The 71,873-nt window shown below is 46.9% G+C and overlaps 1 protein-coding gene across 1 annotated transcript; it reads right to left on the bottom strand.

The window, feature by feature from the left end:
* Window positions 1–24,928: 24,928 nt before the first annotated feature.
* LOC116830902 (acyl-CoA 6-desaturase) lies at window positions 24,929–66,940 on the bottom strand. Its single transcript, XM_032790577.2, has 12 exons — window positions 66,714–66,940; window positions 52,691–52,801; window positions 50,962–51,159; window positions 50,442–50,543; window positions 48,032–48,157; window positions 41,419–41,479; window positions 40,825–40,901; window positions 40,534–40,631; window positions 35,964–36,060; window positions 33,734–33,813; window positions 32,356–32,481; window positions 24,929–30,022 (listed from the first exon to the last, which is right to left on the bottom strand). The coding sequence occupies exons 1-12, from the start codon at window positions 66,918–66,920 to the stop codon at window positions 29,971–29,973; spliced, it is 1,335 nt and encodes a 444-aa protein (XP_032646468.1). The 5' UTR covers window positions 66,921–66,940; the 3' UTR covers window positions 24,929–29,970.
* Between the last annotated feature and the right edge of the window lie 4,933 nt (window positions 66,941–71,873).

The raw sequence follows: 71,873 nt of genomic DNA, 5'->3' as shown, positions 1-71,873 counted from the left end.
CTAATCCCTCTGGAGAGAGGGGCTGCTGGATCCCAAGCCATGCTGGGGCATGAGAGAAACCATTGGGTCCCCCAAAGGGGTTCCACCCATGAGAACATTAGACCTCACCTTCAGCAGAGGGAAGGAGTGAAAAGAACACAGGGGTCAACTGAATGGCTTGGAGCAATGAAAAACAAAAGAAGAAAGGCATTGAGTCAAAGGTTCAAACTAAGGGATCTGGAAGGGGATACCGAGCAAAAAAGCCCGGACAGCTCCCTTTGCTCTGAAATCAAGGGAGTTAGTGGGTGGCATCTAGAGACATGGTGCCCAGATCCATGAATGCAGATGTGCCAGGAAATTGGACCCACAGTCACAGAACATCCTCAGCCAGCTTCCTCCTCCTGACTGGTAAATGGCAATTTTGGCCAGTCCCGGGGGAGGCTGGTGATGAGATTCCTGGGCTTACTTGGGATGGGATGTGAATAAACAGAAGAATGCAAGGAAAAGTGCAGCCAGAACCCCAAGAAGATGTTGTAGAGGGGAGAGAAGAGGGGCGCTAACTTGACTGCGGGCAGACATGCACCAATATTTTCCTCTGAGACGGTGCTTTTAGCTACTATAAATAAAAATCCTTTTGGAAGCCAGCACCCTGGTCACTTAGAAGACACAGGAACTGGGCATAGTTAGAGTAGGAGGGAGTAAGGTAGTCTGAGTTTGAAGAGTTAGAGGGAGTCATTTGCACCTATAAGGAGTCTGATGAACTAATGAGATAATTAGCTTGCCAGCTAGGAGAAGAAAACAATTAGTATAAAAGGCTGGTGCAGGAAGGAGGCCCCTTTGATCTGCTGCAAAGCTGAGTTGTACCTGGAGCATAAGGCAAAACAGTAATAAAGATGCACTTGATGTTACCCTGGTAGATTCACATAGCAGGAGGGCTTACTAGCCAGGGTTTCCCTTTAACTTAATCTCAGTGCAGCAAGGGCAGGTGTATCAGTGAACCATGCCAGCAACACGTCTGGGCTCACGGCTCCATGAAGGAGCCACCAATTTATAACCTTGGTGGTTTGTGGTACCAGGCTGGAATATAGGCCAGCCCACCTTACAGCCCTGGAAGCAGAAATCCTCTCTTCATCCACAGAACTGGCACAGCACAGACAGTGACAAGTTTAGCCTTTCCAGTGCTCTGCCAATATATCTCAGCCCTGACATGAAGGAGCCACTTAATACCAGTTGTGATGTGGATACTGGCCCCACTAAGAAATGGACTGAATCCCACCATTTTGCTCTGCTTAGGCCACTAAACAGCCATCAGATGGTACCAACTTCAGTCATGATGCTTCTGTATTGGATTTGAACTGTCATCCTAGCTAGTGAAACTCTTTGTATCTTCTTCCCAATCCCTGGAGCTCTTATCCCCGCCATAGCTTTAAATGGTAGGGTCAGGGCTGGCTCCAGGCACCAGCCCAGCAAGCAGCTGCAAGGGGCAGCCAACGGTGAGGTGTGGCACGTCCAGGTCTTCGGCGGCAGGGTCCCTCAGTCCCTCTTGGAGTGAAGGACCAGCCGCCGAATTGCCGCCAAATTCTGAAGTGGCGGCGGTAGAGCTGATCGCGATCGCAGCTTTTTTTCTTTTTTTTTTGCACTGCTTGAGGCGGCAAAAACCCTGGAGCCGGCCCTGGGCAGGGTACCTTGTGGATAGAGAGAACCCAAGTCTGCTCTGATTTACCTGGTTACCATTAATGGGAGTTTCATCCATGTACCTGAGGCAGCACAGAATGTGGGGTAACTTTTGAATGACATCTGCGTGGTATGTCTACACTGCTGTTGGGGTGTGGGGGTGGGGGGAAGTGATTCCCAGCGCAAGTAGGTAGACTCACAATAGGTCAGCTTGACCTAGCATGCTAAAAATAGCAGTGTGGACATTGCTGCTCAGGTGGTGGCTTGGGTTAGCCACCCGTACTTGGGCCCAGGGGGTTGGGCAAGATTGGACTTGGGTGGCTAGCCCAAGCTGAGCTAGAGTGTCTGCCTGTGCTGGGAATCATACCTCCCAGCTGTAGTACAGACATATCTTGCTGTGCTCAGGGCTATGAGCATTTCTTTTCTGTTCACACTCAACTACCCATTTGCAGAGGGGTCGTATGAAAATGGAGGGCCCTCCTTGCTGGACTGTATAAAGTCTAATGAGCCCCTCAAGTGTTCTAAAGCCAGCAGGCAAAATCAAGAGAATGGACTCTTTTGTTTTCCCCTTTCCCTCACTCGCCAATCCTCTTTTCCTGCCATAAAGAACATTCTTATCAAGATTTTGCATCAAGTTTGAGGATATTCCTTCATAAATCAGGTTTTAGGCTACCCCCTCCATCCCCAGAAGACTTTTAAGTAGAAAAGCACCCGCATGTGACTTTAACCTCTTCTTTCCAGGGTAATTCTTTCTTCGTCAACGCTTTGTCCGGGTAGTAGATTGTATCACCCCACACTGGGAGAAATACTCCCCGAGTGGTGAGGAGTGGTTATGCACATGTTTTCTCCTACTGTGGGACTGGTGCTTTAGAGTGAGAGATGACCTTAGGGAGGGCAGCAGTTCTGATCCCAGCTCAGCTATTAATTTACTGCTGCATGACCTTGGGCAGCCTTATAGCATCTGCTGTCATAAGTAGTGTTAATATAGATATAGGCACAACCACATAAGTGTCTCTATGCCCATGGCTTGATGCTGAGTCAGAACCAAGGGTGTGCACCATCTACTGAATTGCTAGCCCTGTGTTTTCTGAAGAAGAGAAGTCTGTTATGCAAGTAATAACTACACCTACAAGGTGAGAGTGATCTTGAGTGAAAAATGAGTGGTCCTGCAGTTGAGGCAGGGGGGCTAGGAATCAGTTAATCTGCATTTTACTTCCAGCCAGAGCGAATGGCCCAAGATAGAGGACTCTGGAGATCTGTGGTTGGCGGCCCATACCCCGATTGGGGTGACGGATGTGAGTGAGTGAGTGTGTGACTACACACTTTCCTTTGTGACCTTGGGCAATCCCTTACCTCTCTGTGCTTTAGTTTCCTTATCTGCAAAATGGAGACCGTAATACTTGCCGACCTCACACCAGTGGAGTGAGATGCTCCGAGACTGTGACTACTGTATGTTATATCAAATATGATCAGTTCACTGTCATCTGGGTCTCCTCGTGCCCTTGTTTCTTACCACCACCTGTTGTATCTCATCATATTGTAAGGTCTTTGGGGCTGTGACAATCTTATTACGCACAATGGGACCCTGATCTCTTACTGGCACTATTTTGTTACACATAAATACTAGTACTAAATTAATGTGCACCATAGAAATATCTCTAAATCCTGTATAGCTTGGCCACATTTGTAGGTGGTTGGATTACTCCATATAATATCTATTCTGCATCTTCAAAGTGGTGGAATTAGTGGTGCCAAATTGAATCGCTTGGCTTGTTTTGAAACACTTGCTCCATTGCACATTGAAAGGAACTTGGAGAGCAGGGAACTAACTTTGTCTGTCAACATTATGGCAAAGCATTTTGCCCCAAGGTGGCCATCATCTTCCTTCTCTCAGCAGGTGCCAAGGCTCTGAAGCAATCCTCTCCTCCCCTGCACATGCTGCTTAATGTGCTGAGCTCACACTTGCAAGGTTGCCAGCTTTGAAAGACTTAGGTAAGGAAGATCCAGAGAAGTTTCCTAAAAATAGCATTACGATTCAAATGTGATTTTGGACACAAGTAAAATGAGTTTTGTTGAGGAGTTGGCTTATCCTAGCCTGGGAATCTTTTGGTTCATATTAGCAATCTGTTACAGGGATGTATCTGTCTAAAGAGCTCCAGAACTGGAATAAATAGATGGTGTTGCGGTTCAGATGTTAGAGTGGTGAGGGATGCAACTCAGAACTGAAATGCATTGGCACAGCAGCATGGGGAGCCCAGACCAGCAACAGCAGGAAGGCTGTTGGTCAGGACAGAATTATTAACAGAGTTGTGTGGGAAGCCCAGAAATGCAATAACTAATATTATATTAATACTTAGTTCATTTCATCCCTAAATCTCAAAGTGCTTTACAAAGGAAGTCAGTATCATTAGCCCATTTCTACAGAAGGGGAAACTGAGGCACAGTGCAGTGACTTGCCCAAGCTCACATAAGGCAGTGGTACAGCTGGGACTAGCTCCCAAGTCTCCTGATTCCCAGTCTAGTGGACCTATATAGCTGGGGGGTAGGGAGGCTTCAGGTTAAGACTGACATGCACTGGCAGAGCCTGGAGGGAACTCAGGGTTAGATTAGCAGGGGATTTTGTGCATAAGAATGGAATGGCACAGGCTCAAATGACCAGGTTGCTGAGGCTGCACTACATTCAGGTGCTTGAAAGGGTTCATGTACACCTCTACCTCGATATAATGCTGTCCTTGGGAGCCAAAAAATCTGACTGCGTTATAGGTGAAACCGTGTTATATCGAACTTGCTTTGATCCACCGGAGTGCGCAGCCCCGCCCACCCCGGAGCACTGCTTTACCGTGTTATATCCAAATTCGTGTTATATCGGGTGGCGTTATATCGAGGTAGCTGTGTACTTCTATTAGTTTCTGTGGTGGACTCACATGTGCACCTGTGTGTGACATTTAACATCAGCTTTGAATGACAGGAAGAGAGAAAGTGAGATTACAAGACTAAAGAGGCTAGCTGGCCAGTGACAGGAAATCCCCCAGCAATCTCCTTCCTGTCCATTTCCCCTCCCCACATCACCAAAGATTTGGACAGACTCTAAAGCAGGCAGACTTAAAGACGCAGAGGAGAGATTTGTGTTCCTAGGAATAAACAGATGCAAGTTTTAATTTCAGATCCAGGCAAAGAGAGGGTGAGGGGCAGAGCAAGAGTGCAGGTAACGTGGAATGTTAAGAGGCGGGTACTTCACAAAGTTTCCAACATAACTGTGACGTATAAACCCTTGGAACGTGAGGAGATGTCCCTCAATCTGGCTGAAATGCAGAAACAGCAACACTCCCTGCAGAACATGTAGCAATGTATCATTATAGCATCAGGCAAAGCATATAGCCTGGCACCAGACCCTACGCACCAGGACCTGGCTCTGTTCCTTAACAGGTCACTGTCAGGTTAGAAGTCCTGGGCTAGATTGTCTGCAGTGGTAGGAGGGAGCAGAAGGGAGTGGGAAAGGGTTCCCTCATCTGGGGGCTGGTTCTGTGTTGGTCCAATTTAGACTACAGCAGGAGTAGGCTAGTCTGTGTTAGATAGTTATGCCTCCCCTGGTCCCTGGGGTAACTGGCTACTGCTTATTCTTCCTCTTCCCATCTTGGCACACCCCCAGTGCTGGGGGCTGCAGGAAGTTACTGTCAGTTCTGCTCCTGCATGGTGCATAAGATTTCCTGCATAGGAGCAATCTCAGTGGCACCATCACTCGCACAACTATCATCTGTTGGACAAATGTTTCAGTGTTTGCTTGTTTAAATGAGGGCTACTGAGCTATCAACCAGGCTGATAACAGTTAAAACAGAGACTTCACCCCCGCTGTCAAGGCAGTCGACCTTTGTCCTGTATCACATCATAGTTATCTGAATTATCTGGGGGTTAAAGTGAGCTGTAACATATTGTGACAAAGTTCTTCCTCTACCTTGGTGGGTCCTGCGCTTATTGGCGGATTTGTTCACCTCAGTGATCTTCCCTTCTTGTGGAACCCACAGTCTGGGTCAACTCCTCCTGTGTCTGATCAGGAGTTGGGAGGTTTGGGGGGAACCCAAGTCCGCCCTCTACTCCAGGTTCCAGCCCAGGGCCCTGTGGATCGCAGCTGTCTATAGTGCCTCTCGTAACAGCTGCATGACAGCTACAACTCCCTGGGCTACTCTTCCCATGGCCTCCTCCAAACACCTTCTTTATCCTCACCACAAGACCTTCCTCCTGGTGTCTGATAACGCTTGTCCTCCTTCAATCCTCCAGCAGTACACGCTCTCACTCTCAGCTTCTTGCTCCCAGCTCCTCACACACACTCCTTCTACTCTGCCTCCTCTCTTCCTGACTGGAGTGAGCTCTTTTTAAAACCCAGGTGCCTTATAGCCTGCCTTGATTGGCTGCAGGTGTTCTAATAAAGTAGCTATCTCCACTGCCTTGCTAGAGAAGATCTTATTGGCTTCAGGTTGCTGATGGTGCTTGCTGCACTGTGACAACATGACTTCGTGAATGGGGCATGGTTATCAGGGCGAGGTACTAAGGCGATTTATCAGTATATTATGAGCTGGGGACTGGAACTATAGACTGTTATTTACTCAGGTATCGTTTAACTGACCAATCTGGGCCTTGACCAACCATATCATCTAATACCTGAAGTAACCATGGATCAGTGACCCCATTGAAGTCACATAATGTCCTTGGTAGGTCAGGGCAACAGTTTGTTTCATGGACATCAAGATAAACTTCCAATCTCAGCAACCAGTGGTGCCACATTGTTAAGGGTCTGTTAGGGGGAAAGGGGAATCTGGGATCAGAAAGGGAGGGCAAGAAAGATCATCTCATAGTTACAGATCCAGCATTGGGTTACTATTTGTGTTGCAGTCAAGATTGGGACCGCATTTTGATGAGCATTATATAAACACATAGGAGGACTTTTATCTTGCTCTGAAAAGTTTACAAGCCAGTAGTTAGAGGGTATTAACTGTTAGTCACAAACAGTTCCGTGCTCGGACAGCAGGACAGAGGACTCATCTGCACTAGGAAATATTTCCTAAAATCCTAGGCCACTGTTGCTACCTCTGATTCCCCTCCAGTCATGATAGCAATGGTGGCAGCCCTTGTGTAGAAAATGTGCCATTGGCTTCTGGCATTTTAAGCACTGTGCCATGCAGACCTGCTCTGATCAGGCTTAGAAGACATACTCTAGATGCCACGAACTGGGTCTATATTAGTGCTTCCCCTACTGGTAGTAGTGACTAAACAAATTCCAGTATAGACACAGTCATGGAGATTGTCCACAATTTAAGGCTAATTTGGCACTGGAACTAGGGCCTCAGCAATTTGGCCTCAATTGCAGCTAGTGTGGGGCTGAGGGAGTGCAAAAGGGAAATCTTGGGAAGGTTAGCTTTCAGTCACAGATATCCAGGAGTGGAAAGAGTACAATCGAAAGAGAGTAGCCCTAGATCACTTAGAGAAGTGAAGGTAGCAGCTGAGTGGTGTAGCACTAGATACACCCACTTGCCTTCTCATGACTAAGGGCCTGATCTAATGCCTCATGAAGAATACAGAAAAATGCCCACTGACTATAATGAGTGTTGGATTCTGCCATTCCTATTCATGTTGAGTAGTACCTTGTTTTGCAAGTAGCCTCATGGTTACAGCATGGAAAAAGACACAGAGATGAGTGGGAAAAGGAAATCAAGAGGATATTGAAGCAGGCAACACTGGCAAAACAGACTGGTAAATGATTGAGTCAGGTCACCCCGTGATATATGTAGAGGGAGAAGAGGGCCAAGAACATTTCTCTGAGAGACTCTAACAGACAGGTGGAGTAGAGTGGAGGAACTGCTACAGAAAAGGCTGAAAGAAAAGGCAGAGAGGTCATCTCTGGAGAGCTCATGAAGTTATCTACAGGCTCCAGAGAACACTCAGTTGTTCATGCAAAACTTCAGAGAGTTTCTGAGTATGTGCCTAATGGCTGCCAATATTTCCTGTTTGAATCTCTACTTATGCTTCATCACTGTAAGCATCTTCTAGCAGGAGAGACAGACGGTAACGTGATTCAGTTCCCTTGGCCCAACGTGCTAATCTCACTATCTAATCATGTTAGGGAGTCACATTGAGAATCCTTTCCAGTGGAAATGTCAGTCACTCTTTAGCCAAATCTGTTCTCATCCCATTGAAAAATCTAAGAAAACCCTTCAGTACCTCTAATGACCTTCCAGGTCACTAGGCCAAGTAATTTATTAGTGCAGAATGCCATCTGGCAAAGTGATAAGAATTAAGGTTGATCCAATTCCCAGTGCAGTCACTGACAACAGCTGATGTTGATTTCATTGCACGTTGGATCAGGTGGTAAGTAACTCCAATCTTTTACACCAACCCTGCTGAGGGAGAATGTCAGGAGTGCTGCTAGACAGGTCTGAGGTGCATTGGCAGAGCTGTGTGAGAAACCTTACTTGTACTTTGCCTCAGTATGGGGGGAGTAATAGCTCAGTGGTTTGAGCATCAGCCTGCTAAACCTAGGATTATGAATTCAATCCTTGAGGGGGCCATTGAGGGAACTGGAGTAAAAATCTGTCTGGGGATTAGTCTAGATGACCTTTTGAGGTCCCTTCCAACCCTAATCTTCTATGATTATATGGTCCTTTACTTCCATGTACAGTAACTGAGGGGGCAATTAGTAACTTGAGGGTCAGATCTTACCTATATTCACAGTTCCATTGAAATCAGTAGGAATGACATGTATGTATCTTGAGGGCAGAATATGATACTTGATTCTTAACCGCTTCCTTATCTTTTGATCTGTGTATTCCCCATGTATTGATAGCTGGCTTGGTTAGCAAAGGGGATTGATCTTGCCCAGTGCAACTCATGCCAATTATAGATGTTTGTAATCCTCCTGGGTAGTAAATTCTATGAAAACTTGGGAAGTACCTAGACAATCCTGAATTGCCACAGAGCTGCAGACAGTCGTAATTGCCTGAGGAGTAACTTGATGTTAGTTGACACTTAAGCAAGACTTAACCCACTTGAGGAGCTCCATCTTTCTCACAAACTACAGACATGCCTGGAGTAAGACCCCTCTGATGGGCTGCCTTACTCACTTCCCCACCTCCAGGGAAAGAGCAGCCAATCCGGGCTGCTGCCTGAGGCAGGCTGAGCTGTCTCCCCACCCATAAGGAGCCAAGATTAGGTTTTGGTAGGGGAGAGGGAGAGGGAGCAGAGGAGGGCTTCTCACTGGCTGTGAGATGGCCTGGAGGAGGAGAGGGAGGAGAAGGTAGCTGAAAGAACCCAGCAGCTCAGGGCAACTCCCTTCCCATGAATAATGAGTAAGTCTGCTCTGCTCCCTGGGTCCTCCCCCTTCTCTCTCCATCTCTGCCACACCAGGGCTGGGAGGGGCAAGAAGGGGATCCTGCTGCAGCTGCATCCCCTACTCCAGGCCTAGATGAGGAGACTGAAGAACCCTTGAGGCTGCAGAAGGAGCAGCAGTTAGGCTGGGTGACAGGGGCGCAGAACTGATGTGAGTTCAGAATTGATGTGGGGGCAAGGGGACAGGCAGATGTGATGACTGGGGGAAGAGAATTGATGTGGGGACTGGAGGGTGGTTAATTAATTGCTAGGCTGGGGAAGGGTCAGATGTGGGGCTGAGAGGGACACAGAACACATGAATTAGGAGGTTGGGGATTGGGGAGAAGGCAGAAGCTGGAAGCTTTGCACTCTCAGGCAGTCAGTGAGAGCTCCTGCAGTGGGGGCCAAAGTCACCTCACTCTATACATTTGGGGGAGCTGACAACACTGATTTGTTAAACACACAGAGAGACACACACATGAGGTGGACAGGGGAGCTCAGAACTCAGAAGACAGACAATGAAACCCAATATAATTTAAAACAAAATCTCATGATTTTTGGTCCGGTCTTGTGAGTTTCTTGGAGTCTTACACAAGATTTCTGAGCTTTTGGTGTTAGCAATACTGTTAACACTCCAAGCCTGATTTTCTACACGGGTCAGTTAAGTGTGCGCTTAGGGGCATCAATGTGCAAACACTTAGCACCAGGCTTCCTGTTTTCATAGGCTTATTTTACACAAACAGGTTTGTGCACTTAAGTGTTTTTAAGGAATTTGGACCTTAAGTCCACTGATGACATTTTGGAGTGAAAGTTACACCCATAAGGTCAGATTTTACTTTCATTTACACCAGCATACATCTGGAGTCATTTCACTGGAGTTACTCCAGATGGACACTGGTGTAAATTGAGAGAAGAAACTGGCCTTAACTGTTCAAAATCCACAACCTCACTTAAATAGCTGGCACCACCCCCACCCCTCATTCCCCCACTTATCTTTACCCTCTGTTGGATGTGCAGAAGATTTTGCCCACCTATATGTAACTGACTGAGAATGGAATTGGCCTCACATAATCACGGCAACATATTTTGCATACCCAGTTTGGACAAAGGAATTTAGTCCTTGCCACAGTCAGGTGACATTTACAAAATATTTGTCTCAAACCGCACAAAATTGTCCTAATGTTTTTGTCTATTCACTTCCTATGATAGCTGGTTACCAAGACACCTGTGGACAAAACCACTCTGAGGAGCTTTCTCCTTAATAAACATCCTCCTTCTCCCTATGCGATTCACTCACAGATGTTACCAGGAGAACTATGCAACAATCCCTGCTTTTGCTTTGTGAATACTCCCCAGTGCAAACAGACATGTTAACCAAACTCAAAATTTCAAAATATTGTTCTGACATCATGTCTTCCTCCCCGGCAAGCAAAGAACAACAGGAAAGAGTCTGGGCTTGTTATTCTTTATTTCTATTGCCTTAGTGTTGGGGTACCAACTGAAACTGGGGCCTCAATGTGCTAGGCACCCTACACATAGACTGAGTCAGACTCTCCCACAAAGAGCTTACAGTCTAAATAAACAAGGTAAAGTGGGAGGAAAGGATACAGAATAGAAGCAGAAGATTGGGAATAAAGGCACACAGAGATTAAGTGACTTGCTCAAGGTCACTGGGGGAGGCTGTAGCACAGCCAGGAATTGACTGCACATCTTCTAAGCCCCCAGACCGGTGCCTTACCTACAAGACCATAGTTCTACTCTCTTTAGGCTATATGGGGGGGGGATGGGGGGGGAATGGTGGGGAGAAAGAAAATCTTGAGGTTGGGACACTGCGCCACAAACTAAACAATGTTGTATCAAGACCGTTCTGTGGCTCTACTGCAACATAACATTGAATTGCTGCATCACAGTCCCATCATAATATACACAGGAGAGTGTTTTTCCCCATTCACACTGAATTAGATATTTATTTGTGTTGGAAAACTGAGGGTTGCCTATAAGCTTCAACAGGACTGAGAGACATGAATGAGAGCAAGGGATTGGAGTGCAAGGATGTCTACAAAGCATCTACTTGTGTCAGACTAGCTTTGTTTGGGGGTGCTGGTCTAACCTCATAGCAAACATTCAGATCCATAGAATCACTGAGAAGTAGGGCTGGGAGGGACCTTGAGAAGTCATTTGAGGCAGGACCAAGAATGGACCATTCCTGCCAGGTGTTTGTCCAACCTGTTCCGATAAACCTCCAAAGATGTGGGAACGCGTGAACCTTCATCTGGGAATATGTACATGGACCTGGTGGTCACTACTCTGCAAAGGGTTAAGACTTAAATGCTGAATTTTGCACGGCTCTGACTGCGAAATTTCTGAATGAGTCAAGCAGAAGGGGGAAGGAGGTGGTTATTGAGGAGAATATTCCTGCTGATACACAAATGTCATCTAGTGTACTTCTTCCTGTTTTGTAGTTTCACCAGACACATGAACTTTTTCTGAGCTCCCCATGGATGTGGTCCCAGTGTTGCAAACCTTGATGAGAGACTGCATCAAAGGGTATGGCTACACTTACACTTTCAGCGCTGCAACTTTTGCAATCAGGGGTGTGAAAAAACACCCCCCTGAGCGCTGCAAGATACAGCGCTGTAAAGCGTCAGTGTAATCAGGACGGCAGCGCTGGGAGCGTGGCTCCCAGCGCTGCATGCTACACCCGTAGAGGATGTCGTTTACGTGCAGTGGTGGGAGAGCTCTCTCCCAGTGCTGCCGCTCCGACCACACTCACACTTCAAAGCGCTGCCGCAGCAGCGCTCCTGCAGCGCTGCCGCGCCAGAGCTTTGAAATTCCAAGGTAAGCCATACCAATGAGGCATGGCTACCTTACAAGCTGTACAGTGCTGGAGTTACAGCGTTTCGTAAACAGCGGTGTAGGGAAACGTTGCAGTGTGGCCACACTGACAGCTACCAGCGCTGAGGTAGTGTGCCCTTGCAGCATTATGCAGTGTCGTGTGGATAGTGGGCCAATTATGGGCAGCTATCCACAGGAGCACCTTCGCCATTTTGCGCCATGGTTGTGGAAGGGGACGGAAGGGTGCGGGTCATTCCACTTCCTGTCCCAACCCCCGTGGTGCACTCACGCTTCACATCCAGCAGTCACTGTTTTCCCGTCCACGTTTGCGCCATTGTGAGTCTCCCAACGGTTTTCTGTCAGCGCGAATTTTGTGGAAATGGAGACGAGCTGCTGAAACTTTGCTGGAGAGTGTCGCCAGCCACATCACGTTTGGCAGTTGAGCTATTCCTTCAGCCCAAAGTGACAGTGAGAGGATCCGACAATGATGATCGCGACTCACCTGATGCGTATGAACTAATTGCTTGTGGCAGTCACGGAAATGCTCAGCACGTGGAACACCGCTTTTGGGCTGGGAAACAAGCACTGAGTGGTGGAGCACATCGTATGGAAGTCTGGGATGATGAGCAATGGCTCGAACTTTCGGATGAAAAAGCCAATTTATGGGACTGTGTGAGGAGCTCGCCACCCTGCAGCGCAAGGACAACAAGATTGAGAGCTGCCCTGCAGGTGGAGAAAGCGGGTGGCTATTGCAATCTGGAAGCTGGCACTCCCAGACAGCTACTAATCGGTCGGGAACCAGTTTTGGAGTGGGAAAGTTGACCATTGGAATCGTGTTATGCAAGTTTGCAGGCCCTTAACGGCATCCTGCTAAGAAGAACAGGTGATCTGGGACGTGCAGGACATCTGGATGGCTTTGCACAATGGGTTTCCCTAACTGTGGAGGCACGCTAGATGGGAAGCATTATTTCTATTCTGGCACCACCCCACCTGCATCCAGTACATTAATCGAAAGGGTATTTTCCTATGGTTCTCCAGGCGCTTAATGGATCACGTGTGGCGTTCATTGAATGTAACACAGGGTGGCCCGGAAAGGTGCATGATGCACGCATCTTTCGGAACAGTGGCCTGTTCAGGAAGCTGCAGGCTGGACTTTTTTCCCAGACTGGAAGATCACAGTAGGGGATGTCGAAATGTCGTGATCCTTGGAGACCTGGCTTACCATTAATGCTTGGCTCATGAAACGATACAGGAAGACCTTGACAGAAGCAAGGACCGGTTCAACTACAGGTTGAGCCGTGCAGAATGACTGTGGAGTGTGCTTTGGCCATTTAAAAAGGGGCCTGGAGGATCTCGTATGTGAAGCTAGACTTGGGGGAAACAGCTTCCCTGCGGTTATATCGCGTCCTGTACCCTCTATAATATTTGTGAAGGAAGGGTGAAACATTCAGTCAGGAATGGACCTCCGAGGTTCAACGCCTGGAGGCTGAATTTGCACAGCCAGAGAGGCAGGCTACTAAGAGGCCCAGCACAGGCTACAAGGATTGGGATGCTGTTGGAGAGGAATTGAAGCTGAAAACCAACAGTAATGTTTGGTGCCTTGCAGGGAGTGAAGTGCAGTGGTACAATAGTAGGAATCTGTTTTCCTAAAATGATTGCAGTGCCGTTTCTTTCCTGGGCTTATTGGTATCTTCTCACTTCTGCAAAATAAAGACGGTTTTCAAAAGCAAGAATTCATTTATTGAAAGAAAAATAACTTTATTGACAGACACACAAGTTTTTGGGAACCTAAAAGGCACGGGGTGGGGTGGTGAACTGTACAGTCAGGGTTTGAATATGTCCGTCTGGAGTGCTGTGCATGACTGCTGCATTCAGGATGAAAATGCTGCATGAGATGGGGTTGAGTGCAGAGGGTAAGGGTCGTAGTTCTCAGGCTGGTTTGGTGAACGTAAAGGTGTGGGGGCAGCTGGTGGTGTAAGAACCTGGATGCTGGAGAAGGTTTGGACTGACATTGGGCACACGGGAAAGAGCTTTGGGACGGCGGCGGGGGGGCAGCGGCATGGTAGTGCTCTGCTGCAAGTGACTGGATACAGTGCGTTTGGCTCGCCAGGATGCTTATCAGCTGCTTTGTGCTTTTTCTTCTTAGACCGCTGCGTTTCCTGGCGGAGCCCGCTTTCCCTTTGTCTCCAGTCCTGCAGTTTTTTACTCTCTCTGGCAGAGTGATCCCATGACTGCTTTTAAGCATGTCTTCTTTACTTTTTCGCGCAGCTTCTTCCTGAGGTTTTGTAGCCTCTGCCTATGATGATTACGGGCAGTCCAGTAGTCAAGACACTGTTGAAAAAAAATGGCAACAGTAAAACAGGACACAGGCTGCATTTGTTTATAAGATCACCAGAATAGTATTCCACACAGTGAAGGAGTTTACAGTCTTCACTTAGCATACTTTTCCCATACAAACAGAGCGCACCTACCCACAGGAGGCACGAAATGGGTAGTAAGGGGAATGATGACTTCAGAGATGTGCAGGTTTTCTGTGCAGGGGGGAAACAAATGCTGCAGGGACACCTGCACTGAAACTCTCCCACCTGTTCTCCACAGGAGTAATCCTGGAAGATATCTCGCTGCTGCGGGTCACGGTGGAAGAGCGGAGGTCTCTACAGCAATGCGGATTCCACCCTGCCCCTATGCAGCTTGCCTGTGTGCACAATGGCCCCTCACCCTCACAACACGGTGGCGTGGACATGTAGCTGACTGGGACAAGGACCACAGTGCTCTCCCTATAAACTTACGCAAGCGCATTGCCCATTGGGCTCTGTGAAACTTTTGAAGAGATTACCAAGGCCAATTACCGCAGTGATAAGACCACATCAATGCGCTATTCCACATCTATGCATGCATGCACCAAAACCCTCCCTCCTCTCCCGAAACATTTGCATCCTGAAACTAAAAGCTGCTTACCGGAACCACTCCTCTGCTTGTCTTTCCACACAAGTTCAGCTGCTGCGACTGGCTACCTTCCTCCTGGCTCTGAGAAGAGCTCCTGGCTGCATGCCTCCTGGGACTCCAGGTGCTCCGCCCCACCCCAGTACCCTCACCTCGGTTCCTCCCCCCTCCTCCTCCTTCTCTCCTCTACCCACCATCCTCTCCCCCCGCCGCTCTGATGTTCCATACGTGTCGTCAGATTGGCAGTGGGTCACTCCAAGTAATCACGTCCAGCCTTGTAAAAAATGGCAGGTCATGGGGGCAGCATCTGAGCGCAGTTTCCTCACGGGCTTGCAATAGGCGCTCCGCAGCTCTTTTCTTTAACCCTGCACTGCACCGCGTCCTGATCAGTGCCCTTTCCAGCATGGCCTTGAGATCTGCCCATAGGTATCGTAATTCCTACGGCTGGAGCATGCTGTTGACTGCACAGCTTCCTCACCCAAACACCGATGAGTCTAGCAACCACCATTGCCTCCGTGCTGGGGCCTTGTTGCACGTGAGGCATGGTCACCTGGAAAGATTCACTGACTGATGCACTCCACACCTGGTGAGCAAATAGGAAGGATTTTAAAATTCCTGGGGGCATTTAAAGAGCGGGTCACCTGAGGCCAGAGCAGTAGAGTGCGAACTGATGACAGAGTGGCTGAACAGGCATTTGGGATACCTCCGAATACCTCGGAGCCAATTACAGCACTTTTGGTCCCAACTGTGGAGCAGCGCTGCATCACCAGCACTGGCAATCCTTATACCCCAAGCAGACAGGAGTACAGCCAGCGCTGCAAGCAGGGAGATGCAGCGCTGTATGTGCCTTGCAAGTGTGGACGGTGAGTAAGTTGCAGCGCTGGTGGTGGTTTACAGCGCTGCACGCTCTCAGTTAGCAAGGCCTCAATCACCCATCATGCTGCTGTCTACAAGCTTGATCCTTCTCTGATTGAAGTGAGTGGCAAAAATCCATTGACTTAAGTAGTGCAGGATCAAGCTTTGAACAAACAGAATTTTTCCTAGTGAAAAAGTTGACCCTGGGATCCTCTCCTTTGTAGCAAAATCTAACTGGAGGCCAGAAGAGACATGGACAGTCACTTGGATTGAACAGGGTCTGGTGGTGATAAAAGGGCGGGGCTGGTTCCTGGAAGAAAGCCTTGCACATGCTCAGTGGAGAACAGAGCAAGAGGAACAGAGGTATAAGGTCAAGCCTGAGAAGGGCAGACATGGTTTTAGTTTATACTTGGTATGAGATTTATGGGGGAGTCGAGGGAAAAGACATTGAGTCTGGCCTGAAAGAAGGGCCAGTCACAAGAAGAAGGACCGTTACAGGGCGGATGGCCTGTTGTCACAGACTCACAGATCGTGCCCACTCGTGCCCCGTGTGGTCTTGGGGCCCTTTCAATGAGACAGCCCTTCTCGGGGGTCCACCTTCTCTCGGGTCAGGCCCGTCCTCCTTCCTGGAGCCGCACCTCTCGAGCCTTAGCAGTCAGTCTCTCACCATGGGCCCCCTCAGGGAGTCCACGTGCTCTGGACCCCCTGGGCCCCTTACTCCCAAGGGGTTGATGCGAACCCTGTGTCTCTAGACCGGAGTGACTCTCAACAGCCTAAAACAGGAGGGTTTTATTGAGAGTTGAACACAGCACAGGAAACTCATCCAGGCTCAGACTGGCCTCAGCCTCACAGCATATTCCAGTCCCCCTGCAGCCAGGTGGCTCTGCCTGCTCCCCTCTCCAGCCCTAGAGCCCCCACTGCTTTCCCGCTGGGCCTCTGATATCCCGGCCCCAAGCCCACCTGGTTATGTCTTCTCTCTCCAGGAAAAGTCGTAAAGCAGGTGGCCTGGGTCTCCTCTCTCTCCAAGCTCTCCTCTGGCTGGAACCGGCTGGTCAGAGGTCACGCGGGGTCCTCTCCTCTGGGCAGCCCCATTGTCCTCCACCAACTGGCCAGAACCGGCTGTGTCTCCTGAGCCGGGGTCTCCGGGTCAAGGTACGTCGATGGGGTCTCCACCCTAGGCCACTGGCTGGGGGTCGCTGAGTATCCCATCTCGGTCCCTGTGCCTTGTCTACACTTCAGGTGAGCGGGCTGGTGGAAGGGGTTAGCAAGCGCTGGCAATTAGGGGTTTTAAAAGCATCAGCCAGCGCTGGCAACTCCCTGTTTGCAGGCTGCTGGCTGTAGCCCATAATGGGTCCTGCTTCGCGGTGTAAGGGCGAGACAGCGATACGCTGGTGGATAGGCAGCGCTGGTCATACAGGTGTGAACCTCCCAGCATTTTTATGGCCTCCAGGGGTATTAGGACTATCTGACCAGCATTCTTTTCAGCCCTCTATCTTAGCACTATGGCTTTACACTCCACTGGGCTTCGGGCTTAAGAGCTGGAGAGAGGAGAAGCGGGGCTTGCCCGAGCTCCGGCCGGGGAGAAGCGGGAAGAGCAGGGTTTGCGAGCGCTCGTCGGCCGTTGAGAGCGGGGCTGCTGGAGCTCCGCGGCGAGAGTCGGGGCTTGCGGGTTTGCCGCGCTCGCCGGCCGGGAGAGCGGGGCTGGCTGAGCTGCCGGCCGGGAGAGTCGGTGGCTTGGCAGGGCTTGCCGTTCGGCTCCGGCTGTGAGAGGGGCAGGGGCTTGCTGGAGCTCAGCGGCCTGGGAGAGGCGGACGGCTTAGGGGGTATCCGGCGCTCGACGGCGGGGCTGCTGGAGCTGGAGCTCCGGCCGGGAGAGCGGGGAGAGCCGGGGTTTGCCGCGCTCCGGCGGGGAGAGCGGGGCTTGCTGGAGCTCCGGCGGCCGGAGAGCGGCGCGGGGTTTGCCGCGCTCCGGCCGGGAGAGAGGGGCTTGCTGGAGCTTGCCCGGCCGGGAGAGCGGCGCTTGCGGGGTTTGCCGCGCTCCGGCCGGGAGAGCGGGCTTGCTTGCTGGAGCTCCGCCGGGAGAGCGGCGCTTGCGGGGAGAGCGGGGTTTGCGCGCTGGAGCTTCCGGCCGGGAGAGCGGGCTTGCGGGCTCCGGCCGGGAGAGCGGCGCTTGCTGCCGCGCTCCGGCCGGGAGAGCGGGGCTTGCTGGAGCTCCGGCCGGGAGAGCGGGGCTTGCGGGGTTTGCCGCGCTCCGGCCGGGGAGAGCGGGGCTTGCTGGAGCTCCGGCCGGGAGAGCGGCGCTTGCGGGGTTTGCCGCGCTCCGGCCGGGAGAGCGGGCTTGCTGAGAGCGGGGCTTTAATAGAAGCTGCATGTATGTATTTCAGTTCAGACTTTGGCCTTTTACTGTTTTACACAGGGGTTGAAGAAAGGGACAAAAACAGATATCATGCTAACCTGATTGATTTTGGAGTTCATTTTTTTCCATGAAACTGAAGTACAAGGTATATACAGAAAGAAAGAGAGATTATAAACAAAGGACATATAGCAGTATGGGATAGCAGGGCTGTAATTTAGTTTCTCTTGTGATGCTAGTTATAAAACACTACCTGCAGTGGTGGTGTTTTTGACATCAGTAGAAAATCTGGATAGAATTATAGCCTTGAAATCAATCTGGGAATAGAATGCAGAAATCTATAAATCAGACAGAAAACAACCTACAGAGTCTCATTTCAGGAGGGCTCTGTTCCTTAGAACTAATAAATGGTTAGTGTTCAAATACTATGTTTTATCAGACTCCCCACCATACACCTAGTGCACATAATACTAAATTATACACCATTGAGCGGGATCAGTCTCCTGACTCCTCCATCTTATAGAAAGAGAAACAAACCTAGTAATTGATGGAAAAAAAGAAAGAAAATTAAGTTATTTGAAAACAAACAAAATGGGCTATAAAGTTTGTTAAAATGTAATAATAAAAAAAGTGCATACAGCATCCACCACTGCATCCAAAGAACTGCCCTAGAACAAGGAGGGAAATAATCACCGTACCCCCCTTCCTGTTTTATGTACTGTATTTTTAATAAAGGATTTCTTGTCTTTTTATTCACTGTTTATTATTACAGAAACTGTAACATGTGTACTACAAGTAAAAAATAGGAACTGCAAATCAATGAAACCACTGCAGGTAACTGCTGGAGCAATGCTCTTAACTGCAGTGGAAGGCACCCAACATTACTGTTGGCTTTCAGCCTCAAAGTGCTCCTTTAAGGCATCCCTTATCCTTGAAGCACTGTGCTGGGCCTCTCTAGTCGCCCTGCTCTCTGGCTGTTCAAATTCAGCCTCCAGGCGTGAACCTCGGAGGTCCATTCGTCAATGAAGGTTTCACCCTTCCCTTCACAAATATTATGGAGGATACAGCACGCGGTTATAATCGCTGGGATGCTGCTTTCCCCCACGTCCAGCTTCCCGTAGAGACTTCTCCATCTCCCCTTTAAACGGCCAAAAGCATGCTCCACGGTCATTCTGCACCGGCTCAGCCTGTAGTTGAACCGGTCCTTGCTCATGTCAAGCTTCCCTGTATACGGTTTCATGAGCCAAGGCATTAACGGGTAAGCGGGGTCTCCAAGGATCACAATGGGCATTTCGACGTCCCCCACTGTGATCTTACGGTCTGGGAAAAAAGTCCCTGCCTGCAGCTTCCTGAACAGGCCACTGTTCCGAAAGATGCGTGCATCATGCACCTTTCCAGGCCATCCTGTGTAAATGTCAGTGAAACGCCCACGGTGATCCACAAGCGCCTGGAGAACCATTGAGAAATACCCCTTCCGATTAATGTACTCGGATGTCAGGTGGGGTGGTGCCAGAATAGGAATATGCGTCCCATCTATTGCCCCTCCACAGTTAGGGAAACCCATTTGGGCAAAGCCATCCACAATGTCCTGCACATTCCCCAGAGTCACGGTTCGTCTGAACAGGATGCGATTAATGGCCCTGCAAACTTGCATCACCACTATTCCAACGGTTGACTTTCCCACTCCAAACTGGTTTGCGACCGATCGGTAGCTGTCTGGAGTTGCCAGCTTCCAGACTGCAATAGCCACCCGCTTCTCCACTGACAGGGCAGTTCTCAGTCTCGTGTCCTTGTGCTGCAGGGTTGGGGCGAGCTCAGCACACAGTCCCATGAAAGTGGCTTTTCGCATCCTAAAGTTCTGCAGCCACTGCTCGTCATCCCAGACTTGCAGGACGATGTGATCCCACCACTCAGTACTTGTTTCCCGAGCCCAAAGGTGGCGTTCCACGCTGCAGAGCACGTCCGTTACTGCGACAAGCAATTTAGTGTCAGCAGCGTCAGCAGCATCTATTTCATCATCTGAGCTCTCACTGTCACTTTGGAGCATAAGGAATAGATCAACTGCCAGACGGGATGTGCTGGCAACATTCATCAGCAACATCCTAAGCAGCTCGGGCTCCATTTCTTACTGAAATCACACGCTGCAGAATCACAATGGCACCAAACGGCTGAAAAGGGAAGCGATGCACCACGGGTCGTTGGAACAGGAAGCGGAATGACCCGCACCCTTCCGTCCCCTTCCCACAACCCCCAGCAGCAAATTGGGACGAGGTGCTCTGTGGGATAGCTGCCCACAATGCACCACTCACAACAGCGCTGCAACTGGTGCAAGTGTGGACACACTGCAGCGCTGGTCGCTGTCAGTGTGGACACACTGCAGCGCTGGCCGTACACAGCTGTACGACCACAGCTGTAACGGCCAGCGCTGCAAAACTGTAAGTACAAACTCCCTCTCCCTCACCATCAGGGCCGTCCTTAGGATTTATGGTGCCCTAGGTGGGATTATTAAATTGGTGCCGCCCTGTGCCTGACTTGCTCTGAGCAAACACAACATAAGCTAGCAGTATTGAAAACTTGCCACATGCATGTTATTAAACCAGTTTAACTTAATGAAGCACACTGTAATGCTGATAGGACTAGCACTAAAGAAGTACGCTACAGAGAAAAATGTTCTGAATTTGACAGAAAATGATGCAAATAATATATTTTTTTTATTTGTCACCAACTTTTTTGGAAATTTATATGAAGAGGTATTGAAATAAGGATTTGTTTTTAATTATAAAGCAATCTTTCTGCTTTATTTGGCAGCAAAATCGTCACAAAATGTATCGTATGCCACAAGACAAACTGATGTCTTGTTTTGATTGCAAGAATAGCAAGACGCAGTCAAGTGTCCTGACTCATTGTAGAGCGGAGATAGTTTTTAATGAGGTTTAGTTTTGAGAAACGGCATTCTCCTGATGCTAACTGTTACAGAAATTGTCAGTAGAATACGAGTGGCAATGTACACATTAGGGGATCTATATATCAACAAGTTTGCTGTATGAATAAACTGTACAATGTCCACATCGATTTTGCATGTGGCAACACTGATGACAGTGTACTCAATTCTCCGTACAGTTCAAGTCCATTTAAATCAAACTTATCACTGTGCTTCAGGAGGCTCTCTAGGTTCTTGTACTTTGTCCATTAGTTGCTCTTGTTTCCTATTTCTTTGAAGGTGGTCCCGCTCAGCCCTGCTGACAGCTGAGTGAATGGAACCCCAGGCCGATAGTGGGTTGAGTGGCTCAGTTGAGGTCTCAGCCACCGGCCTTAGCCTGCTGCCAGCCTGGGGGTTCCTTGGAGGTCCCCAGGCCGCAGCGGGTGCTGAGTGGGGCCAGCGGCTGGGACCTCGGCTGGCAATGGGGCAGCAGCCCCAGAACCCCAGAGCATCAAAAATCATCTGGCATGCCACCTTTGGCACACGTGCCGTAGGTTGGCTGACCCTGCTCATACCAGTGGTTTCCCAAACTGGGGTTTCGTGAACCCCTGGGGTTTGCAGAACATTACCAGGGGGTTCACCAGAAATAATTTCACTAACGATGGCCAGAGGATCCCAGGCACTTGGAGACAGCAGGTGGGGACCCGGGTTGCGGGTAGACCACCGCCGCCCCATGGAAAGCAGAGCTGGGCATAGTTTGGGCTGGGCAGCCCGATTTCTGTGGTCAATATGGGAGCCAGCTGCCCAAAAACCCCAGCCCTCCGCACGGGGTTGGTTAGCCCCAAGCCCAGGGAGAGTGGCAGGGCTAGTTGGGGCTGACAGCCAAGTCCTGGCGGTTCAGCTAAGGGAGCCGGCAGCCTTGAACCCCAGTGCTCTGTGCCGGTGCTGGCAGCCTGTAGTAGCAGGTAAGTGGGGCTGGCAGCCTGAGCCCTGCCCCATCAGCGGGGAGCCGGCAGCCCTAACCCCAGCCTAGCCCAGGAAGAGCGGTGCGGCAGTTGCGGCATCCCCTCACACTGAGGAAATTTAAACTTAAATTCCCTGAAATATTTTATTTTTAGGAGGAGGGTTCCATGCGCATTTCACAATTTTGTGAAAGGGAGTTCGCTGTCGGCTGTTTTAAAAGTTTAGGGAACCACTGCTCTATACACATAGTTAAGGAGATGGCATATTACCATTGTTGGAGGGCTCTATTAGGCAATAATCAGGGTGTAGGAAAGTCAGTTAACATTTTCTGTTTTATCTGATGAAAACTTGGGCCTACTTCCCTTCCCCATTACCAAACTTGTCACAAATAAATGTCAACAACTTAATTTTTTCTGTTTTTTGACTAAGATATTGGAGTTTTTTTTTAAAAAAAATTTTGAAATTTTGATTCAGGATTGTTAGCAAGTCATTTTTGGCAAACAAATTTGTTAAACGGACAATCTAAATCGGCAACCACAGTACTGCTTTCATGCTTGTGGCTCACCCAGTTGCTGGCCCCAACAACTGCTAGTAGAGGAGGAGATAGGTGGAAAACTGTAGGGACCCCAATTCCATCTTGCGGGTGCAGTAGTTGGCAACAGCAGCAGCAAACCTCAGGTTCCAATCACACGGCACATGGGCACCACCGCCAGCCCAACGACCATGGTGAAGTTAACACAGCTATTTCTGTTCTCAGGGACGGGCACCATGGAGCCACCGCAGTTTCATCCTGCCCTGTGCAGCTCGCTCTGGGGGAGAGTGTCTCCCCAGCTACTGGTGACCAGATCCAGATATCTCTGATTTTATAGGCCCAGTCCTGAATATTTTGGGGCTTGTCTCTTATTATAGGCCACCAGGACCTGTATAAAAAAAAGATCCCAAATTGGGACTTGTCCCTATAAAAGTGGACCATCTGCTCACCCTTACCCAATCCCCTGTTCCTGATTGCACATGCTATCTGGCTTATCCCAGCCCGGGGCCTGTGCGACCTTTCCATATCCTGGCCTGCCTGCCAAGGAAGTGAGTACTTTTTCACTTTCATTCCTCAGTAAGCAGCCAGGGAGGGGAGGGGCAGAGAGGGTATGCTCCGTGGGGGGAGGGAGAAAGGTGGTGTGGTGTCACTAGGCAGAAATCTAGGCCTCAGTGAACCAAAGCTCCTCCATGGTTGAACTTACATTGATCTTAGAAAGTAGCAGCTGTTGAAATTTAATGTGTAACAGTAAGTTATCAGTCTGACAGCACAGCTCAATAACCGCGTCTAAGCTAGTAGTGAATAATGCCAGTGCACCTTTAGCAGAAGGACAAGATAACTTGCAGAAGGAAAACTTACTAACGAGCTGCCGTGGCCAAGATTACTTAATGCACCTGTGCTTACGTAACTGCTACAGGAGGAGGAAGGAAGACGAGGGGGGGGGGGAAGGAAGAAAGAGAAAAAATAACTTATAAAAAGGGAAAAGCCGCTTGTGTAGTGGTGCTTGATTTGAGGCGTCAGTCTCCCTGCACCGCTTTGAGATCTCAAATAAACTTTGCTTGCTTCTCCAGCCTGGTGTGTGTTCATTGGCGCTACGCACTCTGGGCAACGAACCACTTTTGCTTGCCTCGGGCGCCCTCTGTGCCTGCAACAGTGGGGTGCTCTGTGGGGCAGGGAGAAGAACGGATGTTATAGAGGACAACAAAGGATACTGCCAGAGCTGCTGAGCCTGCCTCACCTCATGCCGGGGGAAGGAGTCACACTCGCAGGTGAGTTCCTTCCCCCACCCCTTCCCAGAGACCCCAGCAGCCAATCCCCTCCCTCAGACTGTGCTGCATTCCTCTCTCTAGGACCCAACAGCCCTGCTCTTACATGCTCCACTGCTTCCCGTCTGTCCGGGCTTCTGGCAGAGCGGTGCCCCCAACCTAGTGGTGTCCTAGGCAGCTGCCTGCTCTGCCTATGGCTAAGGACGGCCCTGCCTCATCTCCTTAAACCAGTAACACCCGGGGACACTGAGTCCCACCCCTTGTGCATGCAAACCACTGGAAAACACAGAAAACCCCAAGAAAATCCCTCACTTCGTCACAGCTGTCAACAGGGGCTGTCATAGTTTCTTCTGTATTAGAAACATAAGACTATTTTGTGGCTCCAAGTTCATTCACAGATGAAGGAACCCTCCTGATCTTCAAGGTTTACACCCGCTAATACAAAGGCATGCTGAGATGTCTATTTTCAATGGCTCAAATAATCACCACACAAACTCATCCCCACAAAGCGAGAGGCTGGGGCTATCATAGAACACAGAGGGTTCCCCAGAGACATTCACAAAAGTCATGTCTGCTAAATATGGCTAGTTAGAAAGTGGTAATTTGTAATAAGCAGACAGCCACAACTTGAACTTTAAACCCTAATCCCTCTGAGGCCCAGGCAGGTCTGGACTTCAGCTGTTCTTATGACTTGGGGATCTGGTTTCGGGATTCAAAACAGGAAAAAGCTGCTTCATCTCTGATTTGGAATTGGAAGCAGTCAAAAAGAACAGCACTAACAAAACGGTCCTGAACCATGTACCAGATTCAGCCTTAAATCACACAAGTTTACACAAGTCATACTGAAAGAGCATTACGTCAAAGTGCACGGGGAAACTTTAATGTGCACCAGCAGGGTATATACAGATCAATTAACATGCAACACAGTGCTTTAGAATTCACACCCCATAGTGCGCATTACCCCCCTGGGTGAACAAGCCTTAAATCCCACCTCAAACCCAGCTAGTACTGGATTTAAACACACATCCTTGACACAACTCCAGACATAAGGAATGGTGTGCTGTCCTGGTATTCAGGTAATACAACAATGGGTTTCCTAAAAATGCCCTCATTAGGTTAGATGGCTCTTCCTTGTTGCATGCGTTCAGTGTTTTTGTACATCTGCAGCTGCCCGAGAAGCATATACATCAACAGGTTTCACTATGGACAGCAACGACTTTGAATAAACCATGTTAAACAGTTGTATAGTCAACAGTTATGAATTTATTGAGAAGTAGATACATTAGAAAAAATAGTTCCTTTGATTTACTGAAATATTTATTGAAGAATGATACAATCAGGAGCTTTTCTATGATGATTTTTGAATTGTTGCTTTTTTTTTTTTTAACTACCTCTAGACACACACTATATTTTAGGGCTCTGTTAGGGTGGCTTTTAGAAAAGTAGCTGTTGGAAGAGGCCATGGCTGATGTATAGCAGCTTGTTACAGAAAGGAGGCATTTTGACACAGACCTCTATTGATCTGTGTGGACAGTGTTATCCATGGTATATGAATCTTCAGCAGTAGGTCCCCTGACCCTTTTTTACCCCTCACTACAACTGACTAACTAGTCAGGATTTACTTGGAGAGCCAGATCCCCAGCCAGTGGAAACTGGTACAGATCTATTGACAGCAATGGAGTGGCACAGATTTACGCCTGCTGAGTATCTACCCCACAGCTTTTAGGAGATTTCCTAGCTGGCTCATCCAGCATGTCTCCCAGAGTGCTGGGGAAGTGCACACTTCAGAGAGAATTGAAATACCCCTTTAAAGGGTGCAATGTGTGTTTTCTTCCCCTTCCCCCACACTGGCCCTGTTCTGCTAACTAGGTGGGAGTAGGATAGGTCCAAAACCCAACTCTTTGGGTTGTCTAGTATTGCTGCTTGTATTAGGTGCACCCAGTCTTTACTCAGGGAGATCAAGGATTGAGACTGAGCCTTCGCCTTCCTTGTGAAAGGGAGTGCTCCTTGAGCTGGTGTCCTCCCTTCTCTTGCACCCATGCAGGGCTAGCCACAATCCAGCCTCGAAGCCATTATCTGGTCAGATAACAATTACATGAGAGAGAATGTGGGACAGTATCTGGATTTCCCTTCTCTCCTCGTCCTCTTTCCCCTGCTGATTTCTTTTCTGCCTCATGCTCACATCCCTGACTCTGTTCCCCTCACACATCCCCCAGCTGCCTATGACCTCCCCCTTCCCACCTGTACTCCCCATCTCCCTGCCCAGGGCTCCTGCCCCACTTTCAGCAGGTAACTCCTTCTCCCTCCAACTGCCAAGGAACCTTCCACCCTGCCCCTTGCTAACTGGAGGGAAGCAAAGATTGTTCCTCCAGGTCTACCCATTCAATTGTCCTGTCTGAAACAAGCTGCTTACCTCCAACCCACAGCCTCTAGAAATGGCCTGCATGCTGCCAAAGGCCAAGACACCCATGGCATGGCTCAGGCTTGTTTCCTGAAAGCCCCAACAGGCTCCCTGCATGTCCTAGAGTTTGTTGTGTGCTTGTATCTCATTCAAAAACAATAATCAAAAGAGAGAAAACATTATAGATTTTCCCTTGCTCGCTCTGGGAGGGGAACTTGATTGCTGTTCTCTGGGGATTTAGGCAAACTAGGTTTTAAGTTTCCATGTTTGCACTCCTGAATTTCACTTTGAGTGTCAAGTTCAAACCTACAAACACAAAGTCAAATTCAGCTAAAATTGCTGAGTTTAGGCTGGTTTGAGACCAAAGCCATGAAAGGCCACTTCAGTGGTTCTTGGCTTTCATTCCAAAGCCTTCAATAAAGCCAGGATCTCTCTCTGCTGCCCTGGGTTGCAAACTGCTCTACACCTTTCAGGCTGGTTGACTAGAATTTCAAATTTCATCATGAAAGTTTTTGACTTCTCTGAATACAGTGAGCCTGATTCATCCCTTTACACCAGGGCTCAGCCTGACTCACTCCAATGTATGCATGGAGACCTTGTCACTCTATCGAGTTGTTGCATCTGGACACACCTTTGTCTAAATAAAAGACTGTCTGGAGTTGGAGGGTGGGAGAGAAAAGAGGCCTCAGTTCCAGCGAAAGAGGGACTTTTTGAGAACACTGCTCATTTGGAAAGGTGATTAAGCGGGGCTGGCCCCAGAGGCAAAATTGACAGATATAGCTGACATTGTTCCCAACACATACAGTTTTCATAAGGGAATTTGGTTTGCATGATAGTGTGACACTAACAGACCCCAGTGGTCAGCACTGAACTTGGGACCTCTGCAATGAAATGCATGAACCTATATTGCATGAGCTAAAAGCCACATGCCTCTTAGCCAAGGCTGTAGCAGACTCATTAATCTCTAGGTGGTCTAGTTGCAACTAGAGGGGGACAGAGCACCACACTCAGCAGGCATGGGTTATATTAGTACATAAAGTAAGATAAACACACCTGCGAGTTATGGTGGAGTCAGTGACTTGATCCTCTGTAGAGAGAGGACTTTCATCTTTCAGTGGACATAACAATACGACACTCAAATCTCTCCCAACTATAAAATGGCATCATTTTTATTTTGCAAGTCTTAGTGACTCAGAGTTTTCCATGAACAAGAATGTTTCTATAATTTGATCTAAAGCACCCAGCTCGCCTGGGTGAGAGGGAAGAGCCAATATCAGGCACTTGCCTGTCCCTACTTGTTCCCTTTATGATTTTGTTTGTTGTTGCTCAGTACAAATGAAACAATTGTTCTGTTTAAGGACTAGCCCTTCCTTCCGCATGGTGCCCAGCCCCATTGCTCTTCTAGAATGTTCCGAGGTTCTACAGCTGTCAGTAGTGATAGCTGCCATCTCCCAGGCATTGGCAATGCAGAGTGTCCTACTGGAATTGCATTATTATTTTAATAAAACACAAGTCCCTCCAGTAAGCTGATCAATGACAACTACAAAAGCATGTGACTAGAATAAGGCTACTGGTTTGGGATGGGTCTGTTAGGTCACCACTCTCCTGAGATTCCTCTGGACGTTTACCATGCAAATGGACAACATTCCAACAAGACAGACAGCAAAGAGCAAAGGGCCAGAGCCCAGAGGAAGCAGCAGCCAAACTCAGAGTTTGTTTTGGAAACAAGAACTGGAGGAGCAAAGTACCTGAACCTTCTCGAAAAGCAAGCTGCCTGTTTGGAAGACTGCAAAGCAGATGCTGCAGTATGTTTGTGCTCATCTCTCCTGGAGCAAAGAAAGTGAGATACATTCATTGAATCAAAAAGAGACTGAGATTAAGGCAGTTTCAAGGGTGTTTTCCACAATCCCATGCTAACTCATTACTAACTCCTTCAAAAAGATTACAAAATACAGAAGGATACTATTAATTATGCAGTTGGAGACTGGAACCCCAGGGACTGCAATATAAAAGGTGTTCAAGGTCTGGTTGAAACTGAAACACCACCAGGACAATAAAACTTCATTTTAACCACCTGTGGTGATATTTAAGTATTTCAATCAACAGGGTGTATAAAATCACCCAAATATTTAGAGTCCCCTACAAACTTCAGGTATCAGTGGATTGGTTAAATTACGATGTCCACTATGTGCTTTAGTGTAGTAAAATCTGATCTTCAGGGAGATAGTTTCTAAAGTGAGTTAAACTTTCTCAAGTGTCAAGCCTCAGTCCTGAAGCTGCCTACAGGCAGGCAGAGTCCTGTTGATTTTAGTGGAGCATCATCTGGGTGATAGGATCTGCTTGGGAAGATTCAGTTGTGGGATTGGGACCTAATGATGTGCTTGTAAACTTGATGTTAGGTAACTGCATGACAAAATACCTATTTTGCACAAGGAAATGTGGGATTTGAACAAGCAATGAGGGATGGGCAGAAGTTTAGAGGCCTTTTTCAGAAACCTTGGTCCTTAATGTTACTGGAATGTCACATCTGTCTTGCTTTCAACTGTATTAAATTAAAGTTTCCGGGCCTAATGTAAAGCCAACTGCGGTCTATGGAAGACTTTCTATTGCTATCAGTTGGCTTTGGATGGGGCCCTGTGTCATACTACCCTCCATTAGAGCCATTAATGGTTCTTGAGTAACTGTGTATCAGACAGAAAATAGGTCTAGACAATTTAAGACATTTCTCAGTGCTCTATGGAAAGTTTCACACCAAATGTAAAACCAGGGTAGCTTGGTTCTCTGCTGTATTTGTGTTAAATAGCTGCAACCCCTCCCGCCCAAGGCAGTTTATGAACTATAGAGGAGCACAATAAAGCATCTGCAATGGGCAGGTCAATTTGTTATGCGCATCAACAGTATCATTAGTTAGCAGACATCTCAGCAGCGTTAATGGGCCACATGGAAAGAAAACCTGACCAAGTGATTGTGAAATCTTTCTCCCTGTTTCAGCCCAGAGCTGAGTTGCAGACCCCTGAAAACACGGGTGAGTAGTAAAAACACACACGGAGCCCGATCCAGCCCTGAGGCCCATGCAGTTGGATACTTTCGCCTGTGCAGAGTCCCAAGGAAGCTACTGCGGGAGTTCAGCTTAGGACTGGTGCCGTGCCCTTTACTAAAGCAGCACTGTGCTCACAGAGAGACAAAGCCACAGCAGGGCTCTGAGTGAGGCAGACAGACTAATAATGCAGCACCTGCTGCTCACAGCTGTGCCTCCCAGTTCTTCAGGGAGGATGCAGCATGCAGCGCAGCCAAGAGACTTCACCATTCTGTGGGTGATCAAATAGGCTTTTGGGGTTTTTGTTTTTAACCATAATCCAATCCTGGGCTGTTGCTTCTCTGCACCAGCATTAGAAAGGGGGAAAGGGTGTAAGCTGATTGGGGTTTCTGGGATTGTAAATATTGGAACAGATGCAGAAGCTCTCTGATGCTGGCCTGATCATGTTTATGAATCAAGTGTCTGTGTGTGCGGGGGTTGAGGCTAAGCTGAAGTGAATGGCTCAGGAAGAGGGAGGGAAGGGAAGAAATTGATCTCCAGGTTATCTACTCCACTCTCTCACCCTCCACCTCCAAAACAGAAAACCCCACTCAGCTTGGTCAATTTCCAGCCGGGTGGTATGAAATGGATCTTTTAACTCATCTTCTGAAGACTTCCAAACACATTTAAAATCCCTCTGGTTTAAAAAGGTGTCTTAAACCTCCCCCCACCCCCTGTAGCATTTCACAAGACAGGAAACTCCCCTCCAACTGTGCACACAGATATAGGCTGAAAATCTGACAACAAAAAACAAAAAAAAAACAAAAAAACACACGGTCCTTCCCCTATCACTCGAACCTCCCCACTACGAAGCAGTTTCATTTATGGAGGTAGGCATCCAACCAGAGATCTCCAGATTTCTTTAGGGACCTATGGAAAGAGAAGAGAGGCATTAGTGAAGAAGGATTCACAGGCCTACCTGAACAGACATTCTGCAAGGAGCTGCCTGCTTCTGAATACAACCATCATTCCTAAGGAAGTCAATAGTCCTTCCCGAACGTTGGGTCTATAAAGCCTATCTCGCTCCATACACAACTTGACTAAAACACAATGGGCACAATCCTCAGGTAGCGTCCATCAGATTAACTCCACAGACTTCACGGGCATTACACTGATTTACACCCACTGAGGAGCTGACTCAAAAGAAAACAAATTGTAACTCCACACACTGGAACTATCCCTGCCTAACCCTGCAGAACAAGCTGCACAAACGCAAGAATTCCCCTCTTCTTCCTCTGCATCACCCCTCATACACAATTCCCTTCCACAGCCGCTCTCTGAAGACAATCAGACATGGATAATGTAACAGATTTGGGCTATTATGGATCAAATATTCCTCTCAATGAGACGAGGTGGCTGGAGATGCCATGTATGGCCTGGAAGTGATGCTGTGTGAATGTGAGGGAATTCCACAGAGAGGATTGTTGGTTCTTACTCTCCCAAACAAGGGCCACATGCACTTCCTCACTGTACACAGGAGGTTGCTGCTGCCGCATTTGGCTGGGCTGACACTATGGGCTAGATTGTGATACTCTTACTGACACTGAACTGCAGCCCCTTACTCCACAGGTGGGCGCACTGACTTCAGTGGGGAGTGAAGCTACCTGAATCTGTCTCTCTCTGAGCGTGCAGAGGTTTCCACAGAGTGTTATGTACCCTGCCCTCTGTAGTAGGAGGACTTCATACTGTGAAAGTAAAATGAATTATATTGTAAAAATAAGAATGGATTGAAAAAATGTGTATGTACCTTTAAGCAGAAATAAGAAATGTTAAAATACAGGCGCCAGGAAAAGAAACATTAGGCATAAACAAGAGTGTTAATGGCAAAACATTAACAGAATATCAGTAATAGTTAGTAAGGAAATAAGATATGCATGCCTAGCCCAGGTAAACTTATCAGATTCTTCATCGTTATCTTGTTAAGTGCTCGCCCTTTTATTTGTATAAATAAGATAGTTTATGTCTTGCATGGTGCTCACATTATCTGGGTGTTATTCGCAGGGCGCTGTGCTAATAAAACAGAGTGGTCTGACAAACTGTGAGTCTAACTTTGACAATACAAAGTGCCAGAAAGTAGCTCAATATGTCCTACAGCAAGAACTCCTTCTAGTTACAATTCAGACAACACCCATGTTTCATGGTTTCAGAGAATTTGTATGTTATAGCCATGTGGCCACTGACCTGAGAAACATGTGGCAGAATCCCCCTGTGCATCAGAGCAGTACTTGATACATCTGAGGGTAAGGGGGGTGGGGAGGGGGGAAGAGCAAAGGTGGTTTGCTGCCACTTTTCCATTCTTTTAAAGATTGCACTAACGTGTGCCAGCTTAGATTGGTTCTTTAGAGGCTGTTACGGCAGCATGCTGTTTCCACATCCCCTCCCGCCCCAAACAGGCTCCCGTTGGAGTAGGTGGTACAGAACCAGTGATGCTAACTCTTTGCCAGCTGAGGATTCTGAAATGGTGGAGAAATCCTCAACTGCTTCTTTAGCACATAAATCATGAGCGTATGTGTGCTTTGAAGTGCCCTCTCTGCTGCTGGAGGGGCACAAACAGGACTCAGTGTGGCTCAAGATCTGGGCCTTTTGTCTTAATGTCCACCTATTTCCCCCATCCTGAGGATGTGCCACTTCTTCGGGAATATCAGCTGAGCAATAAGAAGGTGCTGTCTGCAATAGTCAGGTGAAAAATGGCTACTTTAGACCTGTAGCTACTTGACTTAAAGGGCCAGCCACCTGAATAGCGTGGTACAAAAGATGCTAAAAAGGAGTCAACATCTCTTGGGGGAATTCAGTGGTGACTTGGTAATCACCGAGCAAGACACTTCTGATTTCTCCTTGTTTGAGGGCCAGGATAGAAGGAGTCTGTGGGTTAGAGAGCTGGAACCTGCTGTTTTTGAGATAGCTTTGTCCTTTTCTTCTCTCTGACATTACGTCAACTGGGAATCTGGCTCAGAAATGGTTGTTACTCCACTGAAGTCATTCATGTCATTTCCACAGTAAAAATCCAGATGCTTTTTAGTTTGGTGCAAAAATGTTATAACTCCTACACCAAACAAACATTTTACAGCTCTGATGCCACTGCTCTAGGCACAGGTACCTATGAAACAGAGCTTTATATATTAAAATAGACAAGAGATTACTGGAAGGCTGGCATTGGCACTGTAGGCTTCATACACCCATGAGTAGTATTAAAGGCCTCTTACCCAACAATGTCTTTGAATGCCTTGCCAAGAGATTTCTCTTCATAGTGGACGCCATACTTGGTGCACAATGACTTCACCAGTGGGGCAATCTTGCAGTAATTGTTTCGTGGCATCATGGGAAACAGGCTTGAATAAAGAAGTAGAGAGAGCCTGAGAAAAACCTAACAGACCTCTGGGAACAGACACTTCTTTCAGCCTCCTATTAGGGTTATTTACTCTCTCCTTCTCTCCAAGCAAAACAGGCAGACAGAACAGTGCGTGAGGGAGAAATCCAAGCTTTGAAGTACTCCCTTTAAAGAAATGCTCTTGAAAATTGAATGTATTGATTCCCATTCCTGCTGTCATGCCCCAAAACAAAAAAGTACTTAGAAAGAATGAAAGATCAGGCTAGAAAACAGGTAGTGCTAGAAAAATAAGGAGTGAGGAAACCTCACTTAATCTACTGAGATTGCTGTCATAGAATATTAGGGTTGGAAGAGATCTCAGGAGGTCATCTAGTCCAACCCCCTGCTCAAAGCAGGACTAATCCCCAACTAAATCATCCCAGCCAGGGCTTTGTCAAGCCGGACCTTAAAAACCTCTACGTATGGAGATTCCACCATCTCCCTAGGGAACCCATTCCAGTGCTTCACCACCCTCCTAGTAAAATCGTGTTTCCTAATAGTCAACCTAGACCTCCCGCACTGCAACTTAAGTTGCAATCCCTTTGGAAAACAACTAATTGTCTATTGACAAGCTAAATTGTCTGGAAGTTCTTAGACTAGACAAACAGATAAAGAACCTGTGGTCTCATTATCTTCTGCTGCTCTGTTGGGTTCTCTTTCATTCCCTAAGTCAACGTCCGGGTCCTTCAGTCTTACTCCATATGATCTCTCCTCTAATTTTTGTATTGTCATGGACAGCATTTTGCATAATTGATCTTATCTTTTGACATCTTTCCTGAACTAGGGTACCTAGAACTGCAAATAGTCCCATGCAGTTGCACTAAAACTACATAAATCAGATGCTGGGAAGAGGCAGAGGGAATTACTGAAGTAAGTAGAAACACTCCAAACCAAATGAACCCAAGGACCTGATTTAATGGCCATTTTAATCAATGAGTCCTGAATCAGACTCTAAATTAAGATTGTGAGGGTGAAAGGGGAATTTGCTGGTGGCAACAGGTGAACGATATTTGTGTTTAGTGGTGAAATGAGAGGATGACTGCAGTTGTTTCTTCTGATTTCATGCGTGATGTTCCTGAGGTCCCTTTTCCTTCCCTGCTTACTGTAACCCAATAATGCTTGCACCCCTCCCCCAAGCCCTGCCTTGGCTGGCCAGGGTGGTGACTTGGTTGTGTCCATAAGATTTCTTACCATCCCCTTGGGCCCATACTCACTGGTGCTCAATTTGGAAGTTCAGGTGCCCGGTGAACCAGTCATTGAAAAAGGACTGCTCAATATTACAGGTAGCTGCCAACTGCAAAGACAAGATGCCAAAGTGAATTTTAATGAAGCCTGGGCTTAGAACCAATTGGTGCAGGCTCTTCTTCTTGCATGCTGCAGAAGTCAGAGGAGGTACTTCAAACCAAGCAGGCGTGTGCATCTTACCGCACTACCAAGCTGTTGGATGAAATATTCTCTCATGCCGCTTCTCCTACACTGGCTGTATTCCCTATACTCCTCTAGACCAATCCCATCTGGCTGCTGCTGACCTACTGTATATTCCTCTGATGCACCCTCAGGCTTTTGACCAGGAAGACCACGTTGGTAACTGGCAAGGAGGCTAATGGTGCCAGGCCAGTTAAACTACTAGGGTGTTCATAGTCTCAGCCTATCTTGGAAATGGCTCCTAGCTCCAAGGTGTGCAGCACATCATATTACAGGTTGTCCTGTAATCCTTCATGATAACAGGGTTGATGTCAGGGTATTTCCACTCATTTATATCCCTCTCCGTTCTTCATAATAGTACCTCCCTATCTCCAATAGCAAGTTGCTCCTGAGAAGTCCATCCCTTCTGAGCCAGAGGCAGATTGACAGAGAAGGCTGGGGGCACCAAAAGAAGAGTGACCAGCTCCCCCACTCCTTAGGGAATAACCACATCCTCTTTCGTGGCTCCACTAGCCTAGGAAGGAGAGAAGGCTGGAAGGCATCAAACCCAAGTCTCTGTCACAAGCGAGGCTTGATCAGGGATTCTCTCAAGTTTCAGAAAGTGAACTGCATGTGTGAGGCAGCATAGGGGTTACCATACTGCCTCACGTTCATCTAGTTGGTATCCTGCCTTCAACACAGTCTATACCCAGTGCGTCAGATCCAGGCAAAACAGGAGGCCATTGTACATCCAGCCAGCTGTGTAATACTATGACTTCGTGTAAGGTGGGGGATGGAAGGGAGGGAACAGGAAGATTAGTTTCCCAGCTGCACACCGGTCATCAGCTGAACCCTGAAGCATGAGGTTTCAACAGGCTGGGACGTTGCTTAGCTGGCATAGCTACCATTGGGATTCGGGACCATACAATTACATAGTCTTTCTTAAAATTCTCTTACATTCTTTTCCTTGCTAAGCTGGTGCAGTGAATTCTGCATGGTGACTGCATGAGCAACAGGTGTTTCCAAAGAACTCAGCTTGAAACCACATCAGTGTCAGATTTGCTCTTTCTCCAAATCCAACAAAACAGGTAAGCATGTGCTTCACTTCACACACATGAGTAGCGGACTACAGTGGGACTATTTACATGCTTAAAGTTAAGCAAATACTTAAGCGTTTACTGGATCTGGACCTGAGAGAGATGGTGACTGCCAGACTTTGAAAGCTATCCCTTGACGGCCTCAGTAGATAGTAGATACTATAACTTGATGCAGGAGAATCCATCTCCTACTCAACTCAGCTACACCCGCTTTCTACTGATGTTATTGGAACTATTTCTGATTTACACCAGTATAATGGAGAGGAGACAGGCCAAGTGAGAGCTGAATTAGTCTTAGAACACTGCAGGTAAGAGGCATGGTATCTCCTCCTCTGGTTGTATATGTTTGGTGAGTTTGTGGAAGGCATTTTGAGACATTGCAGCTGCTACAACTACTTTTTACATGATGTGTTCAGAATTCACTATTCCTGAACAGTAAAAGTTAGACATTGGGCCAGATCCTCAGTTGGTCTTGTATATCTCCACTGAAGTCAAAGAAGTGAAACTGATTTACACCTGAGGATCTGGCCCATTAACTTCCATGGAGTTACTTCTGATTAACACACCTAGGTGCCAACACACTTATGAAGGAGGGTTATTGTGAAGCCCCTTGAACCTTGCACTTCTCCAGACCTGAATGAGGAACGCTTTAATTAGCCTCTCAAAATGTATCAATTTACGGGCCAGATTCAGCACACAGATTTGGATTTTCACCTTCTCATAGTCAGCCTTACTCCCTATAGCAGAGTGTGTGTGCGTGTGTGAGTGTGGGTGAGTGGGAGGGAAGGGTCCTAGACAGATACACCAGACTATTATGTTGTGAAACTGCTAAACTGGGCTCAAACTAAACATTGGGGCCAGGTAGTCAACAATAATCCAGCTGTTCTCTGAAAGGCAAGTGAATTTCTAACCTATTATGGGACATTAATATCCCAGGCATTACCTGAGTGCTGAGCCAGTCTCTGTGCTTCTCACAGTCAATTTCCATTGGAATATGGTTCATCTGTGTGACCCACACAAACCAGTGACTCTCCAGAAACCTTCAAAAGGAAGCATAACCATTCACAGTGCAGATCAGGATATAATCTGTGCAGCTTGCCATCCTCATATAGGGTAGTGCAGGAAAGGCCAACAGTGATAGCAAAGGGAGTGGGGAGAGGAGTGTACAGGCAGCAGCCATGTTGTACACAGAGGGGGCATAGGATACTAGGGAAGTATTTCCCAAGACGAGGGAGCAGGAAGCTTTCTGAATCTGGACAATGGAAGGAATCAGCTCCGCTGTAGGTTTTTCTTTCTCCGTTGGGGGTCCATTTTAGGTCTAGGTGTTAATATGATTATCAGGGTACCTTTCTGTATTAACCTTAGTGCCTATCTCTCTTGATCTCTCATTCTCACTGGGGGATTGCTCTTTCACATTACTTTGCCTTTACAAGCTTTGATTCACCCCTTACTTTGTGGAGTACTTGTAGCACCTTAGAGACTAACACATTTATTTGGACATAAGCTTTCATGGGCTAAAACCCACTTCAACAGATGCATGCAGTGGAAAATATAGTAGGAAGATATATATACACAGAGAAAATGAAAAAATGTTGCCATACTAACTCTGAGGAGACTAATCAATTAAGGTGGGCTATTATCAGCAGGAGAAAAAACTTTTGTAGTGATAATCAGGATGGCCCATTTCAAACAGTTGACAAGAAGGTGTGAGGAACAGTAGGGGAAAAATTAGCAAGGGGAAACAGTTTTTACTCTGTGTAATGACCCATCCACTCCCAGTCTTTATTCAAGCCTAATATAATCGTGTCCAATTTGCAAATTAATTCCAGTTCTGCATTAATTGGTTAGTCTCACTAGAGCTGGTATGGCAACACCCATTTTTTTCATGTTCTCTGTGTATATATATCTTCCTACTGTATTTTCCACTGCATGCATCCGATGAAGTGGGGTTTAGCCCACGAAAGCTTATGCCTAAATAAATTTGTTAGTCTCTAAGTTGCCACAAGTACTCCTCATTCTTTTTGCTGATATGGACTAACACAGCTGCCACTCTGAAACCCTTAGTTTGTGATACACAGGGATGGGCCACCAGTATGGATAAAATAAGAACTGACCAAGAAACACTCACTCAGAATGAACCTTTCTGATCTGTTCAGTTTCCTGGTGGACTCATGTTCTCCTCACAACACCCTCCTCCCCAACCATTGTTAGGTTCTGGCTGACAGTCTTAGCAAAGGGATCAAGAATAGAATAGGCCAGTGGTCACCAACCATAGAATCATAGAATCACAGAAGATTAGGGTTGGAAGATACCTCAGGAGGTCATCTAGTCCAACCCCCTGCTCCATGCAGGACCAACACCAACTAAATCATCCCAGCCAGGGCCTTAAAAACCTCTAAGGACAGAGATTCCACCACCTCCCTAGGTAACTCATTCCAGGGCTTCAGCACTCTCCTAGTGAAATAGTGTTTCCTGATATCCAACCTAGACCTCCCCCACTGCACTCTGAGACTATTGCTCCCTGTTCTGTTATCTGCCATCACTGAGAACAGCTGAGTTCCATCCTCCTTGGAACTCCCATTCAGGGAGTTGAAGGCTGCTATCAAATCCCGCCTCACTCTTCTCTTCTGCAGACTAAACAAGTCCAGTTCCCTCAGCCTCTACTCGTAAGTTATGTGCCCCAGCCCCCTGATCATTTTCGTTGCCCTCCACTGGACTCTCTCCAATTTGTCCACATCCTTTCTGTACTGGGGGGTCCAAAACTGGACATAATACTCCAGATGTGGCCTCACCAGTGCCAAATAGAGAGGAATAATCACTTCCCTCGATCTGTTGGCAATGCTCCTACTAATGCTGCCCAATATGCCATTAGCCTTCTTGGCAACAAGGGCATGCTACTGACTTATATCCAGCTTCTCATCCACTGAAATCCCCAGGTCCTTTTCCGCAGAACTGCTGCTCAGCCAGTCAGTCCCTAGCCTCTAGCGGTGCATGAGATTCTTCCATCTCAAGTCCTAAACCAGTTGATTGCAATCGACTGGTTGATCCTGGAGCCTCTGCCAGTCAATCGTGATCTCCAGTTGCTAAAAGTCCGGTAGCACAGAGGGGCTAAGGCAGGCTCCCTGCCTGCCCTGGCCCTGCACCACTCCCAGAAGTGGCCCCTGGAGGTGTGGGTGAGCAGGGGTTTCCACATGCTGCTCCTCCATGCAAGCACTGCCCTAGGAGCTCCCACTGGCTGGGAACAGGGAACTGATGCCAATCGGAGCTGCAAGGGTGGTGCTTGCAGGAAGGGGCAGTGTGTGGAGCCATGTGTCCCACCTGGGACTGCCGGGGCATGCTGGCTGCTTCCAGGAGCAGTATGGGGTGGGGCAGGCAAGGAGCCTGCCTTAGCCTGGCTGCACTGCCGCCCAGAGCCATCCGAGGTAAGTGCTGCCTGGTGGGAGCCCTCCCCTCGACTCCCTCCTGGACCCAGCACCCCATACCCCCTCTTGCACCCTCAAACCTTCTCCTGCACCCCAACCCCCTGCCCCAGCCCTGAACCCCCTCCCAGAGCCAGCACCCCGTACCCTGTCCTGCACCCCAACACTGTGCCCCGGCCCCATGCCCCCTCCTGCATCCAAAATCCCTCCCAGAGCACCCACCCCGCACCCCCCCCTGCATCCCAACCCCCTGCCAAAGCCCGGTGAAAGTGAGTGAAGGTAGGGGAGAGCGAGCAACAGAGAGAGGTGGGATGGAGTGAGCGGGTTGGGGCTTCAGGGAAGGGGCAGGGTAGATCCTGGGTTGCACTTAAATTCAAAAAGTGATCTTGTGTGTAAAAAGGTTGCAGACCACTGGAATAGACCATGGAAACTGAACTCTCTTTTTATGCCTATTCTCTAGGCCAAGGTTGAGAGGGACTTTGGCAGGACTGTCCTTGTTCTGAACTTCGAACTTCTTCTTTGAAGAAACAGAGGACTTCAGTCTCCAGACTCTTCCAGCCTAGCCAGCACCTTTCACCAACAATAATTTCACACAAAAATTAAAGAAGAGAGTGGTGCACATGAAGAAGGATCTGAGAATTTTTCTAAGGTCTTGATGTTGGCCTAGAGGAATTTTTATACACCATATTTGTTTCAAATGGTGTTTTAATCCAGCAACTTAAGGATAATATGGGCCAAATAGCTTAATCAGCACAATCTGAACTTGCTGTCTTCTTGATGACTAGAAGTGCCTGGGCTCACATCAAAAGTAAATGCTTTTATCTGAGCTTGCAACTACAACTTAAGTAGAAGTGGTAACTCAGTATAAGAATTCTGGCTTCTCTGACCAATGAGAGAGCAGCTAGGGAGAGATTTCATAACTGATTAGAATGCTGGTCTGCTCTATAAAACTCCTTGGGCTCCTTCCTGATTGTCTTAAATTTAAATAAGCAATTTTAAGGAAGCTTGGTGATGCTTCATTAACCACATTACTGGGAGAAAAGCTGGTACTGTTGCATTTGTGATCCAACTGAAACAAAGTAGTACTGGAAATCTAGCTACAGAGTCTGCCACTGTGAGATTTTCAACTGGATTTCACACAAAAGGGGCTGGCTAAACCTTTAAACATATGGATGCTTATCATGACTTAATGAAATCTTTTGAAGTTCATGCTTCTCTAAGGGCCTGATCCAAAGCCCATTGATATCAATGGGAATTTTTCCTAACTAATGATCAGAGCCATTAAAATAACATGGTCAGTAAAATTCCGATCCTACAATTTAAAGATCTGTACACAGTTTTGCAAAAATTCTTTTAAAACGTTATTTTTCTGAAGACCCTAACAATGGAACTAAATTCAGGCCAGCCTTGGGGCATGAGCTAGCAGTCACAGTCACTGCTTCCAGGGTAGAGATGTCAATACAATCCTGTAGTCTGGAACATCAGAGCAGTCAGTCATAGCACTGTTTCTGTACTAGGGTGTAAAACGAAGGCTCTGTGAGTGCCTGGGCCAGGGGCCATCCAGCAAAGCATGCTACATGCAGGGGATCCAAGTGGGGGACAGCATTTGAATTCTCGCTCCCTGAGCGGGCAGGAGCAGGGCATAATGTGGAGGCAGCACATTCAGTCCCTAGAGGAAGGAGCGCCATGCCTCATTCCTGAGTTACTTTCCAGCTCGCTTGGGAGTGGCTCTGGAAGGAACCACATCCAAAATTCCTCAGGTGACTTAGACCCAGTGTGGGAGCTCTACAAGGGTGGGGATGAGTGAGGAAGGAAGGAGGGAATGGAGATTCCCATCTCCACCTGCCGTCACCACCACTAGGGATTTCCTGATGATGAGAGAGACTAAATACCAAAATCAAATCTTTTGGCAGAGATTGAGGCAAGAGAAGCTAGTCAAGGCAGTGTGATGTAGCACAGATTGGAGTAGATGAGGGGAGAGAATCTTGATTAAAGCGGAGAACGGCATGGCATAGATGAGTTAGCTTGACATTGCTCTTCACGTGGGATGGGTGGGACCCATGTCTGGAGGGAGGGGAGAACAGTGTCTCCTACCTGACAAAGGTGAGGAGAAACAGGGATCCCAGAACTCCATAGAAAGGGACGTACATGATGAAATAGCGCATGTAATAACTGAAGGCCCAAGCCAGGTCCTAGGGAAAGAAAGAAGAGATAATTCATTACAGACAACGTACCCTCCCCTCACCCTCACCAACAACCCTCCTTAAGCCAGCTCTCTTTACAGAGTGGACAGAAGCCTCTTCTCTCACTCCCCAGATAAGGTTCTCTCCACCATCCACATGGGACACGGTTTGACACACAGAGCAGAGACAACTTTGCACTCACCGCCCAGAACCTGCGTCTGACCATGGTCATGATGATTTGTATTTGGAAGTACACGGGGATGAGGAGAGGTGGGAAAACTGAAAGGCAAACAAAAGACAGCAGATGAGGGAGACAGGTGTGTAACATGTGGTGAACAGACATGCTGGGGGCCTGAAAGAAGAGTTGAGGCAAGAGCTTGTGAAGGGGAAACCAGATCTCTGCTACTGTCTCTCAGCAAAGAGAGGAGACATTTCCTCCATGTCCTGCTCAGCTTGTGGTATGGAAGATTCTAGACCAACAATGAGCAAGCCCAGGACTTCTGCTGACATGTTCATCTATTGGGGGCTGCCTCCTAGACTTAGTCATTTGTCTCACTTTATTTAGCCTCTTTGGTGGTGGTAAGGATCCATGGATCTCAATGATGATGACATGGAGGAACTGAGGTGCCTGTGTCTATTGCAATTAAGCTGTGAAAGGGATAGCGGGCCCTGGATAGGGAGGGATTAGTTAGGAAGTGAAGAATAGCTCTGCTGAGGCAAAAGGGAGCTGCAAGGTAAAGATGCATCCCCTCTATTTCACCATATAAGGAAGTGAAGGGGGCCGGGGCATACTCACCTAGGAAGAAGTACTCATGCTGGTGGTGGTAAGGTAGGTATTTCAGCTTCTTCTTGCCATACTGGAGGGGGAGATAAATGACAGAAAACTGTCTTAGCTCATTACACCCATGGATATGAGAAAACTCTCCACGGGGGGACAACTCTCAATGACATCTCTTTACATTTGGTTAACTCTCTTTAGTCAGAGTTGAGGATTTATGGCCTAATCCTAATTATCCTACTGAAGGCAATGAGGGTTTTGCCATTGCTTTACATGGAGCAGGAGCAAGCCCTTAGAAAGCTGTCTTAGCCTACAGTACTTTCTTCTCCAAGGCTATGTCTAGAGTAGGAAAATAGGTCTTGTGTTGAGACGTGTTAACTGATTGTTGTCAGGGTTGATCTTGCCCTGCTAATACGTGTTTAATCAGGACTTCCCTATCTACACCAGCTGCAAGCTCCCATTAAAAATCATCTGTCTCGAGTACTTATTTGGCCACTATTACCAAAGTATCTGAGCACTTCTCAATCTTTCATGTACCATGAGGTAGGGAAATGCTGTTATCCTGCTGTTACAGAGGGGGAACTGAGGGCGAGAGACTGAGGCCCAGAGTTTTAAAGGTGTTGCTCCACTCAGGGCTTGTCTACACAATAGTCAGGATTGATGCTGTGGTGATCAATCCATCGGGGGTCAATTTAGCGGATCTAGTGAAGACCCACTAGATCGACTGCTGATAGCTTGGATGTTGACTCCAGTACTCCACCAGATTGAGAAGAGGAAGGGGGGGGTCGACGGGAGAGTGTCTCCCATTGACACAGCCTAGTGTGGACCCCACGGTAAGCAGATCTAAGCTATGTCGATTTGAATTACGCTATTCACATAACTCAAATTGCATAGCTTAGATTGACTTTTCCCTTTAGGCCTCAGTGTTTCAATGCCTAACTGACTTAGGAGCCTACATTTTGTTTTCAAACGTGACATAGGCACTTAGGAGCCTGAGTCTCATTGAAAAGCAAGTTGTCTAAAAATGGATGGGTTCTGGCTTCAAGTTTTCATGAAAGAAATGGACAATTGTGGCCACATTGAAAAGGTACTGTGACATTTTTAGTCAAAAGCCACGTTTCATCAAATTAAATATTTTGAGGAAAAAATATCAACCAGCTCAAATAAACATGCATGAGTGTCATAACCATCCTTCAGGCAAGAGGAGGGCAGACCTAATGGGTAAGGCACTGGAGAGGGACTCAGAAGATCTGAGGCTAATTCTCAGCTCTACACAGCTTTCCTGGGTGACTTGATCCAGTCATTTAATTTCCTCATCTGATTCAGTTCCTCATCTGAAAAACAGGGATGATAATTCTTCCTTTCTCCTCCTCCTCCCCTTTGTCTGTCTTATCTATTTGGGTGGTATATACCTCAGGGTAGGGACAGGGCCTAGCACAGGGGTTCTCAAACTGGGTGTTGGGACCCCCTCGGGGGGTCGCAACGTTATTACATGAGGGGTCGCAAGCTGTCAACCTCCACCCCAAACCATGCTTTGCCTCCAGCATTTATAATAGTGTTAAATATATAAAAAAGTGTTTTTAATTTATAACGGGGTGTCACACTCAGAGAGACTTGCTATGTGAAAGGGGTCACCAGTAAAAAAGTTTGAGAGCCACTGGCCTAGCACAATGGGGGGGCTGATTTCAGTCTCTGCCTCTAGGCCCTGGTATTATATCAATGAGAGGCCAGGGTGCAGTAATTGCAACTAAAGTAGTTTATCGTACATCTATACAGCAAAAAAATCCAGCGGCAGAGAGGCCCAGAGCTCAGTTAACTGACCTGGACTTGAGCAGCTTGTGCTTTGGGGCTAAATATAGCAGTGTAAATCTTTGGACTTCAGCTGATGCCAAGACTCAGGTGTGATGGTGCGCCCTCTAAGGCTTTATTGAAATATGCTTATGAATGTATATATGACATAACTGGAACATGTTTTATGCTACATATGCCATGTAACAAATCTCTGCAAAGGTTATGATCGACTGAATCTATTCCTCCTATTTGTGTGCATGTATCATTTTTCTATTCGAAGTTATGAATGTTGGCTGTATACTTGCTGGATTTGTAAGTAGCCATAATAAAGATTTTGGTCAGCTTCTTGAGAAAGGAATGTGCAAATTAAGTTCCCAATCAAGAAACACTTAATGAACAATGGATCTTGGAAGGCTGCAATCCACATAAGAAGTCTACTTGAGGACATTCAAGGTAGCACGTGAACCATGGCTGCTACCTGTAAGTTCTGAGTCATGCATGGACATGTGACTTGCCCATGTGACTCCAAAACTTCATCTTGCAGCTGGAATTCTACACAGAGTGAGGAGGGGGTCTCCACCCACAAGAGAAAGTCTATTTAAACCCCCTGAGAGACCCCGCCATTTGGACTTCAGCTGGCTCAAGGGATAGCCTCTCCATCCCCCAAGGATACCTGAAAGAAACTGGAAGAAAGGACAGTAACTACAGGGGGTGTGAGTGATTGCTGGACCCAGACTAGAAGGAGACTAGTTTGTAAAAGGAAGGTTCTGGAACAGCTCTGAGGGTGAGGTTTTATCTGTATTGAGTTTTCTTACTGTATTAGGCATAGGTTTGTGTGTTTTATTTTGTTTGGTAATTTATTTTGTTCTGTCTGCTGTTACTTGGAACCACTTAAATCCTACTTTCTGTATTTAATAAAATCACTTTTTATTTATTAATTAACCCAGAGTATTAATTAATACCTGGGGGGGGGGCAAACAGCTGTGCATCTCTCTCTGTCAGTGTTATAGAGGGCGAACAATTTATGAGTTTACCCTGTATAAGTTTTATATAGCGTAAAACTAATTTATTTGGAGTTTGGACCCCATTGGGAGTTGGGAATCTGAGTGTTAAAGACAGGAACACTTCTTAAGCTGCTTTCAATTAAGCCTACAGCTGTTAGGGGACGTGGTTCAGACCCGGGTCTGTGTTTGTAGCAAGCTAGCGGGTCTGACTCAGACCAGGCAGGGCCCTGAAGTCTCAAGCTGCTAAGGCGGGAAAGCAGGGACAGAAGCAGTCTTGGCAAATCAGTTGGCAGCCCCAAGGGGTTTTCTGTGATCCAACCTGTCACACCAGGTCTCAGAGCCTGGGCTCCAGCCTGAGTCCAAGGCTCTAGCTGAGCCTGAACATCTACCCTGCTATTCTTAGCCCTACAATGTGAGCCCTATATGGCTGAGTAGTTAACGCAAGCTCTGAGACTCGCTGCTGCAAGATTATTATTTTTTGCTGTTGCTGTGTCAATGTTCCCTAAGATACAATTCAATCCATTAAAACTGCACCTCTGCAATGTTAAGTCTGAGTTTTAAGTATACCGACAATCAGAAATTCATAATTAGTCTCCCCACAGCATCTGTAACTCAGCCAAACGGTGCAGAAGTAACAACTTTTAATATTGTATGCAGTATTGGCTGATAAGGCTTTTATTACAGATTTATAATGTATCACGCTACAGGTTTGCAGCAATCAGAGGATAAAGTTTCTTAGCAACATCAGTAGTTATGGCAATCAAGATCAATTACAATAATAGTCATAAAAAGAGTGGACATGCACAAGTGAGTGAGGAATCAGATCAGTGGCTGTTTGGTAGTCTCCAGTACGTGAACTAAATCTAGAGTTTTCATCTAGTTTCCAGAGGACAGGTGTCCCCATCACAAAATACTGTCACCAATTGTTAGTGATGGTAGGTGGCAGTGGCAGCAGAGAGGCCAAAGATTGACTAGGCTATATAGTCTGAAAAGCCCTCTCCCCTCTGAGTGATTTCTCCCGTCTGGGTTAAGGCATAAGAATGGCCAAACTGGGTCAGACTCATGGTCCATCTAGCCTAGTATCCTGCCTTCCGATAGTGGCCGATGACATACTCTTCAGAGGGAATGAACAGAACAGGGCAATCACTGAGTGATCCATCCCCTGTCATCCACTTCCAGCATCTGGCAGTCAGAGGCTTAGGGATATCCACAGCATGGGATTGTGTTCCTGACCACCTTAGCTAATAGCCATTGATGGACCTATACTCTATGAACTTATCTAATTCTTCTCTGAACCCCGTTATAGGTCTGACCTTCACAACTTCCCCTGGCAATGAGTTCCACAGGTTGACTGTGCATTGTGCAGGGAAATACTTCTTCACACAAGGATGGGGCAGAGTTGGGAAGCTTGGACCGCTGCTGACTTTTCTGTGGGTAGGGGAGAGTTTCCTGTGCTATCAATCCAATACTCATTGCCAGTTGTCTGGGGTTCTCAGCTCAGTATCACCATCTGGGGTTCCCTTGCTTTAAACCTTTGATCTGCATGTTCATTCCTGTTTTCTTCTTTTGTTGTCAACTGATTACTTGGGACTTCTGGCCTCTCCTTCATCTGAGGGGGTGTTCCTGTAGTTCCTGGTGGTCTCCACTCACCACCCCAGACTTGGAAATAGTCCCTGTCACTGGTTGTCTAGGGTGGTCTGGACAGTGTTCCCACACTTGTGTTCTTCTCTTACTTGTTTATCTTACTATTTCTCCCCACTCCCTTGTTCATTTCCATCTTGATTGACCCCTCTTCTATTTTGTCCTCTTCTCTCTGATTGAGGGGCATCTTCCAGGGACCTGTTCCATGTCTTCATCCAAGTTCAAACAGGCTAACACTTTTCACCGGTAATAGATTCACATGGCCTGTGGAGCACTGGTGATTTCAGGAATTACAGATTTATGAGAAGGGAATTAAGCGTGGTCCAAGTTCTGCAAGGCTGCACTAGGGTAAGGTTTCAATATGCAAGAGTGTAAGCACATCCAAGCACTGATATAGTGCTCGTACTTCATACACTCATCTTGGAAGACAGAACCAATTCCTTCATTGCTATAAGCACCCACATTCTGCTCAGCTATTTGTGCAGTGATGGGTCCATGATCCTCAAAACCTAACTATCAGGGGCCAGCTCTTCAAATGGTGTAAATCGGCAAACTCCATTGACATCAATGGAGTGGCACTGATTTACACCAATTGAAGATCTGACTCCTAATATCTAGCTACCATAGTGTAATGGTTGGTTAGTGGTTTGTTATGATCCACTCATTTCAGTGACATATGGTTAGACCTTTCTGTCTTCATAGAACACTCTCAGTACCTGTGCAGGTAACTCATCTTTTAGGCAGCCTCTCTATCATGTATCTGGAATTAGCTTCTTTGTGCCCTAAAAGTGGGTTGTGGTGGCATGAGCGTGCACCAGTATTTTCTTTTATGTCTTCCTATATTCCATTTGTTACAAATGCCATTGCCGTGGTGTTTCAGATCCATGCGTTGGCTTCTAAGCTTTTTTTGCATGTCTTTATGCTGATACATCATATACCACTATTGATCTTTATAATACCCTTCCCTTAGGTTTTTGTACAATACAGACAATAAATATTATGGCCCCAGAGAATTGGATTTAATTGCATTACCTTGATACTGTTACTGTGTGCAGTGTGGCTGATTCATAGTTGCCTTGGGAACCATGTCTCTGAACCTGAGCTGTTGTAAATCAATATAGCCCTATTGACTTTATGGATTTCCATAGTCCAGTATCTGGCCCAAGGACACCACTCATGCTTGAATTGCCCCAGGAAGGAATTACATCTCAGGGAACTGCAATTCCCTCCGTGTTCGCTGCTTGCTTCAGGGGTATAATATACCAGCAGTAAATTACCATTCACCCTGCTATGCTGACTCAGATCTGCTGGGTGGTGGATTGGGAAATGCAGCCAAAGCTTCACTTATTCCCTGCCCCACCCCCACTTGCTCCAGTGGGGAAGTAAGTAAGCATGCAGCACCTTTTACCCCTTCATGACCAGACCCAAAGCCTGGACTGCCCATACAGGGGCACACATGGGGGATTCCTCTCCCCATGCCCCTATAAGGGCATGAAGTACAACCGTTGGTGTTTGACACATCAGCACTACAATTGCATTAATGTAGATCTCTCCCGCCCCGCCACCCATAGAGTTTCCTCATGTTTTTCCCCAAGCAGAAGATAGAAGAGAAAACCATTATTCTGATGTTACCATGCAATCTGCTCTAAACAGAATTTGCCAAGGCTCCAATGAAGTGAGGACTCCTGTTTGTACACAAATATCGTAAGGCATTTATTTCAATATTAGATCAACTTTTTAAAGGAATTTGCTTTGACTACTCACAAGAGGTACCTGTCCTTACAGAAGAAATAAACCAATGACAAGTTGGAAATTACAGAAAGAAACTCTGTTTGGGTTAAGTCAGCAAAGGAGTATTCTGCACCATTTTTTCCACACTTGGATATCTCAGAACAATGGGATGAAAATTTCTCTATTTCTGCATTCTCTTCATTCTCATTCTCTAGCTCTCATAAAAATATGATCACCTTTGGGCTGAAAACAGACATGAGAAATTATATCAGCCACTGAACTTTCTGGCCGTCACATCTTCTCAAATTTTGACCCAAACTATCAGAAAATATAGATGCAGGGAACATTTCCTCAAAGATGAAGTCTTAACAGCTGAGGTCTGGTCCTCCAGACACTGATTAACCTCTGACCTCACAAAAAAAGTTGTCTAAAGCCCACCAGCAGACACCACTTCCTTGTCTTACCTCAATGGGCTGAGAATCTCCCAGGACAAAAATATGCAACATGTTCACATCTGGGTCCTTCTTGAAGATGTTGGGCTTGGCATGATGTTGGAAGTGACGATGATTCCACCAGTTTGCTGAGGCACCCTAGGAAGAGGGAGGAAATGCTTAGTAAATGGGGAGGCATGATTCTGACTAATCCCCCCCGCTGTGATATTCATTCACTTGTAAAATCTAAATCGCCCATGACATATAGCTTATGTCAAAACTCTTAGCTACCTTTGAAATTGTTGTAAGAGTGAAGGGGCTAAATCCTCTGCTCTGATAGGCTGATTGGCACCAGCTGAGGATCTGGATCTGTCTGGATTAGTAAATTGTTTTTAAAAAATGCCACTTACTTTGAGAAAAAATAAGTTAGCCTTGCTTACACGTAACTCTTAATATTTATATGCTGCAAAGTCAGGCAGACAGACATCCCACCAGCAGGGGAAACACAAGATAAACAGAATCCTTTACCCAGAGCTCTGTTGTCATCGGTGTCATCACTCATTTCACTGATGATATCAAGAATGACGTAAGCAGGCAAAGCCATGTTGGCTTATGCAATGGAAGAAAGAATGTGAAAAGAATCCCTCTTTGCCCAATGGAAAAAAGACAAAACTGGCTAGGAAATAAATATTATTTCAGTGTCTAAGAAGGTTTTAATGGAGAGTATTAAAAAAAAGAGGACTGAACAGTGTTCCATAAGGGTCCTATATCCTCATTTTCCTCTGTTACTTGTGAAGCACAATGCCAAGCTATACCACTGCCAAGGATGCTCAGGCAGAAGGCCAGCAAAGCACTTGCCTTGTGACTGGTGATAAGCGTTGTGGGCAGCTGGCTGCTTCCAAGAATTCAGAGAGCCTCCATCTCACAAAGCGGCCTTTAGTTCAGTCATGTTAATGAGCATTCGGAGGTTACTTGCCCCTGCTTACACATGTTGGAAACCGGTTGTCCCAGGATTAGGCAATCTGAGAGCTCTGGTTGCTATGAATAACGGGGCATTGTTGGGAAGCTGGCAGTGAGGGACTAACCAACCCCAATGTGGAAGCCCTCATTTTTAGATTACTGCAATAAATTGCTTTGTGATTTTTGGTGTTCCCTGTTCAGGACCTGCAAGTGATCATTTATAAAGTGAAGAAGGAGGAACACAGAGAACTGTGAGATGGGCAAAGGTGCAAGAGTGCCCCTCCTCTCCTTCGGAAGGAAAGGAGCTGTAACATGTAGATTATGCTCAACTAATCCTAAAAGATTATCCCCTGTTCAGTGCTCTAGAGGAAGGGAAATCCTGCCTCTTCACCCCAGATCCTTTCTGATCTCTCTCTCTCTGAGATATCATCTCTCTGCTCTCATATTTTGCCTGCCTCCTGCCTTGTTTTTTTCTATACTGCCAAGTATGCCCTGAAGAAGAAAATTCATCTAGACCCTAAATCTGGCAATTTGCTTAACCCTGTCTATGCAAACGAGACTCTCCATATTTAATCCCTTTGTATATACCAGGAAGAATGGGCTGCTTCTGCTAGGACTGCCTATTTCCTCTCCTTGCATTAAAGCCAGTTGGTAGCAATTGAGCATTATTTGTGCTGTTTGCAAATTGGGAAATATCTGGTCAGTATCACCCAAGCTGGGCCTCAAGAGGAGTAGAGGGACAGAGTCCACAAGGTGAGAACAGAATTGTGGCCAAGGTTACTTGTTGCTGTGGTTTTCAATAGATGATGCCCCACCTTGGGTCTAGACACAGTGTTGTCTCACTGCTGCCTTTTAATACTTTTTATTGCTGGTGGGGTCATTTCATGCCTGTGGTTAAAATGACCAAGGCCAAACTAAATGTGCATCTAATAATGCCTACCATTCCATCCCTTCCTACAAGATTCCCCAGTATAGGTGGATCCTTTTGCCAGCTATATTGTATAGGACTCTTGTGTTGGACCCTATCCGCGACTGAAGTTCTAAAATGTCCCGAATGGGTGAGAGATGGCAGGATGGTCATTTTAATCAATAAACACGTTACTCAGGCTTTATGTAGGGAAAGTAGGGGGAATGGGGAATAAAGGAGATTGTATAATGCTTCATTTTAACAATCTTATGGGCCAGATCCCCAGCTGGCATAAATCAGCATAGTTCCATTGATGTTACTGGAGCTATGATGATTTACATCAGCTGAGGATCTGGCTCCCCGAACTGAGCCTCCAAGAACTCCACCTGGAATCTGTCACTAATTCTTCCTCCCTGCTGCTGCTCCCTCTGAAAGGGTGAGATCCGACTGGCAGGCTGAGTTTTATGGCTTTTACACCTAGAGTCTGTGAAATGGGATGGAGTGGATCTCCAGTCTTCTTTGCTGCAATCATTTCCTTTCTGCAGTGTGTGCTGGCATCCAGCAAATGACCTTTACCTTCAGGTGCCCGATGACAAACTTGTGGACGATATGGTTCCATGAAGACTTCTTAAAGACAGAGAGGTGTCCAAAGTCATGCTGTAGCCACCCAGCCTGGGCCTGCAGAGGAAAAAGGACCAGAGGTGACAGGGCTGCTTGAAATCGAAGGTAAGTAAGAAAGGACACCCAGAGTGGAAGGCAAGTATTGTGTGTCTTTATGAAATTTGCACAGTCCTATGCAAGGAAAAAGTGTGGAAAGGGGAGAGTTTTGTATTAATTTCATTGGTATTGGATCTATGGGAGGGAGACCTGAGACAGGCAGTGGACTCAATGCATCTGGGTGTGAGGCAGTGACTAGGCTCACTATGAGCAAGAACAAGGCAGTGAGGGGGCTGAGGGGTGCATGAGGTTCATGAATGTTCTTCCAAAGTGAGTGTTGTGATAGTCCTGGCATGATGTGCTCTGAACGACTGGATGCACTTACAGGTCGCCTGTCATGGAAGCACCTGCCCCCCCATTACTCCATGCTATTTCTCACCTGGGAGGTTGCAAGGATGCAGGAAAGGATAAAGGTTGTGATCCAGCCGGTGCCATAGTACGAAACTAGTAACCAAGCCAAAGCTTCCATCATGATGATGTGAGCCAGGTAAAGGGAGAAAAATAAGGGATCTGCTTTGAACAAATTCATATCCTCTGCTGTTTTTCTCAGGGCCCGGAAATCATCCACCAGCTGGGGCTGCAAAATGGAAATGCAAGATTTAAGGTGCACCTTCTTTACATGTGTGAATGTGTCCATTCAAGCTTGGGCTTCCACACTACTAACCCCTGCCTGTTTTGGAGCCATTAGCTTCCCCAGAATGGGAGAAGAATTAGTCTCTGTACTCATGCAGTCTTCAGAATTTCTACACTGCCCCCCACAGGAACCTGATCCTAGTCCCTACCCTGATGGGTCTTACCCCACCTTCTGAATCAGAATGAAAATCCAGATTCTCAGCTGATGTAAGTCACCCGAGACCCACTGAAGTCAATATATCTATGGCGATTTACACCAGCTGGTCCAACACCTCTCCATTTATCCAGTCTCAGTGCTCCGTAATTCATTCCATTTACGCTATAAAGGGACATCTCCCCTCTCCTTAGGGAAGAGAGAATTCAGTCTCTTCACTTATGCATAACCCTGAAGCTCTGCTGATGAGAGAGTATAGTGCCAAGGCAGCTCCGTTCTCTTTGGGATGTGTTCAGTTAGCGTGCAGTCAAGCAGGTCAAAAGGTAATGCAGGTTAATGTATTCATGCACAATAGCAGTGACACAGGCATGTCATCAACTCAGTAGGCTAAAGAACAATAAGGAAGAGAAAGGGTTTCACTTTAGGAGTCAGTTGTGCAGTGCACAAGGTCTGAATAATGAATGAACGGAACATTTGGGACTTGCATAGAGCTGGACACATTGACGTGGAGTGGATAAAGGGCCCTGCTGTGTTACAGCTTCATAAGCACAGTGCTTAGAGCGAGCAGTTTGTTTCATCTCAGCCACTGGTGTTATTGCCACTTACTCCACAAACGTGGCCACTTTCACAGACTTCTCCATTGCTGAGAGCTAATCAGGATAATCCCATATGAAGTCCAGAGTAGTGGGCTGCATGGTCAATGGTATGGAGCAGAGGATGGAAGAGAGTTCAAATCTGCTTTAGATGACAAGCAGTCTCGTTTTGATGGCCTCATGGCCTTTTGTCCATAGCACAAAACTGACATGCAATATGGAATGACGGGCAGACCCAGGTCATGAAAATTTGAGCTACAGGGTTGTTGACTAGAGATGAACTCCAGCCACAAAGACTGGATCCAGATCTTGATCCATATTTATCCAAAGTTTGCAAGCGTTCAAATTGGCGAGTTTGAACTGGGCTCTTCTTTAGTTGTCACAGATCAGGCCTGAACGGCAAAGGCAGAGTTGTTGAAAGCCTGCAGGAGGGGAATAGCAGGAGGTGCTGCAGGTCAAGAGACATTGACCTAAGTGTTGCCTGTCCCTGCACCAGTCAATACTGGGACATCCACATGGCCTCACAGAGCTGTCTGACTGTGAGTGTCTTTCCCTGCAGTTTTCTGTACTTGCTAGAGTTTTCTATAGTGAAGAAGGCTTGTGTATTATATGTAGTGGCATTGCACACAGGACCTGGAGGGCAGCTTTGTAGATAAATTGCGGCATGATCAGACTGTAGACTCTTCTCCAGAAACAGAGCCTACAGAGAGGGGTTTGCAGCTACTCACGTTTTGGCCTCGGTCCTGGCTAGGTTCCCCTGGGGCGAGCTCTCCAATCAGTAATGGCTTGAGAAACTTCTGCACAAAGCTGGGGTTGAGGTGAAAGGCCCAGAAAGCATCCTGGATTGGAAACACAGGCAGACAGATGGGATTCAATAAAAGCGATTGCTCACTGCATACTGGTCATTTCCTGTTTGTTCCCAGTAATGACTCCTCCTCAGGGTTTCCCCCACATTAGCCCAGCAGTTTCCCCAATTCTGGTGTCAGTTCACTGTCAGTACCCACAGCATGCAATTTGTTCAGTGCAGTGTTCCTTGTTCTAGCAGATGCTGCTAGAAGTAGATGAATGAATATGCAGTCTGGAGACAAAGGGCCAGGATTTAAAGATATTTAGGTGCCTAAAGATGCGGATAGGTACCTAGAGTGATTTTCATAAGCTCCTAGGTGCCTAATTCCAATTGATTTCAATGGAGTTAAGCACCTAGGCAAAAAGAGGTCCAATATATCACTCCAATTAGAAGCTGTGAATTTGTCTGCCTCATCTATCAAAAAAACATCTTTCGATATGCAGATGAGCAGTCTCATTCTTTCAGTATAATGTCTCTAGTAAGCCCTGAAGGATCTGAAAAGAAAGATATTAAATATAATCAGAGAATGTATGGATGATGTCCACTAAATTTAGAGGAATGATTAAAGATTTTTTGGGTTTTCTTTTTAAGTTAGTATAATTATTTGCATTACCAACAAAACAAAAAATAATAAAGTAGGACCCCATTGCACAATATAAACACCAGAACAAAAGGACAATCTCTGCCCCAAGGAATTTTCAATCAAAGTGTGAGAAAGTGAAAACAGATACATATAGACAAACGGAGGAGTACAAGTAAGCAAGGAGACAATATTGGTCACTGTGATAGGCAGTGCTCTCTGCACACCAACAGTCTTCTGTAACTCTAAAAGTGATATGAATTCCAGAGGAAAAAGAATATTGAAAGCCTGTGTATAGCTCTAAAATGTTCAGTGAAAATGCTTAAAAGGGGGAATTGCAACTCCAGGCTTGAAAGCTTGAATGCCCAAGATTGCGCTCCAGCCCAAGGTCCAACATCAAAACACTGTCTACACAGTTATTTTTAATGCGCTAGTTTGAGTCCCACTAACACAAGTGTGTGAATCTGGCCTGGGAGACTCGCTCCCAGTGTAGACATACCCTAAAACATCCGTAGTACTGAAACAGCAGTATGTCAAAGTACAGTATGGAACTTTTAATGCACAGTAGCAGGGTCCACCTAGCCAGTTAGTGCATGACAAGTTAGTGTGCTACAGATTTACACTCTGGCTTCTAGACTAGACTAGACTAGATGTGATAAATCCACTCCTGCTGGATCGATCGCTGCCCGCCAATCCGGTGGGGAGTGTAGACATACCGTAAGTCTCTGTGTAGACAAGCCTTAAGCAGCCTGGTCTCAGAAATACTGTGCAAGGTAAAAGCTGACCTGAGAAAAACCTTGTGTTAACAGTAAGCGAACACTTCCTGGATGCAATAAAAAAGGGTTATCCATATCAAATTCTGTTCAGATACTGGCTATAATATTTATCCAACTGGCAAATCTGATGGTTGGATTTCAGCTTTAAAATCTGACTGGAACCCCAGCAAATTCATAAAATTGACCTCCACTTATGCACCCAGAACATGCCAGCTCCCACACAGTGGAGGGGAAAACGATAAATCCATTTGTCAGAGAGGTTTTCTTCAGAGTTTTCAAAGTGTTGGATAGTTCCCTCCTTAAAATGTACAAGGTTCTGGCTCTGCTACCTTGAGACCCTGGATGGGATGCAGAGGCCAAGTTGCTGAGTCAGCCAGAATTCTGCACAGGGGTCCCCCATCAGTGAACACTGCATGTGTGTAACAAATGTTCCTCTCTGTGCTTTGCCAGTTCCATTAGAGGCAAAGCCTTGATTCTTCCTCCATCCAACCCTTTCCTGCTCAGTTTTAGGTACCCAGCTCCCACAGGTGCTGGCAAGGAAAAGGGACTATACTCCCGATGGGATTCTGACTGGCACTTTAGTTTTACAAACCCATCCAACCACAGGATCTGGCCAGAATGTGGCCGAAAGTGGCAGTGGGGTGGGGAGTTTCTCAAAAGCAAGGATCCCTCCCTCTAGCTGAGTCATTTCTGATATGGCAAAATTCTGGGATTCACTCCAGAATCTTCACAGAACTTCCAACCAGTGAATTTGAACAGGTCCACATGGTGCTGAGATCTACTGTCACAAGAGCCACCACCAGAAACCCGCTTATTTTTTTAAATTGCCAAATTCCTTGTCTATGGTATTTCCCTTTGCTTGAGAGATCACAAGGAGACTCAGCCTTTGTTTTCTTTTGCCTGACATTGTCCATTACCTAGTGATCTAGCTCATCGCCAGCACGTGGATTTTCACTATTCACACAATGAGACTGGCCAATGTGGTCACTGTGTCACCCAAGGAAATAAGGTTAAGATTTTCAAAGGAGACAAGGTATTGGCCAAGGTCTCCGAGCCTGGAATAGAACGCAGGAATGTTAAGTCCATCTATTGAGAAGGGCCTAGCAAACAGAGTACAGAAAACTCGGCAGTCTGTAGGAGGGAGTTCAGGGGATTTTCATCCTTTCTTCTTTAAGGTAAGGGACTAGAAAGAAAAGACAATGATGGCTATGGAGGCAGCCCTAGAGGTGTCCTGAGGAGAAGTGGAGACAAAGACTGGATGCAGAAGCTGCGGGTTGTATAATATCTTTGAATGGGTACCTGATGAAAGCTATTTACATATGACATGCCACCTGATAGAGCCCATGGCAGAAAAGATCCAAGTGCTAGAGATCCACCTGGAGATGATGATGGAGTTCAGATGGGGATTTGAAGACATGAGAGAGGAAAGAAGGGAGGACTGTAAAGACACAAGAAGTGATAACACAGTTTGTTACGAAGGATTGCAAAAGAGGTTCTACTGGGGTACTGTCAGGGGTTAGATACAGACCCCCAGGGTTGGATTTGGATATGAATAGAGAACATTTAAATATTATTAGAGAGTATCACTAAATACTGCTGGAAATTGTGCCATTTTGGGAGACTTTAATTTCCCAGATATAGATTGGAGAAAAATGCTACCAATAATGGTAAGACCCAGTTACTCCTGGATGTGGTAGCTGACAGATTTCTTCACCAAACCGTCACTGAGCCCACAAGAGTTGATGCTATTTTAGACTTGGTTTTGGTAAGTAGTGGGGACATTATAAAAGAGCTGGTCATAGGAAAAAACCTTGGATTGAATGATCACAAGTTGACTCAGTTTAAATTCAATGGAAGGATAATCCAAACAAGGTTGGCTGCTATGTTTTTTTTTACTTCAAAAGGGCAGTCTCTGAGAAATTAAGGGAACTAATTAGTGAAGTCAGGTGGACCAAACAGCTCAGGGTCTTAAATGTGGAGAGGGCTTGGAATTTCTTTAATTCAACAGTGCAAAAACTGTCTGGAATTTGCATCCCAAGCAAGGGGGAAAAACTTGTAGGGAAGCGCTCCAGATTTAGCTGGATGAACAATCACCTCATAAAGGAGATGAGTAAACAAAGAACCTACAAGGAATAGAAGAAGCGATTAATCAGCTAAAAAAGCTGCATCGTGGAGGTCAGAAAGTGTGAGGAGAAGGTAAGAATTGCCAAAAGTCAAGCTGAGATGGACTCATAGACTCATAGACTTTAAGGTCAGAAGGGACCAATATGATCATCTAGTCTGACCTCCTGTCCACTAAAGTTGCCACAGAATCCTACCTCCACCTTCTATAACAACTCCTAACCTATGTCTGAGTTATTGAAGTCTCAAAATTGTGTTTGAAGACCTCAAGCTGCAGAGATCCATCAGCAAGTGACCCATGTCCCACGCTGCAGAGGAAGGCAAAAAACCTCCAGGGCCTCTGCCAATCTGCCCAGAGGAAATTCTTCCAACCCAAATATGGCGATCAGCTAACCCTGAGCATGTGGGCACGACTCACCAGCCAGCACTCAGGATAGATCTCTCTGCAGTTAACTCATATCCCATCCCATCTAACATCCCATCACAGACCACTGGCAACTTACCTGCTGATAATCAAAGATCAATTGTCAAAATTAAGCTATCCCATCATACCATCCCTTCCATAAACTTATCAAGCTTAGTCTTAAAGCCTGATATGTCTTTTGCCCCACTACTCCCCTTGTCAAAGAATTAAACAAACACTAAAAGGTTCATTAGCAGTATAACTAAAAGAGCACAAGAAAATAAGTGGGCTGCTGTGCAGTGAGAATGGGGTAGAAATTAAGATTATCTAGATAATCCCAGTAAATTAATACTTTGCCTCAGTTCTCAATATAAGAAGACAAAAATTGGGAGTCATGTCAATGAGAGGAGGATTGGACTATCATACGAGGGAAATGGATGATCTTGAGGACTGGAGAAAGAGGAATGGGATGAAATTTAATAGCATTAGAAGTGTAAGGTCATGCACTTAGGGACTGATAACGAATTTCTGCTATAGACAGGGGCCTCATCAATTGAAATGACAGAGGAGGGAAAAGACCTGGAAGTATCAGTTGATCATAAAGAGGTTATGAGCCACCAAGTGTGTTGCTCTGAAAAAAGCAATACCATCCTAAGATGTGTCAGGTAAAATATTTTCTAGTAGAGACAGGAAAGCATTAATGCTATTGTACAAGGCACTGGTAAGAATGCTGTGTGTAAATATGAACAACTGTGTTCAAGAAGAATGAATTCAAATTGGAACAAGTGCAGAGAAGGGCTGGAAATTAGGTTTCTGATCACCAGAGTGAGGTTTGGGACCAGACTTCCTAGAGGAGTAGTGGGGGTCAACAACCTAACTAGTTTAAGCTGGAGCTATATGTTAATGAATGGAATTATATGATGGGGTTGCCTATGATAGCAGGGGACTGGAGTCTGTCATTTAGGCTGGCCCCTTTCAGTCCTATGTTCCTATTGGTCTAAACACTAAGGGCCAGATTTCAAGTGCGTCATTATCCACAACTGACCTGTTATAGGAGCGTGATGGGTTAGATTCACAGAACCCCTTGGGAACTGTCAACTGATGTGCCAAGACTACTTCTCTGCCCCTGCTTTCCTGCCCTGGCAGCTGGGACTTCAGGGCCTCCCTCGTTTGAGCCAGACGCGCTAGGCTGCTGCTCGAACCCAGACTTCAGGTCTCAACTACGACCCTAACAGCTGTAGGCTTAACTGAAAGCAGCTATAGAAGTGTTCCTGCTTTAACGTCTCAGATGCTCAACTCCCCAATGGGGTTCAAATCCCAAATAAATCTGTTTTACCCTGTATAAAACTTATATAGGGTAACTCATAAAATTGTTCACCTTCTATAAACCCGATAGAGAGAGATGCACAGCTGTTTCCATCCCCACCCCCCAGTATTATACATACTCTGGTTTATTAATAAGTAAAAAAGTGATTTTATTAATAAAGAAAGTAGGATTTACGTGGTTCCAAGTAGTAACAGACAGAACAAAGTGAATTACCAAGTAAAATAAAATAAAAACACACAAGTCTGAGCTTAACAAAGTAAGAAAACTGAATACAGATAAAACCTCACCCTCAGAGCTGTTCCAGTAGCCTTCCTTTAACAGACTAGTCTCTTCTCAGTGTGAGTCCAGAGATCACTCACACCCCCTGTAGTGACTGTCCTTGTTCCAGTTTCTCTCACGTATCCTTGTGGTGGGTGAGGGTCTCTCTTAAGCCAGCTGAAAACCAATTGGAGGGGGTCTCCCAGGGGTTTAAATGACTTCCTCTTGTGGGTGGACACCTCTCCCACCCCCTGTGTAGAACCCCAAGCTCCAAGATGGAGTTTTGGAGTCACATGGGCAAGTCCCATGTCCATGATGACTCAAGAACTTACAGGTAGCAGCCATGGTTCACATGCCACCTTGAAGGTCTCAGCAGCCTCTCTTTGTGGGCAGCCTTCAAGATTCCATTGTCCATTAAGTGCTTCTTGATGAGCACTTAACTTGCACATTCCTTTCTCAAGAAGCTGACAAATGCTTAACTAAGGTATGGCTACACTTCGATTTCAAAGCACTGCCGCGGCAGCGCTGCGGGAGCGCTGCCATGGCAGCTCTTTGAGCGTGAGTGTGTCGGTAGCAGCATGCTGGGAGAGAGCTCTCCCAGCACTGCATGTAAACCACATCCTTTACGGGTGTAGTGTGCTCCCAGCGCTGCCGCCCTGATTACACTGACGCTTTACAGCGCTGTATCTTGCAGCGCTCAGGGGGGTGTTTTTTCACACCCCTGAGTGCGAAAATTGCAGCGCTGTTAAAGTGTGAAGTGTAGCCAAGGCCTAAGGCTGTAGGGGTGAAAAAAACACCCCCCTGAGGCGCTGCAAGACTACAGCGCTGTAAAGAGGCCAGCGTAAACAGTGCCGCCAGCGCTGGGAGCACGGCTTCCCAGCACTGCAAGCTAAACCCCATGAGGATATGGAGTACGTGCAGCGCTGGGAGAGCTCTCTCTCAGCGCTGGTGCTGCGACTGCACTCACACTTCAAAGCACTGCTGTGGCAGTGCTCCCGCAGCAGCGCTTTGAAGTTTCGAGTGTAGCCATACCCTTAGGCTACTTAGAAATCAAGCAAGTATACAGCCAATATTCCTAACTTCAAGTACAAAAATGATACATGCATACAAATAGGAGGAATGTATTCAGTAGGTGATAACCTTTATAGAGATATGTTGTTACATGACATATGTAGCATAAAACATATTCCAGTTATGTCATATATACATTCATAAGCATATTTCCATAAAAGCTCATGGGGTGTAATGTCACAAGGAGATGAGCTCTTTTCAAAATCTGTCCTAAATTGTGGGTGCTGAACCCTTCTGAAAATACTGGGCTAAGAGCCTGATCCAAAGCCCGTTGGAGTCAGAGAGTCTTTCAGTTTACTCCAAAAGGCTTTGGATCAGGCCCTAAAACTGCTCTGTTCACCTCAATTTTGCTGGAGGAAGTGGATGAGCAAGGAGGAAGAAGGGGGAATGTCAATCTGAGTCATTTAAGTTGGGGCTAAAGAAACACAGAGAGGAGGCTATTAGCATCACTGTATGAGAAGCAAGGGCTGGAGCAGGGAGAAGGTGAGGAGCCAGCAGGGGGAGGAGGAGAAAGAAAAAGAAAGTCCATGGGAATAATGTAGTGATTAGGAAAGCTGTAAAATACCAGAGTCTCAGCAGGGGGGAAGAGGCAGAATATGCTGCCTAATAACTTGAATAAAGTAAGTGAAAAAAAAAACAAAAAAAATCTGATTTACATAATGTCTATTTTTCAGGAAGCCAGGACTTTCTCATTAATTCTGGGAGCAATTTGATCCCTTTCCACCTCCACCAGGGAGAGAGAAACCTTTCTCTTATTGGGTTAGTGTATATCAAAGTGTCTAAACAATCCCTCTTTACAAGCAAGAGAGGATCGAAGTGAAAGCCTGTTACCATAAGGGATGATTTGCAGTCAGGTTCAGTTTGTGCCTTTACTATGTTGAGAGATTGGCTCTGATTTCAGTCACTGGCTGCACCAGTGCAAACCCCCAGTATGGGCAAGGAAAACCATGATTTGCACAGGCACATTTCAAGCAGGGGTGAGACCCACTGGTTCCCATCATCGTTGTTTGCCTTGTGGACACTAAGAGTTAGCACCGATACAGCTACACCAATGGCTGAAACTGGGATAAATCCCCAGTGTCAACAAGGCCTTCAGCACAAGATTCCATTGGGTACAGTTTGGAACTCTTTCTGTTTAGTTCTCTGACCCAGCCCACGCAAACTTTGTCCTGAGTCATTAGTTCTATCTATGTACCCCATACAGATGCCCCCTGGGTTACGCAAACACAACTTACACAAATCCGCACTTACGGCAAAAGTTCCAAAGGTAGAAATGGGGGGGAGGAGTTGGGTCTTTTTTTGCTTAATTGTCGGAGATACGTTTCTGAATTATCCAAAATTCGAGTTAAGCAAAGCATTCCGGAATGGAATGCTTGTGTAAGTCGGGGAGCGTCTGTATACGTATATAGCCTCCATTGCTGTAGTATCTGAGTATCTCACAATCTCTGCTGTATTTATACTCACAACATCCCTGTGAAGTAGGGAAGTGCTATTATTTCTATTTTACATATGGGAGCTTGAGATACAGGGAGCCAAGTGACCTGCCCAAGGTCACACAGGAAGTCTGTGGCAGAACAGGGACTTAAAACCAGCTCTTCCAGCCCTGAGCTAGTGCCCTAACCACTGGTCCATCCTTCCCCTGATCTGACAACAAGCCTCCATGGGTATTCCCTCAAAATGTTAATGCAAGTCACTAGACTCCTTCCTCCTCACTCCTGTTGTGGGAGTGACATCATCTCCAGAAGATGACCCAAATGGGAAGTAAGGGAGGATGATGGTAACCAGAATTAATGTTTGGGAGTGAATATCCAAGGACTCTTGCTGCCAGGTCATGCAGAATCAGCCACTCAGAGCAAAGGTTCTGAGAAAAAAGAACGAGCACTTGAATCACAAAGGAAATTATAGAGAATATCTGATTAGCATTATTTAGTTCATGGAAAAAATGAATCTTCTAGGGCAGTGGTTCCCAAACTGGGGTTCGTGAACCCCTGGGGAGTGCATGAAATATTATAGGGAGTTCTTGGGAAAAAATTCCCTAATGGCGGACAGAGCTGTCCATAGGGACTCCAGGCAGCACGGGGCCTTGGAGATTTCCAAGAGCTAAGCAGATCAAAGCAAGCGTATCTATCACACTGAAGAGATTTAAACTTCAAGACTCCTTATACAAAATAGAAAGGGAGGTGGATATTTTTTTGCTTTTTTTAAAATTAAATAGGCTGCTAGTGTTGTTTTTAAATTATTATGAAGAAAAGTTCAAGCTTTGTTGTAACGTGCACTGGACTGGACTGCTCAAGACCTGAATACTTGCGTAGGAGGAACTCTTTGAGTTGGCTTCTTAAATACCTTCATGCTCTTTCATATCTGATACTCCTTGATGAAACATAGGAGCCAGAGGCACCAGTACGGGGGGATGATGAGGGTCAAGTGCTGCCCCCACGTCAGAATGAACCACCAAGTGGATCCTTCCCCTTTTTTTCTGGCCGCGACTGGCCCCCATCACTTTTCCGGTGGTGCCCCCCAGACCCCAGGTGCAGCAGGCTTTGCCCCACACTCCTTTTTTCTACTGGCGCCTCTGATAGGAGCCTTGTCTTATAACAGGCTTAATCAAAACTGATACAAGCTACAAAAGTGAGATCTTGGAAAAGTGTTTCCATTTTCATAATGTAATAAACATACTGTAATGATAAATAATAATTAATAAATAGTGTGTAATAAGCATGTCATAAAACACATTTTATATTTCCAATATCACTGCTTTTATAATTTATGCTGAGATAAGGGAGAGAATCCCTGGAAATACTCATTTTTAGGAGGGGGTTCATGAGACTTGACATTTTAGTGAAAGGGGTTGTTAAAATTTGGGAACCACTGTTCTAGGGGCTGGCTCACTCTCATCATGATTACAGCCAGGGAGCTGTCTCTTTCTGATTCATGTGGTGTTACTGGAGAGCGGCTCAAAGAAGCATCTTCTGCTTGCTACTCAGCTGTCCCCCTACCCCACTCCCAGGGTTACCCTACCAATATCCCCTCCACTTTCTCATAATGTATTCCACAAATACACAACATGCATTTCATAATGCTTCCAAGGAGAGAGCCTGCCCTGGATCCTTCCTTCAATCCATTTATTTTGAGGGGCCTTAAAACTCTCACTGTGATGGGTTGGATCACAGAAACCCCTGGGGGCTGCCAACTGATTTGCCAAGAATACTTCTGCCCCTGCTTTCTTGCCCTGGCAGCTTGGGACTTCAGTGCACTGCCTGGTTTGAGCCAGATGCGCTAGCCTGCTGCAAACCCAGACTTAGGTCTGAACCATGTCCCCTAACAGCCGTAGCCTTAATTGAAAGCAGCTTAAGAAGTGTTCCTGTCTTTAACATTCAGATGCTCAACTCCCAATGGGGTTCAAACCCCAAATAAATCTGTTTTACCCTGTATAAAGTTTATACAGGGTAAACTCATAAATTGTTCACCCTCTATAACACTGATAGAGAGAGATACACAGCTGTTTGCCCCCCACACACACAGGTATTAACACAAACTCTGGGTTAATTAATAAGTAAAAAGTCATTTTATTAAATACAGAAAGTAGGATTTAAGTGGTTCCAAGTAGTAACAGACAGAACAAAGTGAATTATCAAGTAAAATAAAATAAAACACGCAAATCTGAGCCTAATACAGTAAGAAAACTGAATACAGATAAAACCTCACCTTTAGTAACCTTCCTTTTACAGGCTAGTCTCCTTCTAGTGTGGGTCCAGCAATCACTCACGCCCCCTGCAGTGACTGTCCTTTGTTCCAGTTTCTCTCACGTATCCTTGTGGGGTGGAGAGGGTCTCTCTTAAGCCAGCTGAAAACCAATTGGAGGGGTCTCCCAGGGGTTTAAATAGACTTTCTTTTGTGGTTGGACACCTCTCCCACTTCCTTTGTAGAATTCCAGCTCCAAGATGGAGTTTTGGAGTCACATGGGCAAGTCCCATGTCCATGCATGACTCAGAACTTACAGGTAGCAGCCATGGTTCACATGCCACCTTGAAGGTCCTCAAGCAGACTTCTTATGTGGATTGCAGCCTTCCAAGATCCATTGTCCATTAAGTGCTTCTTGATTGAGCACTTAACTTGCACATTCCTTTCTCAAGAAGCTGACCAAATGCTTAACTAAGGGTATGGCTACACTTCGAATTTCAAAGCACTGCCGTGGCAGTGCTTTGAAGTGTGAGTGTGGTCGGAGCGGCAGCGCTGGGAGAGAGCTCTCCCAGCGCTGCATGTAAACCACATCCTTTACTGGTGTAGTGTGCTCCCAGTGCTGCGGCACTGTTTACACTCACGCTTTACAGTGCTGTAATTTGCAGCGCTCAGGGTGGTGTTTTTTTCACACCCCTGAGCGAGAAAGTTGCAGCGCTGTAAAGCGCCAGTGTAGCCATGGCCTCAGGGTACTTAGAAATCAAGCAAGTATACAGCCAATATTCCTAACTTCAAGTACAAAAATGATACATTCATACAAACAAGAGGAATGTATTCAGCAGATCATAACCTTTACAGAGATATGTTACCTGACGTATGTAGCATAAAACATATTCCAGTTATGTCACATATACATTTATAAGCATATTTTCATTAAGCCGTATGGGGTGCACCATGACACTCACTTCTCTATGGGAAAAGACAGAAACCTGCACACACACAAAATGCCAGGTTGCCCTTGAGTCCCCTGTTGCTCTCACAACGTACTCCCATTCTCAAGGGACATCCTGGGGGCGGGGCGGTCATAGATTCCCTCCATCTGAGCATGGCTGAGCTTCATTAAGTATGTCACAGACTTATGCAGAGAGGGGAATGTTTCAACATTCTCCCACAGCAGCCTAGAGAACACCAGCTCCTGAATATTTAATACTGAGTTCATCTCTCATCACCAGAAAAAAGAGAGCAACAATGACAGATGAGTTCTTGTGTCATCAGATAAACCTCTTGCATTGTATTTCCAATTTCTACTAGGCCAGCAGGTCATGGGTTCAAGTCCCAAATAGGGATTTGGGATAACCCTCAGTGCTCTGGTGGGAGATGTGCTATGAAATAATTGGATATGTTACATTCAGATCTCTTCTGCCTGTCCCCCATTGGACATTGTCCAGATGAGTTGAAGATTCCTTGGAGTTGCTAACATGTCAGTGGGAGGGGTTGTCCTGGCTTCTCCCAGTAAAACAGTTTTTGACCTCCAAAGATGCATGAGTTGTAGCTGAGCACCAAAATGGGTGCCCTATTTGCCATCCCAATCACAGCATTATAGTATCCAGGCTCTTGTTTTGTGAAGCCCTTGGGACAGTCAACAGTTTAAAAGGCACCATGGAAGACACTGCAAATCTAGTCCATCTTCTCAAGGTCTAAGGCAGTATGACAGCTGTCCATGAGATGAGGCATAAACAGAATGCCACAGGTGCCAACTGTGAGACCACAGTGGGGTGTGGCCTGTGTAGGACGAACTCTGAGCATGGGCAACCCGTGACAGATAACTAGGCTGGCATGGGCACTCTTGGTACAAAGATCTTTAGAGATAGGCTCATGATGAATGAATGGGTTGTCATGGGAAACATCAATGTCAGCAGCTTTAGGGACATCCTGTGGTGAGTCAACACATGAGATCATACCCCATCGGCATGGGTGTTCATAGGTGGCCTAGAAGAAAGGGCCAGTGTGGTAGTAACAATATGTGCTGCCTTACTGGGTGGTGTGTGTGATAGGAACAGGAGCTGCTGGTGTCAATGCCCTTGAGAGTTGGTTCATGACAACTGAACAAACTGGTGGGGATCCTTAGGCGTAACCCATGATGGAGGTACAGGCACTGTTGGTGTACGTTCCCATTGGGCAGCCTGTGATGGATGGTCAGGCGCTGATGGTGTGTTGCCATTGGGCAGTCTGGGATGGATATTCAGGTGCTGATGGTGTGAGCATCCTGAAGGCTGGGGACCTTATAAGACTCAAGAATGTGAATTATATTGCAGAGTTGTGTTTTTGTCATTACCACCTTCCCCTGAGCACTCTCAGTTCATAATTTCCTGAAGCCCTTAGTTAACTATGTCAGTTTAGTCTTGATATCCTTTTACAGCTGCATGAGAGGGGCATTTTGTGGCTGATGATTGTAGATACACAGAAAAGTTGTGAGCCTGATGCAGATCGAGTCCCTTTCACTGACAGGGGTTGGCAGCGGGTGCTTGAATCTGAACCGACATTGAGATCATTCTGCCTCTTACTGGACAGCGTTGCACTGAGGATTGTGGAGTGGGATGTAGTTGGGGAAGGTACACAACACCGATAGAACCACAAACCTGTGGGACAATCCTCGCAAAGACAAGCTGAACCCAAGAGCAAGACCAAATACTCTTTGAGTTACAAACTGGAAACATCTGAGCCAAAGCGGTCTCTCATTTGTACTGCCGCTGCAACCCTTTTGGTTTCAATGGGTTTGTGCTAATGCAGCTGAAAGGAGAATATGGCCCATTTGCAAAGCCCATTCATTCAGAGGCTTTGCTCCAAGGGCACAGAAGAAGCAAAGGAAATCATTGTACTTTAAGGAGAGTGACTGGAAATAACCTCACCGCCAGCGATCTGCAGCAAACGCACACCTGGGGAAAGCCCGCTGCAGTGCGAGATGTCAGACCCACCTCTCCCGTCTGCTGAGGAGCCCCAGCCACTGTACACAAGTGGTTAGCTCATCCCGCTGCTTGTTCTCTCCGGCCCCCTGACGTCTCTGGGGCACACACAGTGTGGAGAGCCACAAGGCAGCGAGCGGAGGGCTGATGGGAGCACAGACTCGGTGGCTGCGCTCCTGGGCCAGGTGGTTTGGGAACCGCCGCCAGCGAGCCACGGGCCGATCCTGCAGCTGCTCTCTCGGGGCTGGAAGCCATGGAAACGGGAGGCACAGCTCAGTGCAGCAGCAGCTGTGGCAAACGGATCCGGTTCTTTCCTTACAAAGCGGCGGCAGAGCCCCCTAGAGACCTGCCTTCTGGGGGAGAGAGCAAAGCGGCTCCCTGCCCTGCCCTCTCAACCCCACCCCCCAGAGCCCCTTCGGAGCCTGCGCTGCCCCCCGCTTACTCCTGTCTTGGGGGCTGGCTAGCGGGGCTCCCCACGCGAGCGCCACTTGCCAGGCAGGCAGAGAACTGGGCAATCGCTTGATCCCGGACTCAAAGGGCCGAGGCTGCACCAGACCAAAGGCAAACACTGGGTGGAGACGCCTCGCGATTCCCCACCAACCCGCTCCTCAGCCGGTGCGCCCGGCTGACTTCAGCGGCGCTACCCTGCGGCCAGCCCGGCGCTAGCGCCCCTTTCCCCCGAGCCGCGGGCAGGTGTCAGAGCCCCCCGGAGGCGGCTGTGCCTTACCGTGGCATCTTCGCCGGCGTAGTGGCTGATCACCCGGGAGCCGCCCGGGTGCCTGGCAGCCCACTTGGTGATGTTGTAAACCTTGCGCTCGATCACCAGCCACTGGTCGGTCCGCAGGTTGTGCCGCCGGATCTCCTCCCAGCTGTAGAGCCGGCTCTGCGCCTCGCGCTCCTCTGCCTCCTCGCCTTTCTCCCCGCCTTTCCCCATGGGCGCCCCTGGCTCCGCGCTCCCCCGGCCCGAACCGCCCGCTGCTCCCCGGCCTGCCTGCGCCTCCTGGAGCGGCTGGAAGGAAAGAGCGTTTAATTCAGCTGATCCCCTGTTCTCCCCTCTTCCCGCCTCTCATGGTCGCTCTTGGCTTCTCTTTGTCTTTGTCTTCCCTTCCCTCTCCGAAGCCAGCCCCTTTGCAGTCACCCCGCCCCGCTGCCTGCTTTGAAGTGCCCCCTAGGCTGCACTTCCCTGCACTGATAGGCTTCCCCCTCTCCGCTAATAACCCTGCTCTGTGGGAACCTCAGCCAGCTGCCCCCGCAGCATCCCTCTCCATTCATCACTGGGGTGGCGGTTCCACAGTGATCAGCAGAGCTCCTGCACCAATCCCAGCTCGCCTCCCAGCAGAGCCGGAGCCTGCCATTGGCTGGGGTTGATCTTGCGAAGGGGAAAGCGGGCTGAATTCCAGCATAAGCCCGAAGAAGCCTTAACATTGTATCCCACTGGGACTGGGGCCAGCGCCCTCAAGAGAGGCAGCAGGAAGGGAGTACCTAGCAAAGGGATGGGGAAGGGAGGTGTAATTTCTAATGCGCCTCTAATTTTTGTTTGTATTTGCATTTTGGCTTGGGTTTTAGAAAGCTGGTCCAGGGCTGTCATCTCATTGGTAATTAGTGCCGGTTTTAGGAAGGAGACATTTAGACTGTGACTGAAATTAGCATGATTTGGTCGCTTTGATCATGCTGAATTATGGCCAAGATCGCTATCATGCACTGCGGTTTCTTCCACCGCCGAGGCGGTTCATTTCTTTGTAGGGCAGTTCTTTGCTTGGGGCAGTGCTTGGTGTCAATTTCATTAGCAGGTAGGAGAATTCCCTGCTTCTTTAGTCTCCAGGGCACTTCATAATAAAACGATCCCCATTCTTGAGTTGCCAAAGCTTTGCAGCTGAAAGGCAAAAAGAATGGCACAGCAGTGACACTACCTTCCTTCAGGTGTGGAGGGACTTTTATGACAACTTTCCAGGGCAATCCAATCCTGACCCATGGCACCCCCTTCTTCTCCTGACCTGCATGGCTCTGCCAATACACCTCATGGTTCACCTGCTGCAGGCATATCATGGCACTCTTATAAATCCCCTCTTACCCCAGATTTGTCAATTCACCTTAAGCCTGATCTGCAATATTCAAATTATTTTAAACCCGGACCCCTCACACAGTTCCAAGTGCACCTGTTACATCTCAGATATTCCACTCCACTTCCCCATAGAGCTACCATACATCTCAACCTTGAATGCAGGAGCATGACTCAAGGATCTCAAGGTACAAAGAGGAGGTCAAGGACTGACTTGTTTCCAGTCTATAAGAACCTACATGGGGAACAAATATTTTGTAATAGGCTCTTCATTTTAGCAGACATAGGTATAACAAAATTCAGTGACTGAAAGATGAAACTAGACATATTGAGATTGGAAATAAGGTGTATATTTTTAAGAGTGAGGGTAATTAACCATTAGAACAATTTACCAGGATTGTCGGGGTTCTCTGTCATTGACAATTTTAAAATCAAGATTGTATTTTCTTAATGATATGCTGTAGTTCAAAAAAATTGCTTTGGGGAAAGTTCTATAGCATGTGTTACGTAGGCGGTTGGTCAGACTAGATGATCATAATTATCCCTTCTGTCCTTAGAATCTATGAATCCTCTCTTCTGTTTCTGCCCCCCAAACAACTATTTCAAAGTAACTCACTGACTGCCAATGCAGCCCCTTCATATACCATCCTTGAGTGTCTGCATTGCTCTGCCAGCATTGCTCAATCCTGTCCTGCAGCCCCTGTAATTATTCCAAACCTGGGTCCCATGCCTCCACAGCTCTGCCAATGAATATCAATTCTGTCCTGTAGCCCCTTTTGTTATTCCACCTGTATGTCCTCTGCACAGCTCTGCCAATATGCCCAAGCTTCCCCTTTCAGGATAAACTGGACACTCTGAGACAAGCTGATCAGTTTCCTGACACAGGCAAAACTGGCAAGACCTGTACCTTGTGTTCTTTGGTTGTATTTTCCATGCTGCTTTGCCTAGTGTATGTTTGTGGTGGCATAACTGCCCTAAGTGCATGTGGAATAACTTGACTGATTATGCCTCCCAGAGCCAGTGCTAGATTTTCTCACAGTTTAGGCAGCCCCTCTCACCCTGGAAAACTGTCCTGGATGGTGAAAGGCTGCAGCTGGGCCAGAGCCCCATTAGTCTGGACCCAGTTGCTAGTGGAGGGAGGGATGTCCTTAAAAAAGCAGACCCTTCCCCCAAAAGTTGTTTAACCTGGTGGCTAGTGGCCAGGCCAAAGCCACATCAATGGGGTGGCTTACAGTCCTGGATGGACTCCCAGCTGCCACCAAGGCTCTTCTCAAACTTGGGGGCTGGGGGAACAGTTAGGCCAAAGTTACATTGGCAAAACAACTGCCTTCCACTTCTGCTGGTGTTGGGTAGACACACTTAAAGGGGCACACCCATCCCGCTTTGAAAGCTGTCCTGGCAGGAGTGGTGACTAGGCAGGAGCTGTGTGGCAGTGGTGGCTCCTAGCCCTGCTGCTGCTGTATTGCTGTGTAGGAGTGACGACACATGAAATTTGGAGCCCTAGGTGATCTCTACCCCCTAACATCAGCCCTGATGCCATCCAAGAATGAGCATGGTTCCAATACTCTGCTATGCTCTTAGTGTGTAACAAGCCACTCAGAATTACTTGTGCCACTTTGTTCAGTTGCCTCTTTAATACTGGTCATTTTCAGTTTGCTTATAGGTATATTTCAGACTGATATGTACCCACATGCCATTCCCTACAACTGCTACCAGCTAATGCAATTCTTGCCTGAGCATCATGCTCTAGGATCTCTCTTCCTGGCACTAAAGAATGTGGATCTTGTATTTCTGCAAGTGGAGAATCTAGCTCTGTAATCTGAATGGTGATGCGAAAAATGGATTCTCAATAATTGATTCAAGTGGTTTATAGTCTCATTCAAGTGTAGCATAACAATACTGATAAAAGTGCCTGCAGCCAAATGCAATTGGCTTTAGTTCCCTTTTATAGAATCATAGATGATCAGGGTTGGAAGGGACCTCAGGAGATCATCTAGTTCAACCCCCTGCTCAAAGCAGGACCAAGACCCAAATGGTGCCCTCAAGGATTGAATTCACAACCCTGGGTTTAGCAGGCCAATGCTCAAACCACTGAGCTATCCCTGCCTCCCTCCCTTTTCTATCTGGGCATAATAATCCTTGCTTGGGATGGATAATTTTGATGTGTCCAACAGCAGTCAACACTCCTGGAGGAAAACTGCAGCAGGTCCATTGTCAGATGCATACTAAGCAGATGGACCTAACAAATCTTTATTATGGCAAAACATTCAGCAAGTGGTGATCAGTTACTTACAAGTGGGACATTCATCAGGACCATCTCACCACAATCACCTCCAGCACTGGACAATACAGCTTCAACTTCCCTTTGTCACACAAACTTATTTGTAACTTTTTGTTATCTTTTCTTATATGTATGTACATGTAGAATCATAGAATTATAGAATATCAGAGTTGGAAGGGACCTCAGGAGGTCATCTAGTTCAACCCCCTGATCAAATTCCCAACTAAATCATCCCAGCCAGGGCTTTGTCAAGCCTGACCTTAAAAACCTCTAAGGAAGGAGATTCCACCACCTCCCTAGGGAACCCATTCCAGTATTTCACCACTCTCTGAGTGAAAAAGTTTTTCCTAATATCCAAACTAAACCTCCCACTGCAACTTGAGACCATTACTCCTTGTTCTGTCATCAGGTACCACCAAGAACAGTCTAGATCCATCCTCTTGGAACCCTCTTTCAGGTAGACTCATAGGTCAGAAGGACCAATATTGATCATCTAGTCTGACCTCCTACACAAAGCAGCAAGAAACCCTAACCATCTACTTCTGTAACAACCCCCAACCTATGTCCGAGTTATTGAAGTCCTCAATTCTGGTTTGAAGACCTCAAGCTGCAGAAAGTCCACCAGCAAGTGACCCATGCCCCACACTGCAGAGGAAGGCGAAAAACCTCCGCACCTCTGCAATTTGCCCTGGAGGGAAAATTCCTTCCCGACCGCAAATATGGGATCAGCTAAACCCTGAGCATGGGCAAGACTCACCAGCCAGCACTCAGGAAAGAACTCTTTGCAGTAACTCAGATCCCATCCATCCAACATCCCATCACAGACCATTGAGCAGACTTATCTGCTGATAATCCAAGATCAACTTGCCAAAATTAAACTATCCTATCATACCATCCCTTCCATCATTATCAAGTTAGTCTTAAAGCCAGATATGTCTTTTGCCCCCCTTCCCTTGGAAGGCTGTTCCAGAACTTCACTCCCCTAATGGTTAGAAACCTTCGTCTAATTTCAAGTTTAAACTTCCTAATGTCAGTGTTACCCATTTGTCCTTGTGTCTACATTATACTAAGCTTAAATAATTCCTCTCCCTCCCTAATGTTAATCCCCCTGATATATTTATATAGAGCAAGCATATCCCCCTGCAGCCTTCTTTTGGTAGGCTAAACAAGCCAAGCTCTTTGAGTCTACTCATAGGCAGGTTTGCATTCCTCGGATCATCTAGTAGCCCGGTCTCTGAACCTGTTCCAGTTTGAATTCATCCTTCTTAAAATAGAGACCAGAACTGCACACAATATTCCAGGTGAGGTCTCACCAGCTGCCCTATACAACGGTACTAACACCTCCTTATCTTTGCTGGAAATCACTCGCCTGATGCATCCTAAACCCGCATTTCTTTTTTAATGGCCCTATCTCTCATTGGCGGCTCATAGTCATCTTCGATCAACAATACTCAAGGTCCTTCTCTCCTCTGTTGTTTCCAAACTGATGTGTCCCCAATTGAACCTAAAATTTCTTATTATTAATCCCTAAGTGCATGACCTTGCAC

The sequence above is a fragment of the Chelonoidis abingdonii genome, chromosome 4 (genome assembly GCF_003597395.2).
Source record: "Chelonoidis abingdonii isolate Lonesome George chromosome 4, CheloAbing_2.0, whole genome shotgun sequence".
In the NCBI taxonomy this organism is placed as follows: Eukaryota; Metazoa; Chordata; order Testudines; family Testudinidae; genus Chelonoidis; species Chelonoidis abingdonii.
This window is presented reverse-complemented; position numbering and strand designations above follow the sequence as displayed.

Excerpts from the sequence above, each read along its gene's own strand:
- LOC116830902 (XM_032790577.2), bottom strand. The coding sequence starts at position 66,920 with ATGGGGAAAGGCGGGGAGAAAGGCGAGGAGGCAGAGGAGCGCGAGGCG. Across the intron at positions 48,158-50,441 it reads TTGTCATCGGGCACCTGAAG|GGTGCCTCAGCAAACTGGTG; the intron begins GTAAAGGTCATT and ends CCCTCTTCCTAG. Across the intron at positions 40,632-40,824 it reads TCAGACGCAGGTTCTGGGCG|GACCTGGCTTGGGCCTTCAG; the intron begins GTGAGTGCAAAG and ends TTCTTTCCCTAG.